General features: G+C 37.2%; 9 gene segments (V, D, J or C); all 9 read left to right on the forward strand.

The window, feature by feature from the left end:
* The first annotated feature begins 680 nt into the window (after positions 1-680).
* Positions 681-2595, forward strand: LOC124863089. The segment is given in 4 exon segments: positions 681-755; positions 851-1238; positions 2422-2500; positions 2590-2595. Coding segments are annotated over 4 exon segments (513 nt in total).
* Positions 2596-7510: 4915 nt separating this feature from the next.
* LOC124863090 lies at positions 7511-7997 on the forward strand. The segment is given in 2 exon segments: positions 7511-7563; positions 7648-7997. Coding segments are annotated over 2 exon segments (393 nt in total).
* A 663-nt stretch (positions 7998-8660) lies between these two features.
* LOC124863311 lies at positions 8661-9138 on the forward strand. The segment is given in 2 exon segments: positions 8661-8737; positions 8834-9138. Coding segments are annotated over 2 exon segments (348 nt in total).
* An 8337-nt stretch (positions 9139-17475) lies between these two features.
* LOC124863203 lies at positions 17476-17990 on the forward strand. The segment is given in 2 exon segments: positions 17476-17533; positions 17629-17990. Coding segments are annotated over 2 exon segments (345 nt in total).
* Positions 17991-20881: 2891 nt separating this feature from the next.
* LOC124863204 lies at positions 20882-21380 on the forward strand. The segment is given in 2 exon segments: positions 20882-20982; positions 21079-21380. Coding segments are annotated over 2 exon segments (345 nt in total).
* Positions 21381-22297: 917 nt separating this feature from the next.
* LOC124863091 lies at positions 22298-22772 on the forward strand. The segment is given in 2 exon segments: positions 22298-22373; positions 22462-22772. Coding segments are annotated over 2 exon segments (381 nt in total).
* An 8254-nt stretch (positions 22773-31026) lies between these two features.
* LOC124863327 lies at positions 31027-31489 on the forward strand. The segment is given in 2 exon segments: positions 31027-31097; positions 31182-31489. Coding segments are annotated over 2 exon segments (348 nt in total).
* A 17618-nt stretch (positions 31490-49107) lies between these two features.
* On the forward strand, positions 49108-51688 carry LOC124863565. The segment is given in 4 exon segments: positions 49108-49188; positions 49289-49412; positions 51057-51182; positions 51271-51688. Coding segments are annotated over 3 exon segments (558 nt in total).
* A 799-nt stretch (positions 51689-52487) lies between these two features.
* LOC124863566 lies at positions 52488-52965 on the forward strand. The segment is given in 2 exon segments: positions 52488-52564; positions 52661-52965. Coding segments are annotated over 2 exon segments (348 nt in total).
* Positions 52966-72089: the final 19124 nt, after the last annotated feature.

Below are 72089 nucleotides of genomic sequence, written 5' to 3' on the forward strand. Positions count from 1 at the left end.
CTGGTGCTGGGTACACTCTGGGCAGGTCAGCAGTCCATCATAGGGGAATATCGAGACACACAGACAACTATACACACACTCATAGCTAATGTCACTTTTTAAAGTGACCAATTAAGCCAGAGTACCTGGGGAGAACCCGTGCATGCATGGGGAGAACATGCAAACTTCATGCAGAAAGACCCCTGGCCAGATTTAGACCCCAAGACCTTCTTGCTGCAAGGCAACAGTGATACCAACTGTGCCCTCATGAAGTCCCTTGTTCTGTTCATGTGACTGTAAATGTGGATATACTTGTTGTTTTCCTACAAGATTCCTGCAAATTCCACTTCTAACAGCCTCATAAACTTAAATGATTCAAAGGAAGTGGAAAAAACTGAAATCCTCTCTGTGTACGATGTCCTGTGTGTCTCTGTGTTGCCCTGTGATGGACCAGTGACCCACTGGTGACAGCTGGAGATAGGCACCAGCACTACAGGAAATTTGACATCTTTAAAACAAAACACAACAAAACAAAACAAAAATGACCATTCGTTAGAATTGTTACACTTTCATTATTCATGATAATTGATGTTAACAGCAAATCCTGATGCTGTACTTCTTATGATTTATCTTTGGCCCTCCCTTTATTCAAAGTGAACCTCAAGGCAGTCAACTATAAATGATGTAATGGCAGCAGAAGAAGAGAAACTCCCATCAGATCAACTTCAACACCAACATGTTCTCTGTAGCTCTGCTGCTGCTGGCTGCTGGATCCTGTGAGTCTTACTGAGACAGAAACTTTTACAGCATGATCAAACTAAACTGAATATTAATTGTTGGTAAAACAAATTTTTAATGTATTTCTCCACAGGTGTGAAGTGTGAACAGCTGACACAGCCAGCCTCTGAGACTGTGCAGCCAGGTCAACGTCTGACCATCAGATGTCAGGTCTCTTATGATCTAGGCAGCTACTACACAGCTTGGATCAGACAGGCTGCTGGGAAAGGACTGGAGTGGATTGGGATGAAATATACTGGAAACTCATACTACAAAGACTCCCTGAAGAACAAGTTCAGTATTGACTTAGACACTTCCAGCAAAACAGTGACTCTGAATGGACAGAATATGCAGCCTGAAGACTCTGCTGTTTATTATTGTGCCAGACTAGACCACAGTGACACAAACAAGCAGCAGAGCTGTACAAAAACCCCTCAGAACAGATGTAATATAAAATCACCAGAGGAGGCGCTCTTGAACCAGTTTTATGTTTGGCTAAATTGAAAAATAAAAGGTATACAAAGTTTATCCCTGATATGTTGATATATACCTGAAATAACAAAAACAAACAAAACCTTTCAAATAAAAAAAAATCATATTCTGAAATATACCTGACAAATTTTAAAATCTTTTCACAGTTTTATTAAACAAACATGTAATTAACCAGAATAAAAACCCAGAGGGCTCCAAAACAATGCAACAGCTCATATCAATCAGGTTTTTATTCATGATGTGGTTTTCTCACTTCTACAATGAGCTTTCAAAAGTTTATTATTTAGATCACAAGTTTCATTAACACCGTTAAAAATTGGAAGTTGTTTTATGCGTGAAAAAATAGCATTAAAATAAATGAAATTCAGACATCTTTCAAAACAAAGAAACTGCTGAAATTAATATTTGTCATCTCCTGTTTTTCAGGCTTCTGTTCATTTTGTGGTTTAACAGAAAGAAATGTTGTTTAGCCACTTCCACAAAGACTTTGGCAACTGGATTATTTTGATCAAAGCAAGTTTCGGAGTTGCTTTAAGTAACAAAATAAACCTGAATTTAAAAACAATCTGCATTTTTTAGCCACCTCTGCTTCGTGTTCACAGTATTTCTAATATGGTCTCCTGTGACATAATAATTGCAGACACTCATAAGATTTGTCATTATCTATCACAACTCTCTATAGTCCTGAACCTCTCTTTGGCAAAGACCCATCACAAAAAATATGTCAATATATTCTCCCAGGATCGGACAGCAGTATAAACGGTACGTTTTTTATGACATGATTAACACAAGACAAGGATTCATTTTCTTATTAACAGGTAACTTCTAATTCTCAGTCGCTATGATAACGAATGCGCTTTTATTATTTTTCATTTCTGTAGAAAGAGTGAAAGTGAGGCAGAAAGACAGACGTTGAAGTCATTTAATGACCTTAAAATTTATATGTGGTTACAAAATATGATCAAAATCAGTGGTGTACACAGAAAAGAGGTCAATAGAATGTATTTTTTCTGTCCTTCAAAAGCACAGAATCGTTTTAATGTTAGCACTATACATTCAGAAATACTGGCTATTATGGCTGTTTGTTTCAACACAGAAAAATATATTATCAGGCTGCTTTGTCATTATGCAATTGGAACATTCAGGTTTAAAGACTTGATTTCATGCATTCAGCAGCAGAAGAAGAGAAACTCCCACCATCACCTTCAACACCAACATGATATCTGTAGCTCTGCTGCTGCTGCTGGATCCTGTGAGTCTCACTGAGAGAGAAATATGTACAGTATTATCACATTAGTCTGTTTACTGTTTTTACTCTTTTTACATTCTCTGTCTCTACAGATATAAAGTGTGAACAGCTGAAACAACCAACCTCTGTAACTCTGCAGCCAGGTCAACATCTGACCATCAGCTGTCAAGTCTCTTATTCTCTCTACCCAAGAGCTTGGATCAGACAGCCTGCTGGAAAAGGACTGGGGTGGATTGGTTGGGTGGGCGAAGGATGGAACATATACAGGATAAATGGCAAACTAAAAAGGTATGCAAAGTTTATCCCTGACATAAATGTATTAAACGGAAATGTCAAAAAGAGACAAAAAAATTGCGATAGACACTTCATATTGTGTCATATCATTAAATATACCTGGAAAATTTTAAAATCTTTTCACAATTTCATTGAATAAACATATAATAAATAAGAATAAAACCTCAGAGATCTTCAAAACAAATCACCAGCTCATATCAATTAGATTTTCAGACTGAAACCAAGATGGGGTTCCCACTTCTAAGAGCTTGATAAATGTTTTCAAATAATGTTGTTAAAAGTTTAAAGTGATTTTGAATAGAAAGATAGAACATTAAAATAAACCAACATTTCTAAATATGATTACAAACATTAATTCAGAGGGCTCCTAACACAAAGAAACAGCTCATATTAATATTTGTCATTTCCTGTTCTTCAGGCTTCTGTTCAACTTGTGGTTTGGCAAAAAAAAAAAAATGTTTACCCACTTCTACAAAGAGCGTGTCAACTGTTTTATTTATTAGATCTAAACAAGTTTCTGACTTTTTTATGTAACAAAATAATAATGAATAATAAAAAGATTACAATAAAGTTTGTAGCCACATCTGCTTCAATTCAATTCAGTTTTATTTATATAGCGCCAATTCACAACACATGTTGTCTCAAGGCACTTCACAAAAGTCAGGTCCATACATTCCAATTAATCCTAATCATTGAACAGTGCAGTCAGATTCAGTCATTTATTCAAATTGGATAAAACGTTTTTCTGTCTAAGGAAACCCAGTAGATTGCATCCAGTCAGTGTCTTGCAGCATTCCCTCCTCCCGGATGAGCATGTAGAGACACATTGACATTATTTCTAAAATGGTCTCCTCTAACATGATTAGTGCAGACACTCATAAGATTTGTCATTATTTGGTTTTAAATGTTTAGAACTTTAAACAAAAGTAATGATAAATTAACTGAAACAGAACATTTTCTTAAACCATCAATATGTCCAAAAATAGACAATTATGATAGACAAATCTCTAAATTAAATCAAGCTGAGTTCAGTTTCTTTTCCAGGGGGAGGAGTTGATGCAAAACTTGTTCTGCTTCCACCTTTACATGTCTGTGACAGAGTTAAAGACCTGCAGTAAATCAGAGACAAACACACTGCAGACTGAGCAGAGACAAATGGCTGCTACAATGATCAGACCTCATCAGGTTATGATTGCTTTTCTCATCCTGACAGTTAACTGGACAGGTAAGAACAAAGGGTCCTTAAAGGAACCTCTTTAGTCATAAATACACAATGATTATAGTTCAGGTACCTGATGATCTGTATGTCTGCAGGTACTGATGGTCAAACATTGACTGAGTCTGAACCAGTGGTCAAAAGGCCTGGAGAATCCCACAGACTGACCTGCACATATTCTGGACTTGGTACTCCTGACATAGCTTGGATCAGACAGGCAGCTGGAAAAGGACTGGAGTGGATTGCTTGGATCTGGTCAGACAGTAGTGGCAGTGGCAGCATCTACTACTCTGACTCAGTGAGAAACCGGTTCACCATCTCCAGAGACAACAGCAGAAGTCAGGTGTATCTGCAGATGAACAGTCTGACAGCTCAGGATTCTGCTGTTTATTATTGTGCTCGAGAGCCACAGTGACACAGAAAGCAGAAACACTGAACAAAAACTCTGCAGTGCATGAAAAGTTTAAAAATGAACCCTCCACAGGGGGCGCACTAACACCATTTATGTTTGTCACAGCAAATATTGAGATACACACATTTCTGATGATATGAGGAGTCGAGAAGGTTCACACTGGAGAAATGACTTTGAGAAGTTTTAGACCTAAACATTTTCTGTGCCTTATAAACCATTCTGAAGTTTGGGCAGAAAAACAGGGAGTAAAACAGAAAAATCACAGGCATGGCAACAACTGAATACAGAGCAGAAACTATGGAAGGATCCAGCGGGGAACAATGATAACATAAGGGAAACATGAGAAAATTAACTAATATAAAAACACCTTACAAACAATAATGAACACAGAGAAATGAACTGAATAAAGCAGGACCCAAAGCATATATCAACAAGGAAATTATCAAAAGGCAAACACAAGTCCAAACATCTGTTGATTTTGACATGTTCAGTGTTAATGTTACAGGTTTAGGCTTACAAGAACACCTTAAAATCCTTCTTCACTAAACACAACAAAAATCAACATGGTGGTCTACTCAGAACACAACTCTTATTGAAAGGCTACTGACCCTCTTCATAAGGATGACCTTTCACCTCCTATACTTCAGATTATAGTTTTTTAATGACAGAGGTCATATGGATTAATAGAGAAAAAATTATTAATCAGCAGGTAGTACAAAACTGTGTAAGAGAATAATCTTAAAAATAACTCAGTAATCACAGTAATCTTATGATAATTATGTGATAATAATCCTATAAGATGTGGCTTTCTTTCTTTTTTTAAATATAGAGTTTGTTAATTTCGTTTAAATAAGAAAACATAATACAAATAAATTCAGTGTTAACTTTTTAAATTAAGACATATCACTGGATGTTCTCAAAAAATACCAGGAGGCTTGTCTGTCTTTATGCAAATCAAACAGAGGGTTTAAAGGCTTGCATTCATGCTGTCAGTTGAAGAAGAAGAGATCAGATCATCTTCAACACCAACATGTTCGCTGTAGCTCTGCTGCTGTTGGTTGCTGGTTTCTGTAAGTCTCACCGAGGCAGATCCACTGACAGTATGATCACTTCACACTGACTGTTTTCTTTTCTGATAATAAGACCCATCATGTTTATTCCTCTTCCACAGGTGTGAAGTGTGAACAGCTGACACAGCCAGCCTCTGTGACTGTTCAGCCAGGTCAACATCTGACCATCAGCTGTCAGGTCTCTTATTCTATCAGCACCTACTGGACAGTTTGGATCAGACAGACTGTTGGGAAAGGACTGGAGTTGATTGGTGGATCTGGAATTGGACATATCACACTGTACAAAGATTCACTAAATAACAAGTTCAGCATCACTTTAGATGGCTCCAGTAAAACGGTGACCTTAAATGGACAGAATATGCAGCCTGAAGACTCTGCTGTGTATTACTGCGCCAGAAAGGACCACAGCTGCACAAACAGGCAGCAGAGCTGTACAAAGACCCCTCAGAGCCTGAGCATATGTACTAATAATTGAGAGCCAAAGGAGGTGCTCCTATCCCACTTAGACCAGGTTCAAAAAGAAAATCTTAAATTGTTTAGGATCTCTGTCAATAACATTGGAATAAAAAAAGGAAAGTTATGTAAAACGTTGATGAATATTGCCCTGCAATGGACTGGCGACCTCTCCAGGGTGAACCCTGCCTCTTGTCCATAGACTGCTGGAGATAGGCACCAGCTTTCCCATGACCCACTATGGAAGAAGTGGAATAGAAAATGACTGACTGACTGACTGACTGTATGACTGACTTTGATGAATATCAACAAAATCAGAACCTGGTAGTTTTTTAAAATATTTTCTACTGTAATTAATGAACTGGTATACAGTCCATACATATTTAAACTGATTGTTTCTGACATTTCATATTTTAGTGCCATTAGGTTTTTACCTTACATTCAAAGTGTACGATTACTACATACAGCAGATTATGTATTCAGAAGTTAATTTACAGTTTAGGCTTCTTAATACACCACATTCAACTGATTATTGCATGTAGATCTGTCAGTTTTCTTGTTTTTCTTTCATTTATTCAAATAACATCTGGCCGTACAGCATAAATACTGTCATTAAGAAGTTGAGTCTAGATGTTAAAAAAATAAACAAACAACAACAAAAAACTAAATGTTGCTGCTGGCCTTCTGCTGCCTTCTTGACCAGTTTCCATCTAATGTTTTCAGCAATGGAGGAACATCATTTCTCAGTAATGCCTCAACAACTTCATAATTGTTTTCACTGCGTCATAGAACCCGAGTTGCTACAGATATTTACATTTTTCCCCTAACAGATACCTTTGGCCTGTAACTGTGCATCATTATAAAAACTTTCCAACCAGCAGATTTTCTTAAAACTCATTTAGTAAGTTAGCAGTGATCAGCAAAATATTTTTTCTTCATTTTGAAGAATAAATAATGAAAGTAACTTTTAAAGAGTTTAGTTTTACTATTTCATGCTTTATAAACTCCTCAATGTTCATTAAATTGTAAACTTGCACCAGTTCCACTTGCAAAATTTAAATGTAATAACAGAGAGGTAGCTCAGCTGCACAGAGAATATTGTAGCTACAGGTCAAGACATTGCGAAAAGGTACAATATTCCCTGTAAGGATTTATACAAAATTGATGTTGCATTAAAAGTAAAAAATTTATAAATCATAATTTTTCATTGTCTTATTTTTACATTATAAAAATCTGTTTGTAATTGTGTAAATTGTTATATCCACCATATGGTAATATTTAATATACCAAGATGAATGTCATTCATGACTATATGAATATTGAACACAATAAAATAAACAATAAATCAGTTCAAAGAATGGAAAATAATGATCTAACATTAACATTGTAAATTCAGTATAAGTGTTGTTGCATGCTGGTTAAAAAAAAAAAAAAAACTTCCTACAATATCTGGTCAAAAATACTGACAGGTGGGGGGCTGTCATTATGCAAACAAGGCATTTCCAGATTAAATACTTGATCTGATGCTGTCAGCTGCAGAAGAAGAGAAACTCCCATCAGATCATCTTCAACTCCAACATGTTCTCTGTAGCTCTGTTGCTGCTGCTGGCGGCTGGATCCTGTGAGTCTCACTGGAAAACTGAGGTTAAACCATTCAAACTGTTAACAGTGTTTTAAATTAATACACTCTATTTTATCTTTTAAGATGTGAAGTGTGAACAGCTGACACAGCCAGCCTCTATGACTGTGCAACCAGGTCAACGTCTAACTATCAGATGTCAGGTTTCTTATGATCTGAGCTACTGGACAGCTTGGATTAGACAGGCTGCTGGGAAAGGACTGGAATGGATTGGGGTGAATGATAGTGATGGAAACTCACTGTACAAAGATTCACTGAAGAACAAGTTCAGTATCGACGTAGACTCTTCCAGTAACACAGTGACTCTGAACGGACAGAACGTGCAGCCTGAAGACTCTGCTGTGTATTACTGTGCCAGAGCGCCCACAGTGACAAAAACAAACAGCAGAGCTGTACAAAAACCCCTCAGAACCTGAACACTTGCATTAGCAGTAAAACACCAGAGGAGGCACTTTGAGACCACTAATGAATTTAGACCATTTTATAAATGAACCACTTTTTAGTCTTTCGTTTTACAAAGATAACATAGACATTACAGTCAGTTAGATGTTGCTTTTACTATTAAAAATCAAACTGTCCAAATATAGGCTTTGGTTTTCCTGATGTTGGAAGCGGCTTGCTACGTAAAGATGCTTTAATATAATATAACACTATACAATTTTTTAAAATCACCAGGTCAACGTCTGACCATCAGATGTCAGGTCTCTTATGATTTGAGCAGCTACTGGACAGCTTGGATCAGACAGGCTGCTGGGAAAGGACTGGAATGGATTGGGATTAATGATAGTGGTGGAAACTCACTGTACAAAATTCACTGAAGAACAAGTTCAGTATTCCTCTAGTAAATAAAATAAGTGTTATGATTTTATACCCAGAAAAACACCACGTAGTTTGATTGTATATATTCTCCATTTCTACAATCACATCATTTACTTATAATCAGCATTATAAAAACAAGTATACTGTTCCTTCATTCATGAAACACCTTAATCAAATGTTTCTGAAGGGGATGGTTTGTCATTATGCAAATCAGAAGAGTCAGTCTTTAAAGTCTTGATCTGATGCTGTCAGATGCAGAAGAGAAACTCCCATCAGATCACCTTCAACATCAACATGTTCTCTGTAGCTCTGCTGCTGCTGCTGGCAGCTGGATCCTGTGAGTCTCACTGAGGCAGAAACATTTACAGCATGATCAAACTAAACTGAATGTTTGTTTTTGTTAACAATTCAGTTTTAATGTGTTTCTCCACAGGTGTAAAGTGTGAACAGCTGACACAACCAGGGTCTGAGACTGTGCAGCCAGGTCAACGTCTGTCCATCAGATGTCAGGTCTCTTATGATCTAGGCAGCTACTACACAGCTTGGATCAGACAGCCTGCTGGGAAAGGACTGGAGTGGATTGGGATTAAATATACTGGAAACTCATACTACAAAGACTCCCTGAAGAACAAGTTCAGTATTGACTTAGACACTTCCAGCAAAACAGTGACTCTGAATGGACAGAATATGCAGCCTGAAGACTCTGCTGTTTATTACTGCGCGAGAGACCCACAGTGACACAAACAAGCAGCAGAGTTGTACAAAAACCCCTCACAACACATTTAATACAAAATCACCAGAGGAGGCGCTCTTGAACCAGTTTAATGTTTGACTTGATAAACTGAAAGAGTAAAAGTTACAGTATGCAAAGTTTATCCTTTACCTGTTGATATATACCTGAAATGACAAAAACAAACAAAACGTACAAATTAAAAACATCATATTATGTTATATCTTTAAAAATAGCTGACAAATTTTAAAATATCTTTTATTGAACAAACATAAACTAGAATAAAATATCAGAGGGCTTCAAAACAAAGCAATAGCTCGTATCAATTGGTTTTTATTCAATATGTAGTTTCCCAATTTCTATAAAGAGCGTGGTAACTGGTTTATTATTTAGATTAAAAAATGTTTCTGATTTTATAGCTTTAAACAAAAGTAATGATAAACGAACTGAAAACCTTAACTTTAACCATCAATGTGTCTAAAAATAAATGAAAACAATTATTAAAATCAAATGTCTGCAGAAAATCAAGATGAGTTCAGTTCATTTCCAGGGGGAGGAGTTGATGTAAAACTTGTTCTGCTTCCACCTTTACATGTCTGTGACAGAGTTAAAGACCTGCAGTAAATCAGAGACAAACACACTGCAGACTGAGCAGAGACAAATGGCTGCTACAATGATCAGACCTCATCAGGTTATGATTGCTTTTCTCATCCTGACAGTTAACTGGACAGGTAAGAACAAAGGGTCCTTAAAGGAACCTCTTTAGTCATAAATACACAATGATTATAGTTCAGGTACCTGATGATCTGTATGTCTGCAGGTACTGATGGTCAAACACTGACTGAGTCTGAACCAGTGGTTAAAAGGCCTGGAGAATCCCACAGACTGACCTGCACATATTCTGGGTTTAGTAGCACTCCTTACATAGCTTGGATCAGACAAGCAACTGGAAAAGGACTGGAGTGGATTGCTTGGATCTTGTCAAACAGTGTCAGCATCTACTACTCTGACTCAGTGAGAAACCGGTTCACCATCTCCAGAGACAACAGCAGAAGTCAGGTGTATCTGCAGATGAACAGTCTGAAAGCTGAGGATTCTGCTGTTTATTATTGTGCTCGAGATCCACAGTGACACAGAAAGTAGAAACACTGAACAAAAACTCTGCAGTGCATGAATAGTTTTAACATGAAACCACCACAGGGGGAGCACTAACACTCCTTATCTGTCACAACAAGCACATTTAGATAGAGACATCTCTGATGATCTGAGGAGTCAAGAAGATTTTAAAATCTATTCTTTTAAAAACAGGTTTTGGATCAGTATTCTAATGACCAGATTAAATCAGGATTTAAGAGAAAATACATGCATTAGATGAAAGTATTCTTATATATTAAGGTCCGATCGACACAACAGAGACTAAAGTACACCCTTCAATCAAACTTTTTGACAGGTGACCTTTGACCTTAAGGGGGGTCATGGCGCCATGTGGGCGGAAGGTCATGGGGTCAACAGGGGGTGTGTCCGAGGGGCGTAACCGTGGATGCTGATTGGTTGTCGTCATTAGGGGCGAAACCTTAAATGAGCCAATGAAAATACAGGGGGTGTGTTTAAGGGTGTTTTGGGGAAGGCCTTAAATGAACTAATGAAAACACAGGGGGTGTGTTTAAGGGTGTTATTAATAATCTGTATGTTTTTCAGGCGTTAATACATCTAAAAACAAAAAGACATGCATCCTTTTATATTTTAAAGGTATAATCAACTTAATGTTGACCTGTCACATGAAATCCTAATAAATGAACTGTGTAACCTGACAGAATTGTAAGTTCATTTTGCTTTACAGCAGGACTTATTTGCTGAATATATGAGTCAGTCTAAATCAGTTCAAAGTAGCAAAGACATTAAAAAAAAAGTAAATAAAGATTTTGCTTACCTACATCGATGGAACGAGAAAACCTTCAGCTTCTGAGTCAACAGACTGGAAAGCAGGAGAAAAGAGGTAAGACGAATATGAGATTAACAGAAAAAAAACTTTACGATCCCTCAATATACTGTTTCCAAGTTATAAATTGACTCTAGCAATGATGTCTTTGTTTTGAATCATGAGAGACTCCATTTTAGGAAAATATATGATAATTTTAGTTACCTGTAGCTTTTCTAAAACATTTTCTTTTTCATCTTAGAGCAAAGGTTATTCAGGGACTTACTGTTATTCTGTAAGTGAAGTCACAGTCAACATCACCCCTCGGCCTTCCGATTCAATTTCCTGACCAAGTGTGTGACACAGGGCAATAAAGTAATTAGAACTCTCTCAACCCCTCCAAAAAAGAGGACATACATAGGTGTGACCCCTCAGGGGCTGATGAATATCAGAGTTTTTGCCAGTTTCTCATTGCTAATACGTGCTTCTAGTTTTTGTTTTTTGGTAAAAGTCTACAGACACAGCGTCTCCATGTCAGACATCAATGGCTTATGTTTACAAGAAAACAGTGTAATGAATAGCCAATATGATAATTGGGCCTCTTTTTTTGCATTTCAGTGTGCTGGCAATAAAAAAAAAACAGGTTTAGTTTCACAGTATTCACAGAGACCTCAGTGTTGCCTACATCATTGTCAAGTCTGGTAGAGCTAAGAAAGGTTTAAACTTGTTACACTGAAAAAATACTAGTAGAACTCTAGTTTAAACTTGTTACATTGAAAATATCACTACTGACAAGAAAAATGTCGGTAAATATTTCAATCATATAAGTAAACATTTCTTTACCTGATAAACTTCAGGCTAAACTGTGAACTGTAGCATGAACTGTGCTATGTCCTCTCTCGTGAGGATTCGGTTGTTCTTTCACTTAAATTCAACATTCAGATTGTTTTATAATCCTGGAGGGAAAGGAGTTTACAATGGAGGGACTGTGTACACCCAATGTTTTTCTCCAATTTTTTTTTTCATCATTATAGTTTAATCCATCCTTTTTCTGTTTTGCCACTAAGCAGACATATCCACTTTATATATTCCTGCTAAAGAAGGTACTTTTTTTTCTCAACAAAATTGTCCCTTATGTGATTAGAGGAAGTGATTTCAAGAATGTGAACTGACAGATACTATCTATGTATGGTAGCGCCTTCTTGTTTTAGTAAGGGTCTTTTTGTTTAAAAGAAAACACTTAGTGACTATAAACCTAGGTAAAGTCGACAACGTATTGATAACTTCTAGCTGTTGAAATCCCCTGATTTCTTTGTTGTTTTTTGGTTCAGCGCCCTGATGCAGGTTGTAGCTCTAGCAAGAGCATGAATCTTGGACTGAGGTGTAATTCACTTCACATAATTTGGTATTAATATGAAAAAGGGATACAAATATCTTAGTTTAATTCATGGCATTCCTGAAAAGAGAAATAATTTGAGTACACTGCAAAAATACAGACTGCCCCCTGCCTCTCAGACGACATTGTACAGCCATCAGTCTGCTCATGACCTTTCCAATCCTCCTATCATACTGTTCCAAATAAGCATAGAGTCAAATGGGATTATGGGGCTGATGCACATATTTTTGAGCTGCTGATGGTCAACAATTTTTGCAAGCATTACGCATTTTTACTCTGACAGTTTTAATGGCAAAAAAAAACATGAGCTAAATCCAACCAGTCAGTTGTTATGGCAAGATGGAAAACCAATGGTCTGGAGCAGCATGTTGATTCTTAAAGGACACGTTTCAACAGGAAAACACGGGACTATAATTGGAAAATAGATTAAATGAATAAATATGTGAAAGATAAATCATATTCATTGAAAAAAGTCCCTTTCTTGTAAAATAATATGCCCTTTTCCAGCACTTCCACAATCTTCACCATCTCTGCTGCTTTTTACAAAGCAGGAATATAATGACCCAAGGTATTTGAACAACTTATATATTTTGTCTCAAATACAAAAATCCTAATGGCATGGTAAATGTGGTTAACTACTTGTTAGTGAAAGAGTTGAGGTGGGTGAAAGCAGAGGCACAGTCAATAGTTTCCTCATCACCCTCTGTTTTCTACTATGTTGTAGTTGTGGTTGGGAATGCCAGCCTGGTATGTGGCGGCGTGCCGTGCCAACGTGAAGAGTGGTGCCATCATGTCCGCCCTTTCGGACACCGAGATCCCGAGGGAGATTGGAATCAGCAACTCCCTGCACAGGCTCAAACTTCGTCTGGCCATCCAGGAGATGGTCCCCCTCACCAGCCCCTCGGCCCCACCCATCAACAGAACTGTGAGTTGTGCCTTCAAATGGACTAGTGGACCTAGATTTTTATAAACATTTTTGTAAAGCTGCAACTGAACTAAAGGAAGACATAATTCACAAGTTATTTAGGCAGAATTAGGAAATAATTTAAGATATTTTTTAGAAACCTCAGGCAAACAGCAGCCTTCGTGTTATATTTATACTTTTTACTATATACATTTTTACCACTTTAGATTTCACCTTTTTAAATTCTAAGTATGTTTTTATACCTTTTTAAAGTTACAGGATCAAGCTGTTTTGAAGAGTCACAAATTGTACCTCTAAAGCAGGTCTGACTGTAATTAACATAATACAAAACATAATACACTTTAGGGAAAATCAGACATGTTGCTTTTATAGCTCCCTGATGCAGCCAGCATATGTCATGACAGACTGAGGTTTAAAGCTCAGAAAGATATAACAGAGCACTTTGACTGGAATATGTTCAGCGTTTCAGTTATCTGCTGAAAGTCTTGCTCTCTTTCACTGTCTGCAGCCTGAATGAGCTGCAGAAATGTCCTAGGAAAACAGTTTCCTTCTTATATCTCAGGGGTTCCTCTGTCATTGTTAACATGACTGAAAAGTGACCACCTTTGAATTTTGCTGCCTCAGAAACAGCATCCACACTAAAGAGTTTTGCCCGCAGAGCCCAATAGAGCTAGGATAATGCATTTAATAATAAAAACAAAAAAGGACATGCATTTAAGTTGGATGTTTTTGCACGCAAACCCTCATAACTAAAATGCTTGATAACCTTTTTTTTTTTTCCAGTTCTTTATTAACTGTGATGGTACTCGTCCCTCATGTTCCTTTTTCCATTCTCATCTCTTTGACCAATTAGCTCCAGATCCCTTGAAACTTCACTAAAGCACACTACCAGTTTGCAATTCATCATAAGTGACATGCTTTCTCAGGCTTTGATTTTATTTTATGAGTCATTTTCAAACAAATACCAAAAGTGAATGACCAGGGTCAGGTTAAAAGAGTCACCTTAGACTAAACATATTCCGTCACACCAGTTAGACATTAGGGTTATTGATATGCTTCACAGGATATAGCTGGGAACTATACATTCACTTAACTGGTTTTTAGTGCAATTATTGTGCAATTTTCAGAAGCACAGTTGCATTGCTGGATTTAGCAAAATAGCCTATTTTATACTCAGCAACTTTTATTTTCAGTTAAGTATATCTTTTTGTGGGGCTCTGACTGAAAGCAGATATAAATTTAAGAGAATAGCAAAAAACAATATCGTGATTAACATTTTTGGTTATTATCACTCCTCTTTGCACATCAGTGTTTGTCTGATATTAGTTAAGCCTTTTGATGAATTTTACGGATATATTCCTAATAATTCTGAGATCACTTACCTATGGTTTAATTTCATTGCATTATATTATTCTGAAGATAATATAATGCTCCATAATTCCAGAAAAAACCCTGAGCGACCTACTGTTGCTATTTTTTATTTATTGGGGTCATAACACAATTATCAAGGCAAAGAGAAAAATTGCAGTTCTTTAACTAACTTGCTATAAATCATTGTCTATTAAAACACCTTTTGGTGGAGTATTAAAAACTTATTGTCAGAATGGACGTCCCATGGCAGACGAAAGGTTGGGTACAAATTGGCCAAAACAACAGAAGTATAAACTGGTGAATAGGTGAAATCACCAGCACCCAATATATTTTCTCCAAACACCTGTTGGCCCATTCATTAGGAAAGATTTGTGCTTTTAGATCCTTCAGTCTACTTTGTGATCTATACATCAAGTGAAATAAAACAGATGGATTTCTTCTCATAACTTTGATTACAGCCAGTTATGTGGCACTGGAGTAGCGTGGATAGTGAGGGATGAGTAACATGTCATATTTGTGTCTCTTGGTGTAATGATCTTTGTTTTGCATGGCATTGCATTTGTTAATTGTATGCCAACATTGAGATGTTCTGTGCTGTACTGTGTTTTTTGTCCTTTGCACATTTTCTTTGACCCCTGGTGGGTTTCATCATCTGACTGTGATGCTATAACACTATTGGCTTACAGTGGTGCTGCTCTTCTTCTTTAATACTGCTTGCCCCTCCTAATGGACCTCTACTACCAATCCTGCTGCTACTGCTGTGTCTCTTGGGCTCCGCCTGTTGTAGCCATCAGGCAACGTATGGGTGACCCATGAGGAGATGGAGAGCCTGGCAGCTCCTTCCAAAACGGTCAATCCCAATGGGTCCTTGTCAACCATTTCTTCCTGCATCAGTGTGTTAGTCAAGATCTCGGTGTAGAGCAAGGTGACAAACAGAGAAGGCATGCAATAGTTGAAACCTCTTTTAGACTCTTTGTACTAATATCTGGCTTGAAGATTTGAGCAATATTTTGCCGTAAATTAGTGCATTTTCAAAACTGAAGGGCAAACATCAAATCTTTTTGCTTATCTAAGGTCAGAATTGAGAGTGGTTAAGAATATTTTGCAGTTTGTGAATAATAGTAATGATAGTGGAGTAGAAATAAAGTATCAGGCATAAAACAACTACATCTACAGCAGATGAACAGTATGCAGATGCATCACCCTTCATCTTCAGTATATAAACTTTTAAGATGATAACTCTGTGAATCACCTTGTTGGTGCTAAAAATGCAATTTGATTCCCTCAAACCATTTTATCTTTGGGTTGTTTTTTTTTTTTAAGATTCAATCTAAATTAGAACTAATTGTCTTTTTGAATTGTCTACTTATGCCTGAATGAGTCATATGTCCGAGTTAAGTGGCCTAACTAACACTTTGTTTTTAGAAATGATTGTAAACCAATCAAAACACAAAGGAAGACTATGAAATAATTTTTGAAAACCAAGACAAATATTAAATTTGAAAGACAGATTGGCTCACTGAAAGAAAACAGGGTCATATGCTGTTTATTCCCAATTATTTCATTCAGAATGCGTAATCATGTTCACCTACCCTCAGCACTTTGACTCCAGGGGAAATCAAAATCAAATATGGTCATATGATCAAATCTTTTTAATTTTACTTTAACCCAGCAAAAATAAATTATGTTTATTTCAGCAAAAAAAAAAAAAACTTAATAACTTGCAGAAATGTCTCTTGCTGTTTTTCCAGGTGTTGTTCCAGAAGTTGGATTCGGAAGAGGGCAGCTGGGCACAAGTAAAGTCAAAAGCTTTTCATATCTCAATCAACAGAAGGCAACATCTTTTTATTTAATGATCACGTTTTGTCTCAGACCCTTGCTTACGGGGACATGAATCATGAGTGGATAGTAAACGAGTGGCTGCATAAAGGTCAAATAGCCACGTTTTGTCTTCTTTTCCCTTAGATTCACTTTCAGGTTAGGTAGAGCAGGCAGCTATTATATGGAACACAATAGAAATAATTCGGATTGTTTTTTAAATAAAAATGTGAATTCTGTCATTTTGGGGCTTAATACATCTTTTGAACAGACATAAACATCTAAATGTCTTCTTTCATGAGATTTGGGGTTGTTCTGAAAACATCTGGAGCTTCAGCCCCAGAGGTCCAGGTGACAGGTCAAACAAAGCACCCGGGTACCACTGTATTTCGAAACTAGTCTACATGCACCGCCATTCAGTGTGTCTGCATGTACAAACAAATCATCAGCTTAAGAATACATATATATTTATCTCATTTTGATATTTTTCTCTTTTCACAAGTGGTTGTTTTCGACCAACAGTGAAAAATCGTTGTCTGTGCGCTTTCTTGAGAGTACTACCACTCGGCAAATGAATCGAAAGTACAGCAAACAGTGAATAGTTGGTGAAGAAAGCAGGTTGGGTGATACCAAGTTTTTGGGAGGAGGAGGGTTACATTACCAGATGATGATGCTATTTTGCTGGCAAATGAATATAAAAGAAAATTAACAAGTTATTCATGCAGGATATATTTGTAAATCGAAATGATATGAAATGTTATTTTATTGGGGGGGGTTATATTGACTGGATCAGTCAATAACCACTCTAACCCCCGCTGCAAATTGCGCCCTTGTGTTTGTCATTATGCAAATCAGAAGAGCCAGGTTTTAAAGTCTTGATCTGATGCTGTCAGCAGCAGAATAGAAACTCCTATCAGATCACCTTCAACACCAACATGTTCTCTGTAGCTTTGCTGCTGCTGGCAGCTGGATCCTGTGAGTCTCACTGAGGCAGAAACAGTTACAGCATGATCAAACTAAACTGAATATTCATTGTTGGTAACAATTCAATTTTATGTGTTTCTCCACAGGTGTGAAGTGTGAACAGCTGACACAACCAGCCTCTATGATTGTTCAGCCAGGTCAACATCTGACCATCAGATGTCAGGTCTCTTATTCTATGAGCGGCTATGCAACACACTGGATCAGACAACCTGCAGGGAAAGGACTGGAGTGGATTGGGATGAAATATACTGGAAGCTCAAACTACAAAGACTCCCTGAAGAACAAGTTCAGTATTGACTTAGACACTTCCAGTAAAACAGTGACTCTGAATGGACAGAATATGCAGCCTGAAGACTCTGCTGTTTATTACTGTGCCAGAGAACCACAGTGACACAAACAAGCAGCAGAGCTATACAAAAACCCGTCACAACACATTTAATACAAAATCACCAGAGGACGCGCTCTTGAACCAGTTTTACGTTTGACTTGATTAACTGAAAAATAAAAGGTACATTATGCAACGTTTATCTCTGACATTTTGATGTATACCTAAAAATGAAAAAAGAAAACAACAACAAAACTTTCAAATTAAAAAAATCATATTGTGTTACATCCTTAAATATATCTGAAAATTTTAAAATCTCTTCACCATTTTATTGAACAAACATAGTAAACCAGAATAAAACCTCAGAGGTCTGTAAAACCATTTAACAGCTCATATCAATCATCTTTTTATTCAAGATGAGGTTTCCCCACTTCTACAAAGAGCTTGAGAAATGTTTTCCAAAAAGTTTATTACCAGTACTTCTATCAAAAGCAGTTCCTCTAAAGTTGTTAAAGGTTTAAAGTTGCTTTGTGTGCAAAAATAGAACATAAACATAAACCTAAATGTTCATATACGAAACCTAACTTCAGAGGGCTGCCAACACAAAGAAACAGCTCATATTAATATTTGTCATTTCCTGTTGTTCAGGCATCTGTTCAACTTATGGCTTAAGAAAAAAAAAAAAAATGTTTACCCACTTCTACAAAGAGCATGGCATCTGGTTAATTATTGAGATCTTAGCAAGTTTCTGAGTTTTTATGTAACAAAATAACCCTGAATAAAATATATATATATATATATATATTGCAAGCCTATCTTTTGTAGCTATCTCTGATTCATATTGACTTTATTTCTACAATGGTCTCCTTTGACACGGTTAGTGCAGACACTCATAAGATTTGTCATTATTTGGCTTTAAATGTTTAGAGATTTAAACAAAAGCAATGATAAATTACCAGACAGTTAATGTTTAACATAAACCATCAACATGTCCAAAAATAAATAAATTTTAAGCTCAAATGTCGGTGGATAGTCAAGATGTTTCTTTTCCAGGGGGAGGAGTTGATGCAAAACTTGTTTTGCTTCCACCTTTACATGTCTGTGACAGAGTTAAAGACCTGCAGGGGTTAAACTATTTTCAGAATATATATATATATATATATATATATATATAATGTTTTTTTCTTCTTTAGGTGTGAAGTGTGAACAGTTAACACAACCAGGCACTCAGATTATTCAGCCAGGTCAACGTCTGACCATCAGCTGTCAAGTCTCTTATGACCTAAGCAGCTACTGGACACACTGGATCAGACAGGCTGCAGGGAAACAGCTGAAGTGGATCAGTGCTGGTTGTACCACAAGCTAAAGTAATTTGCTGAAAAATAAGTTTAGCATTACTTTACAAGATTCCAGTAAAACAGTGACTCTGAATGGACAAAACCTTCAGCCTGAAGGCTCTGCTGTGTATTACTGTGCCAGAGAGCCACAGTGACACAAACAAGCAGCAGAGCTGTAGAAAGACCCCTTACAGGCTAACAAATGTGTTATTCATGAAACCACCACAGGATGCGCTGTAGGACCACCAATGATTTCAGATTAATCTGTAAAGAAAAGTTTTGAAATGCTTTGAATCTGTGAGGGTATTTTACAAAATCTTACTATGGACTTTCTGAAATTTTTATTTATTTCAAATATAATAGTACTTGAATTTATTAATTAACATCTTTGTGCTAAGTCGAGACAAACATATCTGTTATAAATACAAAAATAAATGTATTTTCTTTATGTTAATCTGAACCAAAACTGGTTTTATCGGGCTCTTCAGAAGTAGCAAATCACTGCTAAAATGCTGCCATGAAAAACTGAATTGTGTGTTTAGTTCTTGGAAAAACAAAATAAAACAAGTCAGAAAATGTTAGATAAACTTTCTCAATGTAAAGAAAATACAGCTGATGTATATGAGCATAAAATAAATAACTGCCAGTGGTCATTGATTTAGTACCACAGATATAGGCATACAGTACAGTCTGTTCTTGTGTCTGACCTGCTGACAGCTCTTATAGATGACTGTCTCTCTCACCTCTCTGGTTCCTTTGTCTTTGTTGTTGTTAAATGGTCCAGATCAGAGTATGGAGTCATTTCTTCCAGTCCTGTGCTGGAAGAGACTGATCCAACTCTTAATTTGTCCTGTTTAAAATCTGGTTTCTCATTTGCTTACTCTTTTATGAACTGGGTTAGAGAACATAAAGGAAAAGCACTAAATGGATCTAACACATTTGGATTTAATAATCTGTTTTCAGCAACAATTATACATTTAAATAATATCCAGAATTATGCTAGAAGTGTTTGGTCGATGTGCAATTTTTAAGGAATCTTTATCCAACTATTAGTAGGTGTTGTATCTAAATGTTTGAGCCTGTCTGCATAATTTCTACCCTGTGTAGATAATAAAAAAAACTAAAGCATAAATTAAAATGAGTGCATATAATTGCTTATTTTAAGAATGATTAAAATTGTTTTTGGATCAGAATTGCAGTCTGGAAAAATAATCTTTTAAATACATTATAAAAATATACTGTCAAAAATTAAACTCCACATACCAAGGATGTATTTGTAGGAAAATATTACATTGCGGGCTGCACGGTTGCTCAGTTGGTAGCACTGTTGCCTTGCAGCAAGAAGGTCTAAAAACATGACTTTTAGTTTAATTGGTCTCTCAATCGCCCTTTGGTGTGCATGGTTGTTTGTCATGTGTCACTCTGTGTTGCACTGCGATGGACCGGCGACCTGTCCAGGGTGTAAGTCGCCTCTGGCCCGTAGACTGCTGGAGATAGGCACCAGCTTCCCCGCGACCCACTATGGAATAAGCGGTAGAAAATGACTGACTGACTGACTGACTGACTGACTTATTCTTCATTCTGGTCAGTGTACATAAAAAACCATTTTGTATTATGTGTTTCTGGAGGGGATGGTTTGGTATTATGTAAATCAGGAGAGTTGGGTTTTAAAGACTTGATCTGATGCTGTCAGCAGCAGAAGAGAAACTCCCATCAGATCACCTTCAACTCCAACATGTTCTCTGTAGCTCTGCTGCTGCTGCTGGCAGCTGGATCCTGTGAGTCTCACTGAGGCAGAAACATATACAGCATGATTACACTAAACTGAATATTCATGGTTGGTAACAATTCAGTTTTAATGTGTTTCTCCACAGGTGTAAAGTGTGAACAGCTGACACAGCCAGCCTCTGAGACTGTGCAGCCAGGTCAACGTCTGACCATCAGATGTCAGGTCTCTTATGATCTAGGCTACTACACAGCTTGGATCAGACAGCCTGCTGGGAAAGGACTGGAGTGGATTGGGATGAAATATATTGGAGACTCATACTACAAAGATTCCCTGAAGAACAAGTTCAGTATTGACTTAGACACTTCCAGTAAAACAGTGACTCTGAATGGACAGAATATGCAGCCTGAAGACTCTGCTGTGTATTACTGTGCCAGATACCCACAGTGACACAAACAAGCAGCAGAGTTGTACAAAAACCCCTCACAACACATTTAATACAAAATCACCAGAGGAGGCGCTCTTGAACCAGTTTAATGTTTGACTTGATTAACTGAAAGAGTAAAAGTTACAGTATGCAAAGTTTATCCTTTACCTGTTGATATATACCTGAAATGACAAAAACAAACAAAACGTACAAATTAAAAACATCATATTATGTTATATCTTTAAAAATAGCTGACAATTATTAAAATATTTTCATAATTTTGCTGAACAAGCATAATACAACAGAATAAAATCTCAAATGGCTCCAAAACAATGCAACAGGTCATATCAATCAATTTTTATTCAAAATGTGGTATCTTCACTTCTACAAAGAGCTTTAAAAACATTTGTATTTTCCTATTTTTATGGCTTCTTTTCAGCTTGTGGTTTAACAGAAATAAATATTGTTTACCCACTTCCACATAGAGTTTGAACACTGATTTGGTATTTAGATTTAAAAATGTTTCTGAGTTGCTTTCTGTGACAAAATTACCCTGACTGGGAAGAAAATGATTAAAACCCTAACTTTTGTAGCCACCTCTGCTTCATATTGAGATTATTTCTAATATGGTCGCCTGTGACATCATTAGTGTAGACACTCATAAGATTTGTCACTATTTGACTTTAAATGTTTAAAGCCTTGAATAAAAATAATAATAAAGTAACTGGAAAGAAATGTTTTGCTTAAACTATCAACAACTCCAAAAATAAATTCAACACAATTATTAAAATCAAATATCTGCATAAAATCAAGATGAGTTGTATTTGTTTTTCAGGGGGAGGAGTTGATGTAAAACTTGTTCTGCTTCCACCTTTACATGTCTGTGACAGAATTAAAGACCTGCAGTAAATCAGAGACAAACACACTGCAGACTGAGCAGAGACAAATGGCTGCTACAATGATCAGACCTCATCAGGTTATGATTGCTTTTCTTATCCTGACAGTTAACTGGACAGGTAAGAACAAAGGGTCCTTAAAGGAACCTCTTTAGTCATAAATACACAATTATTATAGTTCAGAACCTGATGATCTGTATGTCTGCAGGTACTGATGGTCAAACACTGACTGAGTCTGAACCAGTGGTTAAAAGACCTGGAGAATCCCACAGACTGACCTGCACATATTCTGGGTTTAGTAGCACTCCTAACGTGAACTGGATCAGACAGGCAGCTGGAAAAGGACTGGAGTGGATTGCTTATATCAGGCATGACAGCGGCTACATCTACTACTCTGACTCGGTGAGAAACCGGTTCACCATCTCCAGAGAAAACACCAGAAGTCAGGTGTATCTGCAGATGAACAGTCTGACAGCTCAGGATTCTGCTGTTTATTATTGTGCTCGAGAGCCACAGTGACACAGAAAGCAGAAACACTGAACAAAAATTCTGCAGTGCATGAATAGTTTTAACATGAAGCCACCACAGGGGGCGCACTAACACCATTTATCTATGTCACAGCAAATATTGAGATACACACTAGAGGCTGACATTTTTTCGGGAGTCCCACGGGTCATGGGATTCCCACGGGAGTCCCGCAGGACGGGAGACAGCATCAGTAAAGATCACGTGATTGGGACGGTACAGGATAAAAAATGAACGGGAGCAGACGGGAGCGGGAGCTAACTAATAGGAGGGAAAATAAACTAGGATCAATTGTCTTTGGAAATGTAAAACTGAGACTTTGTTATAAACTTTAAGAAAAAAAAACTTGGATCGACGCCGCCATTATGTAGTTTTTTTCCAAGAAGCCTATACTATAATGTGGGTCAAACGAACTACAAGACCCACAAGCCAACAGTGCTTCTGCTCGGTGTTTTCCACCTGCGTTCAGGATGGAGGGAGCAAACGCAGGTGGAGAACTGGACGTGGTAAAATTGGATTTGTAACGTAAAGTCAGAAGTAAGGACTTATCTATTAAACTCATAGAGCTGACAGGAAAGTCGCAAATATTACCGAACTTCAGGAGAGTTGAATGTAGCGGTTTTAACACGCAGTCTGCTGCTTGTAAAACGTGTTTAGTTGTAATCAAGTTCACCAGTGATTAAGGGACACTTGTTTGGCAAATTCTGGATTAAATCAGTCCTGCATCTCTTCATTCATCAAACCAAAAGTACCATCATGTGTCAAGTCTCATCTGACCAACAAAATTGCTGCATGTGCACTAAAGATTTAAGAGGTAAGGTACGGAAGCCCGTGAGGGGACATGGGGAAATGTATTTATTTTGCGTCCGCATTTTGGAACAGCAGCACAGATGACAAACTGCTCATAAAACAAACACTGATATGTCATTGATATGGTTTATTTGTCATATGCAGGTTAACACGCAGTCAACTATGCGATAAAATGCTTAGGATAAGAAGAACCGTTCAAATCACGATAAAAACAAAAACACGGCGTACAAAAAAAAAAAAGTACACATCATGCAGCAGTAATAAGCAAACAAAGTGTCAGATGTGGTTTCATGCAGTATTATTGTTCAGTAGTTTGTTTGACAGCTTGTGGATAAAAACTGCCTTTTAGTCTGATTTGAAGATAATTTTATTTAAGGCCGATTTCAAAATAAAACTCAATAAATCTCAAAACGGGTGTAGTGTTTGTTTCATTTTTGCAGTTATCTGGTTTGGAAACTATCCCACAAAGTATTGCGAGATAACGCAAAGACTATTGCGTGGGGACACAAAAGAGAAAACAAATTCCCCATGTCCCCTCGCGGGCTCCGTAGAAAGGCTTCATCAAGGGAAGATATTAAATAAATATGTTGTGAAATAGAAAAAAATTTAATGTACCATTAAATGTACAATTTATTTAATACATCATTAAATATTAAGTGTACCACTAATTATGTCATGTCGTCTTTAAAATTATACTTAATTATTCAGTGGCATATTTAATTGCATTATAGTCCATTTCATGATATAATGGTACATTTATTGTTTCTAACGATGTATTAAATAAATAAATGGTACCTTTAATTTAATGGCACATTTAATGTTACATTTACTTCTCTTATGGGACATTCACAACATTTATTTATTTAATGATGATTTTATTGTATTAATTTTGTCCAGTTTGACCCTCCATTCTTGATGCCTGTATAGGAGGTCATGTCAGAATTTAAATCAGGTGTTCTGGAGCAGATACACATCTAAAACTTGCAGGGAAGGGGTCCTTGAGGACCAGGGCTGTGAACCATTGAGGTACAGTTTCTAAATTGTGAAGGTAATGCCTTTTTGCCCTTTTGTTCAACAATTACAGTTCTCTTACTAGGTGCATTTTTCTTTCGTTTCAGCAACTTGAAACATAAAAGTAATGTCATTGTTCAAAGGAAACAGTCACTTAATAAATACGTAAAATACAACTAGGGACATTTTGTTTATTCAACTAAGATAGGCATGGTCTGTTTCCTTGTTTAATATTTTATTATTTCTTCATTATTATTCTTTTTACTTTAACTGGCCTTTACTACAGCTAAAAACAGGCACCTAACTGGTCCTTCAAAGAAAGAAATTACCAAAAGACTAAATGAAGAAAACAAAAATGGGAGTGGCACAGGAGTGGGAGTCGTTCTGAATGGGAGCGGGATGGGAGTGGGAGTCAATTTACCAGGAGTGGGATGGGACAGGAATTTTTTCGTTATGCTGGCCTGGGATTGGGATGGGACAAGACATTTTTCTGTGGGAGCGGGATGGGACAGGAGAGAAAATCCACTCCCGTGTCACCCTCTAATACACACATCTCTGATCATCTGAGGGGTCAAGAAGGTTCACACTGGAGAAATTATTTTGAGATGTTTTAGACCCAAAATCTGCCTTGTAAACCATTCAGAAAATTTTAAAATCTATTCTTTTACAAATAGGGGTTTGCATCGGTATTTTAGTGACTAGATTAAATCAGGATTCAAAAGAAAATGCATGAATCAGTTGAAAGTATTCTCATTTGTTAAACTTTTAATTTATCTCAATGCTTTCTTTTTAAAAATACACAGATCCTCCTTTCAACGTTTTGTTTTTTAGCAGAATGATGTATGTAAGAACACAATTTCAGTACTACAATGTAGTAAAGCAGACAGTTTATGTAAACCCTATTTATTGTTCCAGAAAGTTTACCTTCACAAGGGTCAAACATTTACCTAAGACCATGATTTTGTTATAAAAACTCAAACTCATATTCCTTTGTGGACTGGGAATGCACAATTGTTTGAAATAGTAACATTATAATATTATTTTATATTTAGAAGAAGAAAACTCTTCATTATTTGATAAAACTGAAATGCAATGTCTCTGAATGTTTGGAATATGTAACCTAATTACAGACAGAGATTCATTTAATTGAGTTACACAACATTTTAGAAAAGCCAATTTAAGACCAGGTGGGGAGACCTGAAACACCTCAATTGTCTCAGGTTTTACTGACATTTGAAAAAGACTGTTTAAAAAAATAACTGCAGTTGATTTTAAAAGTCATTGTTGATATTAAAATTAAAAATGAATTAAAATTGACTTAGTACAGATTCTTGCATGTATTTCATGTCTGATAGATATATATATTCATTTTCTTTTATTAAATTGTTTCCTTACTGTTACAATTTGTATAGAATTAATATTACACAGAACAGACTTACATCTTTATAATATTACCATTATAAAGATCACTAGACCAGTAGAGCGATGGAAAATTGCACAATAAGTTTAGGCCATTATACAGTTCACAAATAAACAAGCAGAGCCAGTAAATATCCTCAGGTCTTTTACACTTTCCTTAATAATGATATGAGAATACAGCTTTTCTAATTAATTCTAATTAATGTGCTTATTGCTATGTTAAAAATGCTCATTAGCTTCTTTATATGGCTGACCTTCAAACTCATCACATAATTCAGTCCCCTCAAACTAAACTGAGACATACATAACATTTTTTTCTCTGTTTCTATTACAATCACTGAGCTAATTTTACTTCAGCATTAGAAATTCAGGTACAGTATCCCTTCATGCTGCTGAAAGAACAGACACATATCTATGCAACATGTGGTCAAAAATGCTAACTTGCTGTTTTCCATTATGTAAATTGAGTGTTTTGTTTAAAAGACTTAATTTGATGTTGTCAACTGCAGAAGAAGAGAAACTCCCATCAGATCATCTTCAACACAAACATGTTCTCTGGAGCTCTGCTGCTGCTGCTGGATCCTCTAAGTCTCACTGAGGCAGAAATATTTACAGTATTATCACATTATTGTCTTTTTACTCACTCTTCTATACATTTTGTCTTTCTACAGATATAAAGTGTGAACGGCTGATACAGCCAGCCTCTGTAACTCTGCAGCTAGGTCAACGTCTGACTATCAACTGTCAGGTCTGTTATTCTTTCAGCAGCCGTCCAACAGCTTGAATCAGACAGCCTGCAGAGAAAGGACTGGAGTGGATTGGTTGTGCGGACAAAGGATGGAGCACACTCAAGAACAAATTCAGCATCAGCATTATTTATTTCAGTAAAACAGTGACTAAATGGACAGAATCTACAGCCTGAAGAATCTGATGAGTATTACTGGGCAAGAGAGCAAGACAGTGGCAGAAACAACCTACAAAGTTGTACAAAAACCTTTCATAGCCTGAAAACATGCATTATTACTCATCAACCAGAGGAGGCGCTTTTAGACCACAAATTAATTCAGTTTAAGTTAAAAGGGACAGTACTGCAATGTTCATATTCTCAAAAGAAACACTGCAAACATGACATGAAACACAGAATCAGAATCAGCTTTATTGCCAAGTTTGTATACGGTTAAACAAGGAATTTGACTTAGGTACACTTCACTCTCAGTAATAAAGAATATTTTTTTAAAATGTAAATATATATATACACAATAGGCTTTACAATACAATATAATTTGAGATCAGTCCAAGTATGGTACTGGAACTCTGACTGTCAAGTGTTCATCAGAGAAAAAGCTTGGGGGGAAAAAACTGTTTCTGTGGCGGCTGGTTTTACCAGCAAGCGCTCTGTAGCCCGGCCTAAATGTAAAAGCCTAAATAGTTTGTGTGCAGGGTGTGTGGGGTCTGCACAGATTTTAGCTGCCCTTTTCCTGACCTTAGACCTGAATAACTCCTGGATAGAGGGAAGTTCAGCCCTGCTGATTCTCTCTGCAGACCTGATTGTTCGTTGCAGTTTGGACCTGTCCTGTTTAGTGGATGATACAAACCATACTGAGATGGACGAAGACAGGACAGACTGAATTATGGTAGTGTAGAAGATGACCAGCAGCTCCTGTGGAAGGTAATACTTCTTGAGTTACCTCAGGAAGTACAATCAAGTAAACTTGTAATTATTTTATCCATAATGAATGGATTGTTCAATATAGCCCTTTTCTTTGGTTCTTTGGTTATTGTCACCTAAAGACACTACAATATATTGACACTAATTCTGAAACAATATATAATTCAACAAATCAGAACTCCTTATTTATTACCAGAATCTCAGTATTTTAGAGCAAATTTTCCACATCACCTCAAAGATAAAATTTGAAGCACTGTCTTTGTTAGAAAGCATATATTACGTGTTCAGAACATTTTGATGCTAATTGTATAATAAATAAGCAGCAGTAAATCACTCAACAACAGGGTGAGAAATCATGCATTTGGTTAAGCTCTTTGAAAAATGGAGTTTTGACAAAAATTCACACTGAAAGACTCACCCTCACCACCTGCTCCATCCAATGACTCCTCCACACGTCTCCCCTCCATCCAATTAGCATCAAGTCCGCATGCCTCTTCAGCCAATCAACCTCTGACGCTTTGCTTTTAAGGACCGCCAGTCATGGATCCCTCCTGCTCTTCAGCCGAGCTCGGCCCTCCTCCACCCCACCTCCACCATCTTCCTTCCAATCAACTCCTGGTCTCCTCACCACCTCTGGCCTTCACCCCACCACCAGTCAGATCCCTGGGGAAGACATCTCTAATCCTAAGCCTAAAATGTCCATTCAAGCTCATGATATTCTCAGAACTCATGTCTTCCTCCGGGGTCAGAGCGTCAAAGAAATAATCATTTGCCAATAAACTTCTCTAATTGCCATCTTCGTGTTTCTTATTGGGAGTCTTTCAGGTTGAAATGACTATTCAACACAAAAAACAAGAACAACAACACAGAGATAGTCAAAATCTTTTATATCTATTCCACCGTCTCAAACAATGACATCAGAACAGCCTATTACTTGATGAGGAAATACGACAATAACTACTATTGGAGGTTATTTTTAATGGTGATAAAAATATTGTTAAATTTCATTGTATAAAACAATGTTTATTTGATTTTTAGGAAGGTGGTGTGCTTTTCTTTTAAATAAGAAGGTGCTGTAAATTTATGTCCTCCCAATTTTTATATTAAAGACGAATGGGAACTATATCTTTCAGAAAGATAAACAGAGACTTAAAAGGAAATCTAGTACATCATTTCTGACATTCATATGCATTTTCAATTTCAGGTATAGTGGCTCTACATGCTTCTTAAAGTAACAGTTTATGTTTCCTTCCAGAATACAAACAGGAAAGTTTGTCATTATGCAAATTGAACGTTCTGCTTTCAAGACCTCGTCTGATGCTGTCAGAAGAAGAGAAACTCCCATGAGATTATCTTCAACATCAACATGGTCTCTGTAGCTCTGCTGCTGCTGGCTGTTGGATCCTGTGAGTCTCTCTGACTGACTCAGGGTATGACTATGGTTCGCATTTTTATCGATCTTTAAATGATATACAATATTTGTTGCTTTTTTAGGTGTGAGGTGTGACACAGCCACATTCTGAGACTTTACACCCAGGTCAACGTTTGACCATCAGATGTCAGGTCTCTTTTTCTGCGGACTGGACTGGTTATGCAACAGATCAGACTGCCTGCAGGTAAAGGACTGGAGTGGATTGGTAGAAAAGGTGGTTTTTGGACCACAGAATACAAAGAGTCCATGAAAAACTAGTTCAGCATCGATGTAGACACCCCCAGTAAAACAGTGACTCTGAATGGACAGAATATGCAGCCTGAAGACTCTGCTGTATGTTACTGTGTGACAAAGCCACAGTGACACAAACAAGCAGCAGAGCTGTACGAAACCCTCTCAGGACACATATAATACAAACGTTTGACGGGATTAATAAAAGGGTATGCACAATGTATCCCTGAGATAAATAAAACTGAAATGACAAAAAAGAGACAAAACAAATTTACTTTATATTGTATCATAAAATTAAATATACCTTTAATTTTTTTAAAATCTCTTCACAATTTTATTGAACAAACATATAATAAATTCTCAGCGGGCCTCAAAACAAAGCAACAGCTCAGACAGGTGTTTTTTCAGACTTCAATCCGAGATGTGGTTTTCCTACTTCTAAAAGAGCTTGAGAAATGTTTTCGAGAAAAGTTCATTATTAATTAGATCTAAAGAAGTTCCTATAACAGTGTTAAAAGTTTTCAAATATGATCACAAACATAAATTCAGAGGGAAAACTGCCTTGTCAGGAATCTGGACTGGTGACAACATTTTTTTAACCAACTACTTGAGTGAAGAATACAGAATTGTTAAAATGCAGCAGCTAATAATCTGTGTGTACAAAAAATGCATCATACATCTTAAAATGTGAACAAGTGTGAAAAACAGCAGCTGAACTGATGAAGAGAAATGAGCAATAGTTGCTGTTGGGATTATGTTGTTTAACAGTATGGACACAGTCAAACTCCTTGCTATTTTCCGCTTTCTCAATACCATAAAACATTTCTTTAAATACAGAACCGATGGTTAGCATTGGTAAGATTCGGGCCAGCATGAACCCTTCAAAAGAGTTCATAACATAACTTATAAAACGACTCTGTATGAAACCTTCATGGTCCTCTTCAGCAGTCTGATGCCTTACATTATTCAACACTCAATCCTGAGAGAATACTGGCAAAATGTTACATGAAAAACAAGCTAAAAAATACTCTTCTGGATGATCATTAATAGGTCAGCACATTTAACTCTGGAATTAAAAATAATGACGTTTTCTCTCCACTTTGTGTACGTCATTTATCTACATGAAACAATGTGTTTAGTTTTTGTAACGTCATCATTAACAAATCTATTTTTTCACTCATCTGGTTAAAAAGGCACATCTTTAGAGAGGCTGCATAAAATGCCCCGAGAATTCATTTTTACAAGACTCTACAAGAAGAAGTAGTAGATACTCTATATCTATATAACATTTTAGCATAATGACCCAAACGACACTGATTCATTTTAGTAGATTCTTATTCTTAACACCTATGATAAAAATGTTTTTTTTATTTTATTTATGTTATGTAATAAAACAATGATTATTGGCTGTCAAACTGTGTACCAGATCCTGAAGTCTAAAGTAAGTACAAATACAGACAATCAGAAAACTGATAAAACACTTTTTTAAATAAAGATATTTTTGACATTTCTCCAGAAATGAAGAAGTTAATTAAATGCTGACTTAATCCCTGCTTGCTGGTTGAAATAAAAGATCAAACTTCCTGCAATCAAATCCTAATAGGCAGGTCTGTCAATATGCAAATCAAACACAGAGGGTTTATAGATATAATGTTATGCATTCATCTGCAGAAGAAGAGAAACTCCCATCAGATCAGTTTCAACAACATGTTCTCTGTAGCTCTGCTGCTGCTGGCTGCTGGATCCTGTGAGTCTCTCTGACTAACTCAGTAACTATGCTTCACTTTCTTACTGTTCTCTAACTGATATATAATATTTGTTGTTTTTTTAGGTGTGAGGTGTGAACAGCTAACACAGCCAGCTTCTGTTACTCTACAGCCAAGTCAAAGTCTGACCATCAGATGTCAGGTCTCGTATTCTCTCAGCAGCTATGCAACAGCTTGGATCAGACAGCCTGCTGGGAAAGGACTGGAGTGGATTGGTAGAAAAGGTGGTGGATATTCCACATACTATAAAGATTCACTGAAGAACAAGTTCAGTATTGATGTTGACACTTCCAGTAAAACAGTGACTCTGAATGGACAGAATCTGCAGCCTGAAGACTCTGCTGTGTATTACTGTGCCAGAGAGCCACAGTGACACAAACAAGCAGCAGAGCTGTAGAAAAACCCCTCACAACACATTTAATACAAAATCACCAGAGGAGGCGCTCTTGAACCAGGTTTATGTTTGACTTGATAAACTGAAAAAATAAAAGCTATAAAAGTTATATCCCTGATATAATTATGGAAACCTGAAATGGCAAGAGACAAAAAATGTATAATAACAACACATATTGTGTAATGGTTAGATATACCTGATACATTTTAAAATCTATTCACAATTTTTATAATAATCTTAAAATGAGAATACCAACCTAAATTCAGAGTGCTCCCAAAACAGAGAAACAGCTGATGTTTTTTGTCATTTTCTATGTTTCAGGCTTTTTTTCAACTTGTGTTTAACAGAAATTTTGTTTAGCCACTTCTACCGTGGGCTTCACAATTGGTTTATTATTTAGATCTAAAATGGACTCTGATATGTTTATGTTACAAAATAATCCTGAATTATAAAAGATAAAAAAAAGTATTAGATACCTATTGTTTGAAGCAAATCAAATCCTGAATAAAATAAAAACACAATTACAACTCAAGCTTTTTAAGCCACCTCTGCTTCATATTGACATTATTTCCTTTTTTCTTCTTTTTTTAAATATTGTTCTGTCTGTTATGTTTTCTCTATCCTCTATTTAGTTTTTTAACTGTTACATCACAGTATTTGCTGCGGAACAGCTAAATAGGGTCATGGATTTCCGGCTCAGCAATTTTGAGTATCTCTCATTTTTTCTCACTGTGACTTTGTAGTCCAAGCTCAAGCATGCCTATGCTGCATGAGGATAAGTTTGGTTCGGTTACTGGGTGTATTAACCCAAACAATGTATTACACCATCCCCCAGCATCTTTCCAAGACATTCCCATCATGTGGGTCAAGAGGTTTCCAGGATACTCATATAAAAACTCAAGCTCTCATTTGTTCGCATGTTGGGAATGAACACCTATTTGAGATAGTAATTTAATCATATTATTTTCAGAATAAAGAGAATTCAAGCTGCAAGCAGCATTGGGCTGCCCTCGCAGCTTAGTGCTGCTCGGCACTGTGTCCCGACCGCGGGAATCTTGCATCATTGCGCCACTCCACCGATGAGCCTGCCGCCAGGCGGTACTGTAAGCAAGCTTTCATATGAGTTTCTGCTCCCGCAAGAATTGCTCAAAATTTGGCCGAAATCTAAATCTGAAATTATTATGTGTTATTAGACAAAGTTTAAAACTTTTGAAGACTGTCAAGGAAGATGAATCAGCTAAGAAAACAGTTATTTGGTTGTCAGTGGGCGGAGCTAAAATGATATAATTAATCGACCAGGCCATTGTGTTCAGCATTCGTCCAAGACGATCCATACAAAACTTGGTGTGGATCCGATGATATGAGGCAGGAAAAGTGTTTGAAATTTCCTAAGGTGCACCTTCGACCCAAATTCAATTGTAATCCAATATAGCTGTTGTGAAGCTTGTATGAGTGATGAAGGAAATCCATCAGTGTAACCTGTGACTGGTCTAAAGTGATGTCAGCAGATGCACCAGTGAATGTGCTGAGACCTGGTCTGTGATGAGACACAGAAACTTTGGTGCAGCTGTGACCTTGTTTGTGGAAGCTATTACACATTCATCTGTTATGTCAAGAAGTCAGATGTTAAGGGCTTGGCCACGGCCACATGTTTTGTAGCAGTGAAAGCCTAATCCTATTGTATGTTTGTAGGCTGACAAAGATCATGCATGATCATATCCAGTTTGGAGCAAATTGGATCAGGCATGTATGATTTACACCCCACCATATGCAAATGGTGAGACATTCAACTTGGCCATGCTGCCGCACTCACACGCTTTGGTACAGCAAAAAAAATTCATAACCTTTGATCCCCGGTGCCTTGAGAATATGCTGAGTCATTTTGATGTCTGTTAGTTAAAAGCTGCTCAGATACAACGTGTGTAAATAAGAGAAAATGGCGACACAAACAAACAAGCAGTAGCGCAGTAGAAAAACCCCTGAACAGATTATATAAAACCACCACAGGAGGAGCTCTAAGATCGTTTTTAATTAAATGCATTTCGAAAATAAAAGTGAAAATTTCTATTTAAAATGTAATTCTGTCAAGGTAGTATTGAACAAAAAAATATTTTTTATATTCACCACATTTTAAGGGGCTTGTTATAAACATTAAGTTTTCTAGAAGGAAATAAACTTTTGCCTTTATTATAATATGATAACAATAAATAGGTTTAGTAAACAGTTAAGCAGGACTAAAACATAAAACATACAACAGTTACAAGCAGCATAATCTAAATGCTATAAAGCCTCACTGTGTTTACAATTGCTCTTGCTAAAGTACACAAACCTGGCTTCCAAAAATATGCACATCTTGACTGCAAAATACATTCAAGACGTTTCTGGATGAATGATTACATTTCAAAATAACCTAACTAATTACGTATTTTATTCTTACTAGCTGATTGAGTGGTTAAAAACACTGCATTGACCACCTGGACAGACTGGTCAGTTTAAAGGTATTATGATCATTACTAAGACACTTGGATCAGACTGTCGTGATCACTACTTTCAGTGTAGTCAGTGGTACCATTCTCTACTTCCTGCTGGCTGTGAGAATAAATGGACTGGAAGTTAAAATCAATGTAAATTAACAGAGTGAAAATAAAGTAGACTGCATGTTAGAGTAGTAGATCTACCTCGACCAGATCTTTTTAATGTAGCCATTTTTGATTTGTTTTCTAACTCTAACTCGCCTCATTAATGTGTAAAACAAAGCAAAAAGAGAAACATGTTCCCCAAGGAATCAGTGTGTTTAATATAAACACAGAGACTTTACAATAGGCTCATTACACTCTTGAATTGGTGGGAATAAGAGCGATATGCACGCTGTTAAAGAAACAGTTCATATTGTGGTTCATGATTTCCTGTTTCAGGATTTCAATCAAGTGGTTCAACTGATAAAAGTCCACATTGCAGAACAGCTCAGATATAATACATTTTTAACAGTTTTTGTTTAAGTTTCATTTGTTGATTTTTGACAACTGGTAAAGAAATAATTAAAACATGTTGATAGGCAGCATTATGTCTTATAAGTTTAGATAAAACTGAAATTAAGCTGACATTAAACCATTTACAAATGACTTTTTGAATCCAAATTAAATCTCTGGAAATAATCTAAAATGATGATTAGGATTAAATGTTTGCATAGATTTATATCAGATGAGTCTTGTTTCCTCTCCAGGAAAAGGAGTCAATGCAAATAATAATTACTGCACTTTTACCTGTCTGTTAGTTTAAGATCTGCAGTGAATCAGAGGTAAACACTGTATGAACAGAGACAAATGGCTTTTACAATGATTAGATATGAGGATATATTTGCCTTTATTATCTTGTCAATCAACTGGAGTGTTAAGAATTTTTTTTTTTTTTTCTAACAACATAATTGATGAATGCATTTCCTTGTCTAATAAAATAGTAAACTAGCCATTTACCTAGAAAATAACATGAATCCTAACAAAAAAGAAAACCAGTTATTTTTTGGTAATTAAAAAGATGGATGTTTTAAGAACAACCACTTATGAAAAAATCTGTTCTAAACCCAAATATAGTTTTTCTTAGAAACTTACATTACATGCATCACTTGGCTTCAGCTGCTATAAGTGTTCAGAGAGAGCATTAAACAACAATTTACCATCTGACTTTATCATTTTAAAGCTTTATTTATAATAGTTGATGTTAACAGCATAACCTGATCCTGCAATTCTGATTGGGCAGTTTTTTTTGTCTCTCCTTGTGTGGAAACTAAACCTCTTGGCAGTCAACTATAAATCGTTTATTGGCTGCAGAAGGAAAGAAAAGTCTCAATAGATCAGCTTCGACTCTTAACATGTTTTCTGTAGCTCTGCTGCTGCTGGTGACTGCTGGATCCTGTGAGTTTAACTGAGGCAGAGGCAGTGAGATCCAACCTACTTAATGTTATATTTTTTTCATAATTATATACAATTATATATTTGTCTTCCACAGGTGTAAAATGTGAAGAGTTTACACAACCAGCCACTCAGATTCTGCAGCCAGGTCTATATCTGACCATCAGGTGTCAAGTCTCTTATTCTCTGGGCAGCTTTACAACACACTGGTTTAGAGAGGATGCAGGGAAAGGACTGGAGTGGATTGGTGCTGCACAAAGTGGATATACCTCAGTCTACAATGATGTGCTGATAAACATGTTTAGCATTACTTTACAGGATTCCAGCAGGACCGTGATTCTATATGGACAGAATCTACAGCCTGAAGACTCTGCTGTATATTACTGTGTCAGAGAGACACAGTAATACAGTCAAGAAGAAGAGCTGTACAAAAACCCCTCACCTAATATATACATGTATTATTTACAATTACCAGAGGAGGCACCCTGGGACCACCACGAATTTCAGATCAATCTTTAAAGAAAACTCTGTAACAATATCTAATAACTCATTTAATGGATTTTCTGAAATCTTTATTTTGTTCTAATATCAAAGTACCTGGATGCACATACTAAGAATCTAGTGCTTAGTTGACAAGATATTTTCACTTATATTCAGTGAACAGCTTTTTATCAATATTAAATGAGGATTCAATACATAAACGTCATATATAACCATTTTAATCCAAACTCATTGTTAAAGAAATACATTTTTCCATTCCTTATGAAAAACCCTGGACATTCGATAGGACTGCTGTTTTAAGGCTTCTTATTGATAAGACACTTGGAATGATTAAATATAACTGAACATGAAGGAAAAGTACCTGAATGGTTTAGTTTGAACCTGTTTCATTTCAAAAAGCTGTTGTTGATTTAATTTCTAACTCACCTAATAAATTTGAAAATCATAGCAAAAAGAGACAAATATGTTTTGTGAGGTAATAACGTTTAATGAAAACACAGACTTCACAAAAAAGTATCCAACTGAGAGAGAGGCTGTGGTCTTGCGAGAACTGTGCGTAAGTAATATGCCGGTATACTGGTAAACAAACAAAACACTGCACACTCAGGAAAAACAAGCTAATAAATTCAAGCCAAACATAGAATCGTTAAAAATACTAACCGCTGTCTCATATTTTACCAATAAAACAAACTGAACGAGGAAACCTTGGACAGCCCGGAGAGCTGCATGGACAAATGTTTTCACAACATTGTGGCAAGCCACACAAATTTGCACCCATGACCACACAAACATCATAATGCATCCGTTCAGAGTGCTCAACAATCACCTCCACTATATCTCCAGAGAAAAGCTACGCTGATGTCATGGACTCTATCGACAAGAAGCTAACCAGCCTGGATGCTCGTCTGGCACAAGCTCTGAGGGAGTCTACTTCAGCCAGGAACAACTAGCTTCACTCACAGCTGAGAACCAAACGCTGAGTGATAATGTGAAAACACTTAATGATGGGATGATGCAGCTGTCTGGAAAAAATGAAAAAATGAAGGAGAAAATCCTGGATATACAAGTTCAGGGCATGCATGAAAACCTTGTCTTCTCCGGCATCCCAGAACAGGCAGAGCAGGACGCCGAATCCACAGTCTGTGAATTTCTCCGTCAGCTGAAATTCTCAAGTGATGATGTAAAAAACCGGGAGATAAAAGATCGGGAGATCACTCTGTGGCTTTATAAGGAGCAACAGCAGGTTAGTCTAAAATATGTAACACTGGTTAGATAAGAGATTAAATAACTGGCAACTGTAATCTAATGTAAAGCGCAGTTTAGCATGATGTTTACATTGTTAGATATGGGCAGGCCAAGGGTGAGCTTCTGGGTATCCTTTCCTCTTTGTCTCCTCACATTTTGTCTGTTACCACATCTCTCTGTCATTCTATTTTTCTTCTGTCACACACACACACATGCACACTCACACACCTCCACACACACACACACACACACACACACACACACACACACACACACACACACACACACACACACACACACACACACACAAATATTTATTCTGGACTTTACATCAGGCAACCCAATTCAGTAACTATGATTTCACTTGGGTCTATCTGTTTCTATGGTGACATGTGCTGCCCAACTACACACGCAGAACTATAGGCACTCTACGGTTTGTCACATGGAACATGCATGGAGCCGGCACCAGAGAGAAATGTGAAAGATTTTTAACCAATTTAAAAGACTACAGGCAGACATTGTCTTATAACAAGAGATTCATAAATCTGCCAAAGCTGCAAATAATCTTGGATCACTGAAGTTTCCGAATGTTTTCTGTCTGCTAAAATTCTAGACAAAGGGGAGTAGCAATTTTGATTCACAAAATATTAACTTTACAGAATTAGACACAGTTACAGATCCAAAGGGTAAATTTATAATAATAAAAATATATATACATAGCCAAAAATTGTCTTGTCGGTATATGCCCCGAATGTTGATTACCCCTCATTCTTCTATACATTTTTTTCTGCACTGTCTGCAGTCTGCACTTGGATTGCTTACTCTACCTTGGGGGCGATTTCAACTATGGTCAAAATGAACAAATTGACAGGTTGAGTACAACAAGGACTCAGCGCAGTTGACAATCAATAAATATACTTAAACAGTACATGAGTGATTACAGACTATGCGATGCATGGTTCACCCTAACCGCAGAGAACATACTTTCTTCTCACATGTCCATTTCCATCAAGCTTACTTTCGTCTGCATTATTTCCTAGTCAGCAGCTCGTTTTTGACTGACATCTCAGATACTGAAATACACCCCATAGCTGTCAACGATCATGCTCCTGTCTCTTTAACTCTAGTAAATAGTAAAGAAAACCAGCAAATTAAAAGCTGGAGGTTTAAGACATCATTGCTTAAGGGTGAAGATTTTATCAAATAGTTTAAAGAAGAGTGGACTTCATATTTGGAGTTTAACGACCTCCGTTGGACATCAACATCTGTTCTCTTGGAGGCAGGGAAAGCAGTGATGAGAGGTAAAATAATGTCATTCTATTCACATAAAAAGAAAAAAAAGAAAACAAACGTATTCAGAAATTAGAGGAAACCATTAAATTGTTAGAAGCTTCCCAGTAAGAAGAAATGCTGGGCAAGCCACTTAAGCACAACAAGAATTAAATGAAATTATAGACAAAAAACACCCAATTTTATCTTCCAGCCTGGGCCCCAATTTTAATGGACAGGCGGGGTGGGACTGCTGGTGTCAGCCGGGTGGTTTGGCAGGCTTGGCGGTGTGCTGCTTCGCTGGCTGAGAAGGTGGGTGGTCCAGAGAGGGGGGTGGTTGGGGTGGCAGGCTCGAGGGTGGTATGGAGGGGTTGCAGCATATGGGTTGGGGGGGTTGTGCCCTCATTTTGGATGTGTGGTCATCTGCATTTGGATTGGCTGAGCGGTGACAGTGTAGCTGAGCTGGTTGGTGATTCTCCTGTTGTTGCAGTGGCGGTGAAGTACTGTGTTTGCGGAGGGCGGGTGGGGGCCGTTGGCTGGGGACTGCTTGCCCGGTGAATTTAGTGTGGAGTCGGGGGGTCTGTTTTGAGTATGGTGCAGAGTGATGTCTGCTCTGTTGCCCTAGTAGGCGGAGGCGCCCCTCACCCGTATTGTAAAACGAGGTGAGGGGTGCGCACCAAGGTATCTGGTAGTAAACTAAGCCTCCATAGCTTTTCGTTTCATTTCAACAAGTTCTCTCGAATGCTTTGGTTTATTTCGCCTTTTTGTCTTTTTTGCTCCCAGGCCTTTCCGTTTGTCTAGATGGGCCATTTGCTTTGGCATGTTGTACTGTTGACAAAAGAAATAAAAAGAAAATTACAAAAAAAAAAGAAAGAGAATAATGGACCTACACAAGTCCGGTTTATCCTTGAATACAATTAGTATTAGTAAAGTATAAACACAACAGGAATTTCCTGCCATGATAGAAGCATTACATTGAGGTGAAATAAATCATGTTGTGGGAGAGCTGGACTACACCATCGGTCAGACTGATTAGGGATGGGTACCTTTCACATTTGAACCGATACAGTACCTGGTACATTTGTGCATGTTTATGTATAAAAAAATGGTAATTTGTTTACTAATAAAATCTCAAATGTATTCAATTTAACATATTAATTTCTCAATATATAAACGAACATATCAAAATAACTTCCAACTGTCCAATATTGTAACATCGCAGTTGTTTCACAGATCTCTTCAACATGAAAATCCTAACTAACTATCCAGTGTTTTCTCTTAATAATGCACGAATTAATACCCAGCTCCACCTATTCCTATTTTTGTCATTTCTGCTCTGAAAAATTGTGTGATGGGGGTCCATAGAGGGGAAAACGTTTAAAACAAATGAGCAAAAGAGGATGGAGTAAACATAAATAAATAAATAACTATTTTACAAATTGAACTATCATAAACTACAAATGAAAGTGAAGCAGACCTCCTTGCTGTGAATTACATTTACTGTTAATCTTCGTTCCTTGTGCAGTTGTTTTTACAGAACACCGTGTCAACTTTCTCAGGCAAGAGCTGATAATAAATACCCGAACATAAATAGTAAATTTGTCATATATGAACACAAACATTTCTAAACCTTTTCACTAAGCTGTCTAACACATGCGTATGCAAACATTTTAGCACAATAATGTTGTGGCCCTTAAGTCGCATTACTAAAAAATGACAACAAAATTGGAAGACACAAGTTGTGGCTTTATAATACTGCTGAGAAAAAGTTTAGGACCTTATTGTTGTCACACAATTACTGCCTCTCTCACTCTTTTACTAATGCTATCACCTACCATCATCTGCTCTCTCTGCCCTCGGTCTGCCTTCACTCTGTCTCTATTCTTCCTTTACTTTATGCTTCTGTTAAACGTCTGTTGCTGCAGGAGTCGAAGCTATAGGAAATATATGTGTAGTTTTTACACTTTGGCAGCATCTGCCTGCACATTTTCCCTTTTTTGTGCATCACCCTTTCTCTTTTAGCTTTCCATTTTATGTCATTCGTTTCCAGGCATTTTTATGCCTTCACTAATGCCACTATTCCACACAGACCACGAATACCATAAATTGCCAAGAATTGTGAAACTGTAGGATTCGTGAGGATTCTTGGGATTTTGCAAATTTTCTGGTCCAATCTGTGACGGCGTGAGATTTAGTCACGACACAGATACGACAGATGACGATAAAAGGTGACATTTGTCTCAATTCGCATGAATATTGTCAATAATTCAGTACGATTTACAAAAAAACTATTAAGAATACTGGACAAACGTTTGGAATCAATAAACAATATGTCGAATGCATCTAAGAGTCAGGTACAATTAAATATGAATTTGTTGCTATTCTACACAATTTGTGGGATTTTTTATCATGATATAATAAACAGTGATGAGGGACTAGCAGGAGTGAATGTTATTTGAAAGATGTCTGTTATTTAAATATTTTTAGTGAATTCATTGGTTTTGCTGATAAACTGAAAAAACTAAAGTGTCATGAAGCAGGTTTCGGAGGTAGAACCAATGTGCATTGAAGGATACCAGGAGAAGACGAACGAAGGTAAGTGCAGATTTTTATAGGTCCTTACTACCTGAACCATGCAGGGAAACCAGGACCATACAAAAACCAAACCAGACCAGAATAGAGAGTCACCTGACATTAACAGGAACGACAATAATGACGAGGACATCTTGGATGAGGATCCAGCGGGGAACAATTAAAACAAAAAAGGCATATATACAAAACAGAACAGCAGGGGGAACCAATAAGAGGAGACCAGACAATCAGGGAAGACTAGGAACAGGCATGATAAATGGAGGGAAAACAGAGACCAGACCAGGAAATAAACAAAAACACAAACACAGACACATGACGGCATGACATACCCCCTCCGCTTAAAGGCAGATTCCAGACGGCCTCACAAGGTCCAGAAAAACAAAATGTTTAGGAGTTCAGACGGATGGCGTCGGAACCAGAAGGACCCTCGAAGCAGACAGTCTGGAGGACAGCCACGAGGAAGCCGGCGGTGGAGCTCCGAACGCTTGACACCACGGTGGAGCTTAGAAGCCTTGAAACCACGGTGGAGCTCAGACGAGCAGTGCAGAAAACTGTTGGAGCCCTTGGCGAAGCCGTGCAGATCTGTAGCGGGGCCCTGCAAATCAGCCGATTGAAGGCAGCTCGGCCTCGAGCTCCTCCAGGACAGGAACAGAACTTGGCAGCGGTTCCTCCACGAGCCGCAGCAAACATCTTCTTGGCAGTTATTTCTTTTTTTGAGGCGCAGTTGAAGCACTGTAGTTCTTATTATAATCAGTAGACACCACTGCAGATAAAATCTGCCTGCATTCAACACCTGGCAGCAAAAGAAAAGTGTAAAGAGGTGTTGCCTCCCCAGTATAACTCTAACTATAATGTTTTGCCTCATTTGAAGAAATTTTACAAGTCTATCAAACGTCTAGCAATAAATACTCCCTCTGTGTTTAAATAAATATAACGATCTGAGGTGCTGAAAATGACGTGTTTTGAAATTGTGAACTTTGAAATACTTCTAAAATTCTAATTGCTCAAAGAAAGACACAAATGTATATTTTATTTTGGTTGATTGATCACACAATCAGGAAAAGGCTTCATTAAAAATTAAAAATGCTAATATAGAAATATCCTAATAAAACAGTCCTTCTAAAACAACCAAGCAACAAATAGATAAACAAACAGAAAATCCCAAACTTGCTATTTTAAGCCAAAAAATAATACCTGCCACCAAAACAAACAAACAAGCTCATGACAACCACCACAATATCAAAACCTTTCCTAATAACAGTGATATTATCAATGAAGATCATGATCAACAGAGAAAGTTATTGAATTAATAAAGCTTTTAAGGTAGCTCTAATTAAATCTTTACTTAACAAACCTTCACTTGATCAAGATGACTTGAACAATTACAGACCTATATCCAATCTTCCTTTTTTATCTAAAATTCTTGAGAAAATAGTTGCTAATCAAATGTGTGAGCATTTACACAGCAATGACCTGTTTGAAGAGATTCAGTCAGGTTTCAGAGCTCATCATACTCTGCTGAAAGTCATTAATGATATTTTTATGGCCTCAGATAATGGACTTGTGTCTGTACTGGTTCTGTTAGATCTCAGTGCTGCATTTGATACAGTCGATCACAATATTTTCTTAGAAAGGCTGGAATATGCTGTAGGGATCAGGGGAACAGCGCTAGGCTGGTTTAAATCTTATTTGTCTGACAGATTCCAGTTTGTTCATGTACATGATAAATCATCTTTAAACTCCAGGGTTAATTGTGGAGTACCACAGGGTTCAGTACTTGGGCCAATTCTCTTTACTATATATATATGCTTCCAATAGGTAAAATTATCAGGCAGCATAGGATACATTTTCACTGTTACGCCGATGATACTCAGCTTTACTTATCCATAAATCCTAACGAGCCCAACCAGTTAGATAGACTACAAGCATGTCTTGAAGACATAAAAACTTGGATGACTTTAAATTTTCTGCTTCTAAATTCAGACAAGACAGAAGTTGTCGTCTTTGGACTGGAGTCTCTGAAAAAGAAACTGCTTAGTCAATCACTTAACTTGGATGGCATTAAATTGACCTCTGGTAATAAAGTAAAAAACCTTGGTGTTATTTGTGACCAGGACATGTCATTTAAATCCCATATTAAACAGGTTTCTAGGATTTCCTTCTTTCACCTCCGGAACATTGCCAACATTAGAAATATCCTATCCAGGAGTGACGCTGAAAAACTAGTCCATGCATTTGTTACTTCAAGGTTGGACTATTATAATTCTTTACTATCAAGATGTCCACAAAATGCAGTTAAAAGCCTTCAGCTGATTGAACCCACTCAAGACTGTGGAAATGGTGGTGGACTTTCGGAGAACACCACCCCCATAAACCCCCCTCACCATCCTCAACAACACTGTATCGGCCATGGACCACTTCAGGTTCTTAGGAACCACCATCTCTGAGGACCTGAGATGGTCTTCACACATAGACACTGTTCGAAAGAAGGCCCAGCAGAGACTGTACTTCCTGAGACAACTCAAGAAGTTCAACCTTCCACAGGAGCTGCTAGTCATCTTCTACACTGCCATCATTCAGTCTGTCCTGTCTTCATCCATCTCAGTGTGGTTTGGCTCATCCACAAAACAGGACAGGTCCAGACTGTAACAAATAATCAGGACTGCAGAGAGAATAATCAGGGCTGACCTTCCCTCCATCCAGGACTTAAACAGGTCTAGGGTCAGGAAAAGAGCTGCTAAAATCTCTGCAGACCCCACACACCCTGCACATAAACTGTTCAGAGCTGCCGCCGCTACAAAGCACTGTTCGCTAAAACCACCCGCTACAGAGACAATTTCTTCCCCCAGGCTATTTCTCTGTTGAACATTCAATAGAGTACAAAACAACAGCATACAGATGTTGCAAATGCACCTTTTTATTATATATGTGTATATTGTACATTGTAAATATGTATATTCTGTAATGCAAAAACAGAACAAAAGAGCAAAGTGTACCGGAGTCAAATTCCTTGTTTGTATGTATGAACTTGGCAATAAAGCTGATTCTGATTCTGATTCTGATTTTAGCTTCCCTTAATTGGTTCCCATTTAAATCAGAATAGAATTAAAAATTCTCCTCCTCACATATACAGGTCCTTCTCAAAATATTAGCATATTGTGATAAAGTTCATTATTTTCCATAATGTCATGATGAAAATTTAACATTCATATATTTTAGATTCATTGCACACTAACTGAAATATTTCAGGTCTTTTATTGTCTTAATACGGATGATTTTGGCATACAGCTCATGAAAACCCAAAATTCCTGTCTCACAAAAGTAGCATATTTCATCCGACCAATAAAAGAAAAGTGTTTTTAATACAAAAAACGTCAACCTTCAAATAATCATGTACAGTTATCCACTCAATACTTGGTCGGGAATCCTGTTGCAGAAATGACTGCTTCAATGCGGCGTGGCATGGAGGCAATCAGCCTGTGGCACTGCTGAGGTCTTATGGAGGCCCAGGATGCTTCGATAGCGGCCTTTAGCTCATCCAGAGTGTTGGGTCTTGAGTCTCTCAACGTTCTCTTCACAATATCCCACAGATTCTCTATGGGGTTCAGGTCAGGAGAGTTGGCAGGCCAATTGAGCACAGTGATACCATGGTCAGTAAACCATTTACCAGTGGTTTTGGCACTGTGAGCAGGTGCCAGGTCGTGCTGAAAAATGAAATCTTCATCTCCATAAAGCTTTTCAGCAGATGGAAGCATGAAGTGCTCCAAAATCTCCTGATAGATAGCTGCATTGACCCTGCCCTTGATAAAACACAGTGGACCAACACCAGCAGCTGACACGGCACCCCAGACCATCACTGACTGTGGGTACTTGACACTGGACTTCTGGCATTTTGGCATTTCCTTCTCCCCAGTCTTCCTCCAGACTCTGGCACCTTGATTTCCGAATGACATGCAGAATTTGCTTTCATCCGAAAAAAGTACTTTGGACCACAACAGTCCAGTGCTGCTTCTCTGTAGCCCAGGTCAGGCGCTTCTGCCGCTGTTTCTGGTTCAAAAGTGGCTTGACCTGGGGAATGCGGCACCTGTAGCCCATTTCCTGCACACGCCTGTGCACGGTGGCTCTGGATGTTTCTACTTCAGACTCAGTCCACTGCTTCCGCAGGTCCCCCAAGGTCTGGAATCGGCCCTTCTCCACAATCTTCCTCAGGGTCCGGTCACCTCTTCTCATTGTGCAGCGTTTTCTGCCACACCTTTTCCTTCCCACAGACTTCCCACTGAGGTGCCTTGGTACAGCACTCTGGGAACAACCTATTTGTTCAGAAATTTCTTTCTGTGTCTTACCCTCTTGCTTGAGGGTGTCAATAGTGGGCTTCTGGACAGCAGTCAGGTCGGCAGTCTTACCCATGATTGGGGTTTTGAGTGATGAACCAGGCTGGGAGTTTTAAAGGCCTCAGGAATCTTTTGCAGGTGTTTAGAGTTAACTCGTTGATTCAGATGATTAGGTTCATAGCTCGTTTAGAGACCCTTTTAATGATATGCTAATTTTGTGAGATAGGAATTTTGGGTTTTCATGAGCTGTATGCCAAAATCATCCGTATTAAGACAATAAAATACCTGAAATATTTCAGTTAGTGTGCAATGAATTTAAAATATATGAATGTTAAATTTTCATCATGACATTATGGAAAATAATGAACCTCATCACAATATGCTAATATTTTGAGAAGGACCTGTATAGCCCTTAATGATCTAGCTCCATCATACGTTAGAGATCTGATTGTTCCATATATTTCTAACAGAGCACTTCGTTCTCAGACTGCAGGTTTACTGGTGGTTCCTAGAGTCTCTAGAAGGAGAACGGGAGGCAGATCATTTAGTTATCAGGCTCCTCCTGTGGAACCAGCTCCCGGTTTTGGTCCGTGAGGCAGACACCCTGTCTACTTTTAAGGCTAGGCTTAAAACTTTCCTTTTTGATAAAGCTTATAGTTAGAGTGGCTTAGTTTATCTTGAGCTATCTCTGTAGTTATGCTGCTATAGGCTTAGGCTGCTGGAGGACACACGGATCACTTTCACTCTCTTCGCTACATTCTCATACTACTCTCCAATTTTGCATTTTTTGCTGTTATTTCAGCTTTTGACTTTGTTCTCTCTTTTCTCTTCCTAGAAGCTACGCCTGGCCTGACTCTGTCTACCTGTGACACCTTCATGGAGGGGGGCATCGTCCAAGTTTCTGCTGGCAACAACTTAATGTTCACCTTCTACTGATGATACACTTGGCCCTGTCTTTCAGTATTTAACCCTGTCTCTCTCCTGCTGCCTGAGCTTTTACTGTAACTAATTATTTGTTCTCTCTTTCATACTCTAACCTTGAAAACTGGCTCACAATTTATCTGTTCTTTCTTACTAGATGAAACGACTAATGGAGCTACATTCATTAACATTTACTTTTCCTTCCCATAGAAAGGACTCCTGGATCAGTGCTTCTGTGTTCTTTTTGTGTCTTTGCTCTGTTCTCTCAAACCCCCAGTCGGTCGTGGCAGATGGCCGCTCATACTGAGCCTGGTTCTGCTGGAGGTTTCTTCCTGTTAAAAGGGAGTTTCTCCCTGCATGCTCAGTATGAGGGATTGCTGCAAAGTCAACGCCAGTGACTGTTCACTGTCTCTACATGCCCATCCAGGAGGAGGGAATGCTACAAGTCTCTGACTGGATGCAATCTGCTGGGTTTCCTTAGAAAAGCTTTTTATCCAATTTGAATAAATAACTGATTCTAACTGTACTGTTCAATGGTTAGTTATTAATTGGAATCAGTGGCGTTTTTGCATTAGGGGCCCGTGGGGCACGGCCCCACCAGTGGGGCTGTTTTGTACAAGAAGATATATGTTTTTTTAATAAATCAGATATAAGATATACATTTTTATCATTTCTTTTATAAATCAGACACAATAATGTGATTGAGCTTAAGGTAATAGTGTAGTAGTGTGTGAATTTGTCTCTGTGCTTATGCTGCTCGCCAGTTTTCGCTCGGTGGGGCATAGCAGAATTGGCCCTGTACGGGCACTGTTATGAGCTGGACAAACTGTTGCGCGTGCGTGTGCTCAACGTGCACTTTAATTTCGTAAGTAAGGAAATTCATCTTCTGTCATTGTGTTTTGGAAACTACAGGGAGAAAAGGAATGGGGTCATTGGGGTTGACTATGAGTCAACAAAAGTAAGAAGATATTTTCTGTTCCCCATATAATACCTGAAATAACTTAATGACAGGCTAGCACTGAAAATTTCAGAAATGCTGTTCCCCCATACAGGCCGAAAGAACAAAAACATTTTAAACAACAAGCAGGCAAATTATTCACTGGCTGTTTGACATTATGCAAATTAAGTTTTCTGGTTTAAAGACTTGATCTGCCAGCTGCAGAGGAAGAGCAACTCCCATCTGATCACCTTCAACAACACCATGTTCTATGTAGCTCTGCTGCTGCTGGCTGCTGGATGTTGTGAGTCTCACTGAAAAACTGAGATCAAACCATTCAGACTGTTTACAGTGTGTTAAATTAATACACTCTATTTTATTTGTTTAGGTGTGAAGTGTGAACAGCTGACACAGCCAGCCTCTGCAACTCTGCAGCCAGCTCAAAGGCTGACCATCAACTGTCAGGTCTCTTATTCTCTCAGCAGCTGTCCAACAGCTTGGATCAGACAACCTGCAGGAAAAGGACTTGAGTGGCTTGGTCAAGCAGACAAAGGATGGACCACATATTATAAAGATTCACACAAGAACAAGTTCAGCATCTGCTTTGTTTCTGCCAGTAAAACAGTGACTTTGAATGGACAGAATCTGCTGTGTATTACTGTGCGAGAGAACCACAGTGACAAAAACAAGCAGCAGAGCTGTACAAAAAAAACCCTCAGAGCCTGAACAGGTTATATGAACCCACCAGATGGGGAGCTCTAAGACCATTTATTGTTAGATTGGTTAAATTAAACATTATTTGCAATGTAACCATACGGACAGAAGGATATTTAGCTGAAATGAAAATAGTTCAGTATATAAATCATATTAAAAATATGGTCTAAAATTTACTTGGAGATTGTGCAAAATGTTTTGTTTGCCTTAAAGTGATACAAATTAAATATGTTTGTCTGAATGATCTGAAAACATATTAAAGCAGGAATCAAAACAAAGAAAATTTAAAAATGTCCAAACTAATTTCAAAGAAGTTTGGAGAACAAAGACTGATATTGATATAGCAATTGTTTTTCTGCTGTCCTCTGTCTGATTCCTGGTTAAAAACAAACCAACACATTTTGATGGTTTAATTTGATGGTCACTGGAACATTTGGATCAGACAGGCAGCAATAGGACTGCAGGGACTAAAATCAGATGCAGCAGCATTTGTATGACTCTCTCATCACCTGTATGTACATTCACATAGTTTGCAGGCTTTGTATATCAAATGTTATCATTTTAACCACAATCCATTTATAAAATCAAATATTTTCTTGGTTTCTAACACTAAGTACCAATTTTTAATGTATAAAATTAGACAAGAAGTAAAAGAGGAGTTTTTTATAAGGCAACAGATCGGAAGATCAGGCCTCATAAAACACTGTATAACAGAAGGTGACACATAAACTGAACACAAATGGTTTGGGATTTCTTGTTTTTCAGAGCTTCTGTCATCATCTTTGTTTGTCAGAAAGTTTTCCTTGTTTTGCTGTTTTACAAATAGCTTTATACTGTATATCGTTGATAAAATGCAGCATTTTTTCTTTAACGGCACAGTTGTTTGCACATTCTCTAGTTAATTTATGTTTTAAAATCACATATTCACATTTAGTTTTTGCTAAAATGGCTTGTTTTTATGTAGTTAATATAGAAATACTTGTTCATCACCCCTTGTATTTTATGTCTTTTTATATTGAATCAGGAAAGCACTAAGGTATATGTTGTTGGATTTTTTAAATGGTAGGATGAGATATATAGTAAAATGGAACACACTGTCAGTACATTATGTCCCTCCTTCTCCATTATCATGTAAATCAATAATCTCTGCTGTGTATTTCTGTCCTGCTGACTGGTTTGTAATGTGTGTCTCCAGCTTCAGGATGATGAACCCACTCACTGCTCCTCTTCTTGGCCTCTTTCTGCTATTGCTCCCCTAAGGTATGTTAAAATATTGAGGTAATGTCAGTACATTTGTCTTTTCCTTGCCATTTTCACCTGTGGTTTCTGACTTTTTATCTCATCGGGTTGTACGGGAAAGACTATGGAGTCTATCCAATCTTGTCCAGTGATAAAAAACCCTGGAGAGACTCTCAGTCTATCCTGCAGATGGTCTGGCTTCACATTTAGTGGCTATGATATGCACTGGATCAGACAACCTGCAGGTAAGGGACTGGAATGGATAGGAATTGGATACACTAATCCCTTTTCTAACATATCTGCCAGCAGTGTGAGAGGATGTATTGAAATCAGAAAGGACAACAGTAACAGCATGGTTCATCTGACGCTGTCCAGCCTTAAACCAGAGGACTCTGCAGTGTATTACTGTGCCAGAGACAAACAGTGGGTAATGTGAGCAGAGAGGTTGTACAAAAAACAATGAATTAAATTACAATCTTTAATTAACAGAATGTAATTTTACAATAGTGCCTGAAAAAAATATGTATGTTATTTACTACATAGTCACAAAGCATCCACGACTGTGAGCGACTCACTGAAAGTTTGTGAGCGCTGACTCAGTTCAGTTCAGTTCAGTTTTATTGATATAGTGCCAATTTACAACACATGGCATCTCAAGACACTTTACTAACTCAATTCAATTGATTCATACAGATTTGAAGTCATGTACATCCATTCCAGTGCAGTAAGATTCAGTTTATTATTAAAACTGGTTAAAAAGTTTTTCTATCTAAGAAAACTCAGCAGATTGAATTGAGGCAAATACATTTCCAAATGACAATACTTCATGCTTGTTGAGTTTCAAGATATTGACAAACGTATACTGTAAATCCGATTTCTAACAAAAACACTAGCTTATGATGAACATCATAAGTCATTTTCAAAAACATACCTAATATATGCATATCAGGAACAGAGATCATTTACATATTTTAGTGCATAAATACATTTTTTAACTCTCTAACATATTAATGATTACTAAAATGTATGAAATATATGTTTGATTTAAAATAGAGCTTTAAAGATATTTTTAAATTTGTTAAATTCATGTGATGCTTATAAAAAATAGCTTTAAAACAATGATGAACAAAATTGATCAAAATAAATCAAGACAATTTGGTTCCACTTTCCCATACAGTAACATAATTACCTTAACAACAGCATTATAATAGAAAAAATCATCATGCACTTTGAGGTTGGAGATGCTGACTGGTCGATTTGCTGCAATGCAAATGATCTTTTTTATCTCTTATATGTCATGCAACCCAAAAGGAAGACAAGAATAAGATCAATGCAACACAAATATTGTAAATTAGGGCAAATAGTTCATTTATGCTTGCTGAAAGAACAGAAATATCATCTTACACTGGGTGGTCAAGATACTCACTGGCTGTTTATTATTATGCAAATGTGATAAACTACTTTTAAAATCCCTTCATGATTTTATTAAACAAACATAATTAAACAGAATAAAGCCTCAGAAGCCTCTAAAACCAAGCAAAAGCTCATATTATTAATACGTTTTTATTCATGTGTTTTTTCCACTAGTAAGATCTCGAGGAATGTTTTTATCAAAAGTAGTTGATAAAATCTTTTTAAAGTTGTTTTTTGAATGAAAATATATCAATAAATTATTATTATTATTTCTAATTTCTAAGTTTTGTCAGTTATTTGGCTTTATATTGTTATAGCTTTGAACAAAAGTAAAGATAAATTAACTGAACAGGAATGTTTAACATAAACATTACAATGCAATGTCTGCAGAAAATCAAGATGAGTTGTGTTTCATTTCCAGTGGGAGGAGTTGATGCAAAACTTGTTCTCCTTCCACCTTTACATGTCTGTGACAGAATTAAAGACCTGCAGTAAATCAGAAACAAACACACTGCAGACTGAGCAGAGACAAATGGCTGCTACAATGATCAGACCTCATCAGGTTGTGATTGCTTTTCTCATCCTGACAGTTAACTGGACAGGTAAGAACAAAGGGTCCTTAAAGGAACCTCTTTAGTCATAAATACACAATGATTATAGTTCAGAACCTGATGATCTGTATGTCTGCAGGTACTGATGGTCAAACATTGACTGAGTCTGAACCAGTGGTTAAAAGACCTGGAGAATCCCACAGACTGACCTGCACATATTCTGGGTTTAGTAGCACTCCTTACATAGCTTGGATCAGACAGGCAGCTGGAAAAGGACTGGAGTGGATTGGTAGGATCAGCGATGACAGCAGGTACATCAGGTACTCTGATTCTGTGAGAAACCGGTTCACCATCTCCAGAGACAACAGCAGAAGTCAGGTGTATCTGCAGATGAACAGTCTGACAGCTCAGGATTCTGCTGTTTATTATTGTGCTCGAGAGCCACAGTGACACAGAAAGCAGAAACACTGAACAACAACTCTGCAGTGCATGAAAAGTTTTAACACTAAGCCAACCCCTGGGGGAGCACTAACACCATCTATGTGTCACAGCAAACACATTTAGATAGACACATCTCTGATGATCTGAGGGGTCAGGAAGGTTCACACTGGAGAAATAACTTTGACATGTTTATAAGCTCAAAAATCTTTTAGTTCTTTGTAGAACATTCAAAAGATTTGAAAATAGATTTTTTTAATTTAATCTAGTCATGTTTTTAATGGCTAGATTAGATCTAGATCTTTATGGCTAATCTTTCTCAAAATACACAGATTTTGCTTTCAAAATGTTTTGAGCTAAAAATGTGCATACAAGAACACAAGTGTAGTACTACAGTTGTAGTAAAGCAGACAATTCATTTAAACCTTCTTCAGTATTTCTCAGAGTTTACCTCAAAGATCTGCATTAGATCCTGACATTGGTATGAAGACTGAAACTCCTATTCCTTTCAAGATTGAGAATGCACAGCTATTTGAAACCTGCATATTATTTTAGCAATAAGAAAAAAAATCTTCATTATTTAATGAGACAGAAATGAAATCACTGCATTGTGTGATTTTTCAGAATATACAGACAGACAGTCATAATAACAGAAACATTTAGTGGACAGATGGAAAAAAAGAGTTTCAGCATTTAAGATGAGGAGGATTTTTAAAGTCCTTCTTGGTATTAAAATAAAAATAAAACATTAGCTCAGATATGATTCTTGCATGTGGTTCATGGAGGTAAAAAACAGATTGATAATACATAAGAAAGGCATTTTTAATCATGAGTTTCTGGTGTGGAGTGTTTGGTATTATGCAAATCAGAAGAGTCAGGTTTAAAAGGCTTGATCTGATGCTCTCAGCTGTAGAAGAAGAGAAACTCCCATCAGATCATCTTCACCACCAACATGTTTTCTGTAGCTCTGTTGCTGCTGTTGGCTGCTGGATCCTGTGAGTCTCACTGAGGCAGAAACATTTACAGCATGATTACACTAAACCGAATGTTTGTTTTTGCTAACAATTCAGTGTTAATGTGTTTCTCCACAGGTGTGAAGTGTGAACAGCTGACACAGCCAGCCTCTGAGACTGTTCAGCCAGGTCAACGTCTGACCATCAGATGTCAGGTCTCTTATGATCTGAGCAGCTACTGGACAGCTTGGATCAGACAGCCTGCTGGGAAAGGACTGGAGTGGATTGGGATGAAATATACTGGAGACTCACGCTACAAAGATTCCCTGAAGAACAAGTTCAGTATTGACTTAGACACTTCCAGTAAAACAGTGACTCTGAATGGACAGAATATGCAGCCTGAAGACTCTGCTGTTTATTACTGTGCAAGATACCCACAGTGACACAAACAAGCAGCAGAGCTGTACAAAAACCCCTCAGAACAGATGACCAGAGGAGGCGCTCTTAAACCAGTTTTATGGTTGACTTAATAAACTGAAAAATAAAAGGTACATTACACAAAGTTTATCCCTGACATAGTTATCCTTAACTGAAATGACAAAAAGAGACCAAATATTTACTATAACCTATAATTACTCCCTCTCTGTTTATACTGAACTGTGCATATGCTTGCAAAAACGGATGTGGTTTTAGAAGGTACCTCGCTGCTGTTCCAGCTTGAAGAACCAAAATAGGGATCTGCATGACTGGCCGAAGCAACTGACCATCACAAAGCCTTGATCTTGGTTCCATAGAAAGTTTGAGGATCGATGGAACAATATACCAACAAACAACTGTGAGAAGTGTGTGAAAGAAAACCCAGAAACAGTTGACCCAAGTCAAAACAAATTGTTGAATCCCTGGTGTTTGGGCTTTAGTTTTGATTTGTGTTTGTGTTCTGATCATTCTTGGGTTTTCATTTTTCTTATTAATGTCTTGCCATACAGAGTTCATTCCTTTGTGTTGAATTTCTTAGTTATTTCTTGTGTTCTGCTTTCTGTTCATTTTGGTTTGTTCTCTTATTTTAACATTCGGTTTTACCCCTTTTGGTTTGTAGATCCTTTGGGTTTTATTCAAGCTCCCCTGTTTTCTCTGTTGATAAATCTCCTTCCCTCAGTTTCCCTACTCTGTATTCTCTGTCATCTGCTCTGTACTGATTGGACTCACCTGGTTACAATGTCACTCTCCACCCTTCCTCAGTATTTAAGCTCCTTGGTTTCCATGTCTATGCTGGTTACTTCGTGCCCTGGTTTTGTCCTGTTCTCCTTGTGCCCTACTGTAAGTTTTTGTTCTTTATAATTATTAGTACTCACCATGTTGCTCCCGAACTCCCATCTGTGGTCTCCTGCTATACTCCAACCTCGCAATACATGACAAAGCCATACAGTTTAAAAGGTTTTATCAGTTACTAAGAAAGTGTATGTAAACTTTTAAAAAGTTCTCTAAAAATATTTTTCACATTGTTCTGGAAATTAGCAAATCTAAAATTATTTTGGAAATACAAACAGACCTAAAACAGTAGAGGTTTAATGTCAGACAATGAGAAAATGTTTATGTGAGTATTAATACAGTTTGTTAATATCTGGTTTCAACTATGTTATTAATGAATGATTTCCTCATTAAATACTTAGATTGCCTTTCTTAGAAAGTGGTCAAGCTGATTAATTTGGATATATAAGGTTTTACGATACAAAACAATGATTCATGGCTCTGAACTGTTTAATAAAGTATGAAGGTGAATAAACAGGAGAATAAATTTAGTGAATGAAGCATCTTAGAAAAAACTATTGTAAATACAGGCATGCTACTTTTTGTGTTATTAGTACTAATACCATCCTATATCATCTAATGATATTAGAAGATGTGCCTTTCATTTTCTCAAGAAAAGTGTTTATTTTAATATTTTTACAAATCAGAACAAAATAGGCCAATGAGTTGGAAGGTAATATTGTAGGATTACAGAGTTGGTATAGATCTAATGGTTAATTGCAACAAATCTCTCAATAGAAGTTCTTGGTGTCTGAGATTCTACATCAGAAAACAAACTACAAAGACAGCTTCCATTACGGTCTCACTGGTTAAAAAAGGAATCATTTTGTATTTTTTAAAGCATGAATAACATAAAGTGCTTCAAATATATCGCAGCCAGGGCTTAGCCTGGGAATGTCTGTGCCCAATTTAACCACAAATTTAATTCATTAACTTTCTAAATAAACTCTTCTGCCGCTGTAGTCTGTAAGTTTTACTGAGACAATGTCATGATCAAATCACACTGACAGTTATTCCTCTTCTAGCTTTTGATGATCCTAATTTGTGTGAATATAATACAAAATTTTCTAAAGATGCATTAGAATATTGACAGAAGATTCACCAATATTTTCATGGATGTTTTACGTTTTTAAATCATAAATGGTTTGTCTACTTGCTGTCAACGTCCCTGTATTTCAGGGTTATTTTCGGGAATCAATCTCAGCGAAACTGGAAACATTATGTTCAGTAGACTTTAGAAACTATGCTGCACAGCGGGTTTGATGATTAGAACTGTCACCTGAGGACTAGAAGTTTTCTGGTTTTGGTTTCTGTGAAGTTTTATTTATTTATTTATTTATTTTTTACTATCCATGTGCGTATTTTCTCCTGTTAGTCCAACTTCCTCCACAGTTCAGATCCATTTGGGATATGCTTTAGTCACCTCTGTGACCCGAAACAAGTTGAGGGAGTATACAGCAAGTAATAAAAATTACCACTCATCAGCTGGTATAGTATAGTATAGTATATTATAGTATAGTATAGTATAAATAGCCTATTAGTAATGCTTCCTAATACGTGACAGTATAAATTGTCATTTATGTTAACTCTGCTCTTTTGGAAAGTCTTCACATGATTTACCTTTGACCTCTTACAAAAAAAACTCCCTTTGTTTAACATTCACATTAAGCTAAAGGGAAACCTTACCGTGATTTGAAAAACTTGAACTTAAAACTAACTTTGCTTTCTCGGTGATATGACTGTTACTGTGTATAGGACACGTTTCCTCCTAAAAAAAAATCATTCTGTTTTTCAGGGACAGAATTCTCACAGAAAGTCTTTGATCATTTTTTTTTATTTCATAATTTAAAAATATTCTTTAGTTTTATAAAAGTGACATTGGTTACATCAGCATTGTTTTTATTGAACAACAAAGTAAAAACCAATAGGAAGTCTATCTGTTACCATTTCAGAGCTCAGAAAAAACAGGATTGACATGTTTGACATGTTTTTTGTTGATGCAATTCTCATAAGAAATCTCTTTCCATATGATAAGTGAAAGGAAAGAGATGAGTAGAACAAAAATAAATGAGATTAAAGGCCAAAACAAGGTAATGTAAAATACTTTTTTCTTTTATGGTTGTATGAAATCCAGGTAAGTTTTGCTAACTCCGACTGCACTGTTCAATGGTTAGGATTAATTGGAATGTATGAACCTGACTGTTGTGAAGTACCTTGAGACAACATGTGTTGTGAATTGGCGCTATATAAATAAAACTGAATTGAATTGAATTGAATTAACTGCTGCCTAAATGAAGACATAAAGTTCCAAGCAATGTTCTGTCAAAACTGACATACCAGTATCAAATATTTACTCAGGTTGTCGAAATATAACCAAATCAGAAGATGACACAGATTCGATGCACAGAATTAGATTGAAATTAGGTTCTATTGTTCCAACTTAGGTAGACCTTGATTAGAGTTGTTAGAAGCCAGAGGATGAGGAAGCCCCAAGGATCCGAGCAGAGAGAGAGTGTTCTGGCGGTGGAAATATTTACAGTGCAGATTTCCTGAAGAAGAGTTCCATATGGCGACAGGCAGGCAGACAGATGGGCAGATCGACAGGAAGGCAGGACAACAAGCGATCAGGCAGGCTGACAGAAGTCCACATAACAGAGACTATGTTCCAGCAACAGACTGTGTCAGCAGCTGTCTTAAAAAGCCATGAGCTCATTAGCTGAGAACAATGAAGTGCCAGAACCAGCCAGCAGAGATCTCACAACCAGTTGTTTATTGCCCTATGCAAATTGACCCTTGAGTTTTAAAGACATTAGCTGGTACTGTCAGCTGCTGTAGAAGAGTAACTCCCATAAGATTACCTTCAACACCAACGTTTTTTCTGTAACTCTGCTGCTGCTGGATCCTGTGAGTCTCGCTGAGGTAGAAACACTTACAGCATGATCACACTAAACTGACTCATAACTATTTATCTAGTAATCCTAAATATAATTTTTCCTCCACAGGTGTGAAATGTGACCAGCTGATACAGCCAGCCTCTATAACGGCGCAGCCAGGTTAACGTCAGACCATCAGATGAAGAAAACCTCAATTTCTAGTCCATTTTATAAAGGAAAGTCATACCCTTTTCAGTCTCTGTCAAAATGTTGCAAATAAAAAGAATCCCAACATGAAAACCAAGCTAGATAATGCATTTATTTTATTTTTTATCAATAAACATTCCAAGTACATTCCTTTTTGCCTCTCACAGTAGAGACTCATCTTGAAACATAAAATAAATTAACACATGGCTAAAGAGACTAAATCTGTTTTATACTCCTGTTCTGCAAAAAGCTGCTTGTACCTGGACCAGATCTGCTTTCTTACTTGTACTGCAGTGCATTAGTGTGCAAGATGAGACCACAATAACAAACAAACAGCAGAGCCATACAACCCCCTCACAGCCTGAACATGTCCTGGAAATAAAGTAGAAATGCTTTTATGAAAACTATTCACAATTTAAACTGATATTTTTTACAATCTTTTTGAGCAATTTAATTAATGGAGTGCTTATCACATTGTCTACAGTACGTTTTAGATGTATTGTTGGATGGGTGCAAAAACATGTTATCACTCATGTAAAAACTTTGTGTTGCAAGGCACCTGCACTATGCCTTCCCCCCTGTGTGTGTGAGATCATTGTTATCTTTGTGAGAACCAGCCTCCTTTCCGTCTCACACACACACACACCCTGTCTGAACTGTCTGTTGAACTGTGCATATAAATAAAGAGATAGGGTGTCAAAAACTTTGTAGTTTCACTGCAAAGTGGGCTACCCTTGCTGCAAGTAACTCTGACTGTATCGTTCTTACCTCTGAGTTGACTAAATAATACCTAACATTTATTGGTCCTTCGAAGCCGGATTAATTCAATAACCTTATTTCTCTTTGCTTTAACAGTGACTCTGGGATCCGTGGGGAAAGCCTGACGTCGAGCGAAGCACCGCTGCACAGCCTCCATTAGCCGGAGTGGCTGAAAGTCCCGGTGTGTGTGAATTCACACCTGGCCAGTGGGTTATCGCCTTCCTCGGCGCGGGGTGACTCTCACAGGGTCCAAAGAGTCACCAAGAAGTCAACTCCGAGGTGAGACAGTTTTAAAATACAGTTCATAGGAAAAGTACTTAACAGTCGTTGGTAGTGCGTCGCCGGTAAGGACGCTGCATTCGGATGGTTTTATTCCACCGTGAAAGGAATAGTGACAAATTTGGTACAATCCCGCCGTGAAGGGGATTAAAGAAAACGACTGAGGATTATTCCCCTGCGAGGGAATAGAATAAGCGCTATATAAATAAAAGAAGAAAAGTACTTAAAAGTCGTTGGTAGTGCGTCGCCGGTAAGGACGCTGCATTGGTATGGTTTTATTCCACCGTGAAAGGAATAGTGACAAATTAAGGTAGGGCCCCGCCAAGAAGGGGGCCAAATAAAACGACTAAGGGTTATTCCCCTGCGAGGGAATAGAATAAGCGCTATAAAAGTAAAAAGAACGGAGTAAATTGAGCTCATAAAATAACACCAAGTTAACTTAGAAAAATTACAAGGTACCTGAAACTAACTGTGTGACTGTGTTGTGTGTGTATGGAGGACTAAGCATTTTAATAGAATCATAGCAGGATTCTGCTAGTCCTGTGTTTTCTTTTGCCCAGATTAAAACTACGTACTGGTGACTTTGGAGATTAAGGTCGGATTTCATTCCAGAAAATGAACACCGCTGCGAATTAGTCGCAGTAGAAGGCCGTGTTAATGTCCTCTCCTTAAAGTCTCATGCCAGTGACCTTTTATCTGGGACATTTATACTACAATTAAACTAACATAAAACATAATGGGGAAGAAACAAAGTAAACTAATTGACTTAGAAGGGGAGGTAAAGTTTATGGAGAACTATGTAAAAGGAGCAGGTATGATCTGTCATAGATGGAATAAAAAATAAAAAACATGGGTTTTTGGGCAAATTAGATACAAAGGATGTCTTAAAATTACAAGGGGATCTAAAATTAGAAATAATGAAAACTAAAAAGAGAAAAATAACAAAGAACAATGGGGAAAGAACAGAGAAAAATCTCTGATTTAACAGAAATATGTACACGATGGCATAAAAATACGGATTTTCAGGTAACTTAATTATCACTGAAATCGTAAAACTACACGGGGATCTTAAACTGGAGATTATGCATTCAAAAGATTCAAGAGACAATAAAAAACCTTGCCAGATTATAATTTCAAAAGGGACTTTTCAGTCCCTGAGTGCTCACAGTTGATAAACAGATTAAAACAAAAAGTTTAATTAAAAGAACAACAATAAGAGCAGCTTTTAACTGACATAGCCATAATACTGAGGCCTTAAGAAAAGCACAGGAAAAAACTTTCAGCTTAACTGAAAACAAATAAAGGGGGGCGGACTGCCACCCATCCCAGGTTAGAATACCAAGGTAGCCCCAAATTATAAAGACTAAGAGATGGTTTTAGAGGACGTGGTAAAAGAAGTTAAAATAGGAGGTGACAATGTGGACAACATGGAAACTGTCCAACTGGACAACCCAGTGAACAATGACTAGAGAAGAGAGAACATAATGTTGTTAAAGAAGTAATCTGAGAGTAAAAGATTTTGTAGGCAAGCATTAGTGAGAAACAGGTGCTTTAAAAATCATTCTATGGTGTTATACTACCAACAATATCATGATAAAATGCAAAAGATTCATTTTACAGGGAAATAATTCCATATTTGGCTCAGATTGTGTGCATTCTTGATTTTTCCTCTTTGAGATAAGTTAAATTTCAGCTCTGTGAAACGACCTTGACAAAGAGATGCAGCTGCCTGAAAACAAAGATAAAACTTCAGCAAACAGCAGAAGCCTGTCTCTGCTGAAAGGTCTGAAAAAAATTGTAACTCTACCCTGCATGTGTCAAACTCAAGGTCCGCGGGCCAAAACCGGACCTCAGACGTTTAGTGATTCTCTAGAAGTAGAGCCTTTTAATATGGTGATTGTGTGCTTGAATGTTATTTTGTCAATCAATAAGCAGTTTTGTCTACATTCTGCCACAATCTGCCTTTTGAAAATGTTTTGAATCTTGCTCTTTATGTATAAAAAAAAAAAAAGAAAAGAAAAATTGGCTAAAGTCTGCAGGCACAAAATGAACCTGGATTGAAGCTCTAACTATGTTTATTTAATCTGAGATCCTCTCCAAATGAAACAGTATATGCCAGTCTACATGAGATACTAACAACTTCACCTACTGATATAATATAAAGATCTGATTTAATATGTGAAACAAACAATGATGAAAGTTTTTCAACAGGTGATGCTCATCCAGGAGGAAGACAGTGTTCCTAGGAAATGCAGCTCATTCATTAACAATCAATTTTTCTCCTATAGGTGGAAGTTTTGCTGACTAATCATAGGCTGGATCTATGAAACATTATGTGCACAGACCAAATGACCAAGGTTCTGACTGACTTATGAACCTCACTGACCTGACAATGATAACATGACACCCAACAGATAACACCTTTAAGGTGGACCCACTAAGACCACCTTATTGATTCTTGGTGAATAAAAAAAAAGAATTGAAGCGTTCAAAACAGACCTTGTGGAAACAAAAGGGGTTATGAGGAAACAATGTGCATTTTAAGAATAATAGAAGTCAAATTATGCTCAAATTTTTGCAAATAAAATGACTCTGACAGAGAAATAAGTAAGTAGTGTGTGAATGTGTGTGAATGGGAATGACTGATTTCATTGTAATGCATCTTTGAGGGACCTTAAAAGCGCTAATAAAGGTCTGATGTTCTGATGATCTTTGCCAAATTTATATCTTAATAAGGTTTCCAGAATCTTTTTCGAAAAATCATATAAAGATGGCAAAGGTTCTACCTGTATTGAAAATACTGATAACCATAAGAAAGTTCATAGACCCGTCTTCAATTTTTCATAATTCTTTTAAACTTTCATGTGGCCAAATGTCTGTATTTGACTTTCTGTTTTTGTGAAATAAATGTCTTTCATGTTATGTAAAAATTAGAGTCCTCAACAGTACCATAATAATATTAGGTCAGTTCTCTATGGTAAAACAAAAAGATTTTAACAGATGTTTAGACTTTTTCCAGTCAGGTTCAAAATGATCGAATTAGACTCAAACTTAACATAAGATGAAATGAACCTTAACAGAATTACTGGACTGGACTGAAATAGAGAAAAATTGAGTTAATTGAAACAAACTTTAGTTACTTGAACTAAATACAAAGCTGACTGAAACTGTATGTTGTATCTATAAAACTGGGTAAGATAAACTAAGATTATAAGATATAATATGCCCTTCATTTTTTGTGTTCATCAGTGAGTGAGTTTTTATTTTTTATTTTTAATAAGAACTAAACCAAGCATTATTTATAATAATAGCAACTACCAAAAATATTGATCTCATTTTTAAATGTAATAAGGACTTACTTTATAAAATATGATAAAAAAGAATAATAAGAATTTGGAAAAACAGAGGCTTTAATCTTCTGCAGGAACAGCACTGACACTGTCAAAGGTAGATCCTAATACAGGAATCTGGAAGCTCATTCTGGCGTGGACAGTCATAGTCCATCCAAAGACACATTTAGATGAGGCAGAGGGACAAATACAGGGCTTAGCTGAGAGCAAAGAGAGCAACATGCATCCTGCCCTAGCTGCTGTCCCACCTGAACTGTGGTCCCAATCATCAACTGATGTAGGACTTATAAAGGGGTTCCCACCATACAAGGTTAAACTAATATCTGAAAAAAGGCCATTAGTCCACCAATACCCCTTCAAGCCAGAAGCTGAAGAAGGTATTAAGTCAGTAATACAAGATATGTTGAAGTCAGGAATATTAAGAGAAGCACCTGATGCTACATGCAAGGCATATCACACTGACATCGCTATTATTATCACAGCCAAACATAACTCTAAAAAGATGTGCCCTTTAAATCCAAGTACTCTAATACCTACTGCAGAAGATGGAAAACCACATTCTTATAAAGCAAAAGTTGAAGAAGACACCAAAACCCAGACAAGACATTTCTCAAACCCTTATACCAGATGTGTTGTGTTTGTAGATGGCTCAGCATCTAAAGATGAATATGGAAAGAATAGAGTTGGTTATGCAGTAACAACCATCGATAGGATAATAGAAGCTAAATCTCTACCCAATACATGCTCAGCCCAAACAGCAGAATTATATGCTGTAGTAAGAGCATGTGAATTACATGAGGGACAAATACTTAATATATACACAGACAGCCAATACGTTTTCGGATCAGTACATCACCATGCTAAGATTTGGCAAAATAGAGGTTTTAAAACATCATCAGGGACAGAACTAACTTATTTCAACCAATTAAAGAGAAAATGTCAGATCTGCTATTTATAGACACAGACGTGCTGAAAGACGCCCAACAGTCAGCACCCAAGACAGAAATAAAGGCCTGGCTAAAGAGAGGAGCACAGAGAAAAGATGACATCTATCAGATAGAAGATAAACCAATCCTCCCAAAAACATTTATACAACACAGCGGCTACAGTGACACATTGGGAAGACCCACGTGTCAAGGGGGGAATATGTCACATCTGGTAAAGCATTAATGCTACACTATAAATTTTTCTGCTATTCAAAGAATTTTTGCAGATCATGCATAATTTGTTGCAAACACGGGGGAAGAAATATTGCCTAGTTGCAATAGATGAACCTAGTGACACATTTTTTCCCCACATATGGTATCCCACAGATTATAAGGTCAGATAATGGAACTCATTTTGTAAATAAATTAATAGAACTAAGTTCTAATGCATTAGGGTTTCAGTTAAAGATTAAGGAAAACAATGGAAGAAACAGGGAGGCCATGGCCCGAATGCCTATCCCTGGTTAAATTATGGATGAGAATAACTCCAAATCAAACTGGTCTTACTCCATTTGCCACCTACTGTACATCATTGTATAACTCCACCCACTATATTCTGAGCCTGAGATCACATGACACCAAGTTGCTGATATAAATTTGTATTCTCAAAGAAATAGTACATGGCAGACCGTTTTCTCTGCCCTCTGACATGAATGAAATAGAGAAAGCACAACAGGAAACTTCATTAGCTGAGTGGATGAATAAAATGTTGCAGACAGAAGAAGAACAAATGTCCAGTGGTCTGCCGATAATCTCTGCTCCTATCCCACAGAATGACCTGAGGCCTGGAGACCTGGTCCTGATTAAGACACTCCACAGGAAGGATTGGAGCACTCCTCGGTGGGAAAGGGCCGTTTGAAGTACTCCTGACAACGCCCACAGCTCTGAAAATAGCAGAGAGGCCTTCCTGGATCCATAAAAGCCACTGTAAGCCAGTTTTGCCGTTACAGGAGCCAAACCAACCGACGGGGTAGCAGAAGGAAGTCCGGGTTCAAAGGAGTTGGAGGACCCATATGGCCCAGCGTCTCAAACCGGTGAAGAAAACAGCTGATCTGCGCCCAATTATAAAATGGCTCTCTGTAACATGTGGACAGGACTGATAAGCCTGAGCTTAATTCTGGTAGCAGGACTCTTTCTCTATCTAAAGCAGGATCCACAGGAGGTGATACCGAACCAGAAGAGATGGACATCAGACGGGACCCATCTCAGACCACTGACGGAAGGACATGACACACACCCATTTCTGCAAAATTACTGGTATCGTTATGTGTATGACACAGCTAAAACTCAAAATAAAACTGATTATGTGTGTTCTATAATGCACGTGCATTCCCAAGACCCCACCATATATGTCAAAGCTATGAACCTCACCGAGACAAGTTGCGCCATATCAATGGGCCTGATAGGATATACAAATAAAAAGTTATGTCTTATGCCAGACCAATCTTTCAGTAACCAGAGATTAAATTATAGTTGTGACCCAGAAAACTGCACTTGCGACAGAAAACAATGGCAACCTCTCAACATTACAGAGAAATCAGACCCATTCAAAGCATATGTAACAGACCCCGGAAACCATCGACACTGCATAAGACAAAATATTACAGGGAATCATACTCATTTTGTAGGGAATACTACGAAATGTAACTACTTCTACACTTACAGGAATAATCCCGGAAACGGCACATACTGGATAGAAGGGGTGGCATGGTTATGTGGTAATAATGCTTATAATGTACTTCCACCCAGTTGGTATGGTGTATGTGCCCCAGTTTTCACATCAGACCACACTGTGGTACTTAGTAAGCAGACTATAGTTATACCACATAGGAGATCAAAAAGGGAAATAGATGTTAAACCACATGACCCCATTTGGGGAACAAATGTCCCAGATGAATTTAAACTTTGGTCTAAAGATGATAAAACATTATTATCTCTCTTACCCTGGTTAGGTGTGGACAAATTAATGCTGCGCGTGGAAACTTTAAGTTATCGATTTGGATTGTTACTAAATAACTCCATAATAGTAGAAGAGGGTCAAAACACAGAAATGAGCGCTATGCGAGCCATGATAATTCAGAACCGCATGGCTTTGGATATTCTAACAGCATCAACGGGGGGCGTTTGTGTTCTATTGAATAACACCTGTTGCACATATATCCCAGATAATATACACTCTGCAAACATAATGGGAGCATTAAACAACCTACGGAATCTGCAAAATGTCATGACACATGACCACCCAGATCCTAACTCTTCTTGGTTAGATTGGATGCTCACAGGGGGATGGATAAATCTTTTTAAGGTTCTCTTAGTTGCAGTAATAGCATGCATGGGCCTTCTGTGTCTCCTGTCAATATGTATTATCCCATGTTGCAAATGCATGGTACAAAGAATAGTAACTCAGTCAGTCACGGTGGCATATGCAACACTGAACCAGGTGGAAATGCACGAAAATGAAGGGGACGATTATGATGACATGTAAATAAATCACATCGAAAGCCTGAGTGTACTCATACATTGTATTTAATAAAATGACCTTACAGCAGAAAATCGAAAGAAGTTGTTGCTTAAGTGAAATGAGAAAAAGTGCAATGATGACATAAACAGGGCAGATTTTTAAATTCTTTTATTTTTATGTTTTCAAATATTATTCTTTTATTTTATGTTTTCAAATATTATTCTTTTATTTTATGATTTCAAGTATTATTCTTTTATTTTTATGATTTCAAGTATTATTCTTTTATTTTTATGTTTTCAAATATTATTCTTTTATTTTTATGATTTCAAGTATTATTCTTTTATTTTTATGATTTCAAGTATTATTCTTTTATTTTTATGATTTCAAGTATTAATCAACATTTAACTTTTAATGGTCGCTGAGGGCGGCGGGACCGTATGAGTATTTCCCACAAAATATAATCTGTTTACCGTCCGTGGGTTTTCGCTCATACAAAGTATTTTTCTTACTCGTTTTTATATTAAATGTTTTTACTTGTGATAAAAGGAGGGACTGTTGGATGGGTGCAAAAACTTGTTATCACTCATGTAAAAACTTTGTGTTGCAAGGCACCTGCACTATGCCTTCCTCCCTGTGTGTGTGAATTATATCACAAATATATATATATTTGTGATTGTTGAAACACGTTAATCTTATGTAGAAGGTCATTTTAGTTGCAAAAGTGCTGAAACATTTTTTGCTGATTTAAAGATCTAAACCCAATCTGCATTTTTCTAAGGCAGGATTTTTACTGACTCTGCAGACATTAGTGGCAAAAGCAGACATCAGTGGCATAAATTACACAAATTGTTCTAAACAAAATTCAGAATGATAGACTCACCTTCACCGCCTCCACCTTCCAATGCCTCTCCTGTGCGTCTCCCGGCCTTCCAATCAGCATCCTGTCTGCCTGATTCACCATCCAATCACCTTCCGACGCCTTGCTTTTAAAGAACCTTCAGCGGTGTTCACCCTCGCTTGTCAGCTTAGCTCATCCCTCCTGCGCCCCACCTCAACCATCTTCCTTCCCATCTCCTCCCAGCTTCCTCGCTCCCTGGCTGCCAATCCACCACCAGAGTTGGATCGGGGGAAGACATCCCTAAATCTAAACTTTACAAAAGTTCATATTAACTCATGTCATTCTCAGCATTCAGGTCTTCCTCCCAGGTCCGAATGCCAAAAAAATAACCATGTAATTTCACATCATTAAAACTTTGCCAAAGTCTAAAATGCAAAGCCAGATTTTAAAATATGAAACAAAGATGTAAAAATTTCATGAATTTCTTATATAAACATTGACCACGAATCCAAGTTAGCTTTTCCACTATGAGGCATTTGATAAAATATTTCTGACTGTATTTTTTTAAGATGAAGAAGGAAATTCATCTTCTGTCATTGTGTTTTAGAAACTACAGCGAGGTTGACTATGATTCAACAAAAGTAAGAAGATGTTTTCTATGTTCCCCATATAATACCTGAAATAATTTAATAACAGCATTGAAAATTCAGGAATGCTGTTCCCCCATGCAGGCTGAAAGAACAAAAATATTTTAAACAACAAGCAGACAAAGTATTCAGTGGCTGTTTAACGTTACGCAAATTGAGTTTTCTGGTTTAAAGACTTGATCTGTCAGCTGCAGAAGAAGACATCATCTGATTACCGTCAACACCAACATGTTCACTGTAGCTCTGCTGCTGCTGGCTGATGGATCTTAAGACAGAAACATTTGCCGTATGAACATTTTCTTTATTCAATATATTATAGACAAGAACTCTTAACATTTCTACAGATTATTTGGTTATTGTGATGTCATTCTTCTATTTGTGTGAAGTGGATGATAAAAAGGGAAGAATGTAAAAGAAAGTCTTTCCATTTTGAGATCATAAATAAAGAAAATATAATCACTAAAAATAACTGGATAGTACAATACAATTATTATACTTTTTTTAAAATCTTGTTTATATTCAGGCCAAAGATTTTATAATCCATAACAAATTGCAGTTACCCTTTTTATGTGAAACCCAAATGTAAGAACACAAAAGAACAAGTTAAAATTAAAGTTTTAATTAAGGATACAATTCTTTGTTAAATGGATCAAACTCTCTCTACATTAAGCCCCTCCCTCATATTAATGCAAATCTCCGCTGTGTATTTCAGTCCTGCTGACTGCTTACTAGTTTGTGTCTCCAGCCTCAGGATGATGAACATGCTCACTGATCTCCTTCTTGTCCTCTGTCTGAACTGTAAGTTCCCCAGCTTATGTTTTATATCATATTACTGGCTAAATGTGAGTACCTTTGTATTTCTGATTGTTGGTTTCTCGTTTTTAACCCATCAGGTTGCACAAGTCAGAATATGGAGTCCATTCCTTCCAGTTCAGTGGTGAAAAGTCCTGGAGAGACTCTCAGTCTGTCCTGCAGAGTATCTGCCATCATAATTAGCAGCTATCAGACAGCCTCCAGGAAAAGGACTGGAATGGATAGGAAGAGGGTTGAATGACTGCAACCGTAACACATATGCCAGCAGTGTGGGGGGAAGAATTGAAGTCAGTCCAACCTGAAACCAGAAGACTCTGCTGTGTATTACTGTGCCAGGGAAGCGCAATGTTTTATGTGAGCACAAAGGCTGTACAAAAACTACATGAACTATATTGTTTGTGAGACCTGAAGAGGGCAGCAAAAAGACTGATGACACCAACAGACAGAGACATGCTATACCTAAGAAGTGTGAACTTTTTTAGTAATTTATAGAAAATAATTAACAAAAACTTTATAAGAGTACGTATAATAGTACTTTCAAATATGTTTGAATTTCATATCAAATGGTATTTCCAAACGGTTGCTGTTTGTAAGAAGCCGTCTTCCTCTTTTATTCTTTTTATAATTACGTCTATGCAAAATAAAGATGTTTAGAGTTTATCATTAAAACGTGTTTGCTAGTAGATAGGTTAGATCTGCAATGAAAATTTAGTGGATTTGAATCACAATCTTGTTTAAATCCCATGTCACAAATATTCACTAAAGAACAAGTTTAGCATCAAAGATACTTCCAGTAAACCAGCAACTCTGACCGGACAGACTGAAGTTGCTGTCAGAGTCACGGTAATACAAACCATCAGTGGACCACTGACAGTCGAATGACGTAAAGCATTAAGAGACTAGAAGATCAGGAGAACTGAAGCCATTAATGATTTCAATGCTGATTTCATAAAAAAATATATATATAATTTTTAACAAAAGAAATGTTGCGATGGCAGTAATATTAACAGGCTATCCTGAATGTACTCACATGCTTCAGTCTTTCCATATTTTCTTAAATTACAGACTTATTCTCAAACTAACCTTATTATAGTGCTATTTGAAAAACAATCTACACAAAATAGCTTATAATGACAATGTTAAAATACGTTTTCAGCCACTTTTGTATATTCATATAAATGTTACATTTAGAGATCAAAGTCTTATAAGCCTTCACAGCCTTGGCTTAATGTTTTGTTAAAGCACTTTGGCAGCAATCACAGTCCTAAAGTCTTTTTGGATATGTCCTTGGCACACCTGTCTTGTGCTATTTTCTACCATTCTTCACTGCAGCCTCTCAAGCTCAGTCTGATTGAATGTGCAGTGTCAGCAGACAGCCATTGTAAGACTTTCCAAAGATGTTTAATTGGATTTAAGTCTGGCTCTAGCTTGGCTACTCAGGGACATTTACAGGCTCCTCCTCAACCCACTACTTTGTTATTTTGGGTGCTGCCATCATACCCTTTATGCGGACTAGTCAATTAATCTGTGCTACATTAAGACATCCTCACAGCATGATACTACCACCACCATGCTCACAGTAGGGTTGGTATTAGCCATGTGATGTCATGCTTGGAGTTCTGAACATAAGGTTCTCTTTTGATGTCATCCTACCAGAAATGTTTCTCTGAGCTGTGTTTTAACAAAAAATAAAATTAAACCATGTTTGTCTGGTCACTGTACCATAAAAACCTGATTGGTAGATAGCATTAGCATTGAATGATGTTCTGGATTGTTTCCCAATCTCCACAAGTTAACACTGGAGCCTGTGACAGTTGGGTTCTTGGTCACCTCTCTGATAAAGACAATTCCTCCCTGATTACTCAGTTTAGTCGGGCAAATAATGAACACAGAGAATTGAACTGAATAAGGCAGGACCTAAAGACCATAACAACGAGGAAATGATCAAAATGCAAACACAAAAGAAAACCAAAATTCAAACATCTGTGGATTAGGACATGGTTTAGGTCTACGGGAACTCTTTAAAATGCTTCCTCACTAAACAAAACAAAAATCAACATGGTGGTCTCTTCAGAACACAGCTCTGATTGAAAGACTAATGACCTTCTTCATTAGCCTGACCTTAAACCTTTTGAACCTCAGATTTTATTTTTTAGTGACACAGGTCGGATTAAAATAGTTTTAAATTGTTCTAAAAAATATTGGGAAGCTTTAGGGCATAAAACAGTGGTTGATGGCTGTGAACTGGCTTTTAGAAAAAGACTAATTATAAATCAGCAGGGAGTCCAAATTGTGTAAGGCAATGATGTTAAAAATTACTAAAACATTCAGGCATTTTATAACTACTCGTTATGAGAAGATCTTATGATAATATGATAATATTCCTATAAGATGAGCTTTTCTTTTCTAAAGTTTTAAAGAGTTGGTGCAATTTTTTTTAATGATAAAGAGAGAATAATAAAAATAAATCCAGTTTAAACTTTTTTTTTTTTTTATATCTGTCTTATAATAGACAAAACAATGAGACTTACAGTAGTGTGTCGTCAGAGCTGGCTCAAGACACCAGCAAACTTGGCCCTATTTCATCATAATCAATCCTCTCACGTAATTTATGAGCCTAAATTAACTGAAAGTGGACCCCCAGATGAAACTCTGCTTACAGCCTCATTCAGCCACTGTGCATCATTAAAGAAACCTGCCAACCAGCAGATTTTCTCATCAGTAAGTCATCAGTGAGCAGCAAAATGCCTTTGCTTCCTTATGAGACATAAAACATAAAATTTACTTTTATAGAGTTCTATTTTAGAATGTTTTGCTTTATAAACTCTTAAATGTTCAGTGCTGCTCTAAACATACATCAGTGCCTCTTGTAAAATTGAAATGTAATAACAGTAAGGTAACTCAGCTGCAGTATAATATTGTACTTAGATGTCAATACATTTTTAACTGGTACAATATTACCTGTGAAGTATTTTACAGAATTTATGTTGCATTAATGTAATAAAAATCAAAATAATTTATCATTACCTCATTTTTACATTATAAAAATATGTACAGGACTGTGTAAACTGTTATGTATGGTGGCCGTGGGGTGCAAAACACTTTTACAAGTACCGAAACAAATCTACATTTCAGAAAACACTTTTACATTTCAGAAAACAAATTTACATTTCAGAAAACACTTTTACATTTCAGAAAACAAATTTACATTTCAGAAAATCAACCGGAAAGGGAATGTACCAATGCCGAGGCTGACCCGGAAGTCAGCCTCAGGGCTGCATCCTTCGTTACAGCGCGGCAACGAAGGCTGTCCCAATTCATGAATCATTCTGAGCAAATGCTGCCGACAAATGTGTCCTTATTTTGCCCGATTTGAAGGATGCATTGTGAGTATCCTTCGCGGCCCATCATTTCCCATCATTCATTGCGGGTCGAAGCGGATTGGTCAAGCAGGGGACGCCATGGCGGACCATAGCAACAAAAGCTGTGAGTAAATTGTGGAAAATTACACTTTCTGTGACACAAATTACATTCTACAATGTTTTTAGTGCGGGAATATAACTATGTAGACGTGAAATATCTGCTTGATTTATCTAGACATCGCTTAATTTCAAACGTGCTCCGACGTGTTCGGAGTTTTCCGTTCCCGGCGTAGTAACCGGCTCGCCTCGCCAGCCCTACCGGCGGTGAGGTGAGCTAGCCCGGTAGAGATCTGACCGGACTATCGGCACTAAGCTCCCGCTGGCAGTCATCACAGTGAACGTTTAACACAAGTGATTTCTAACAGTTTATGTTATTATTTTAATTGTTACTGAAAATCGATTTAACATTTCAGGTGATATTAAGGTTAACCAGAATAAATGGTCAGTTTTATGTAATCCAACTGTATCACTGGAGAGTGTGATTGAGAATAAATAAGCTTTACAATATGATTTTTTAATGAAGAAATGTGCTATATGTTTTAAAAGTTTATTTATAATTCAGTTAGCATTATAATTTCTGATTCCAGGTAAACCTGACAAGGAATACACCACCAAATGTAAGTAAATCTCAGTAAAGAAGTTAAAAGTTTGAAAGAGCTTGTTTTAGACATTTGCATAGAAATATTTTCTTCAAATTAAGACAAATGTGAAATTAAAAAAGGCTTTATTTTTGCTCTGATATTAAGCAAGATATATTTTTTTTTAGGTACAAAGGAGCAGACGGGCCAGTTTATTAAGCTCAGGGGTGAGAACCACCACCTTTTTACTGGAGCTAAATAACAACATTCTTTGCAGTCAGTTTCTGTCCAGTTTCAATAACTCCTATCTTTCTAACTTTCATAAATATCCATCCAGTGATTAACATACTTCTTTCGGTTTAGGACAATTCTGGAGAAGATGGACCAACAGGGGAAGGTCACCCCACTTGCAGGACAAAACAATGTGGGACAATTTGAAAAAAAAAAAAAAGAATTTAGATTATGTTCAGAAGTTCTGATGTTACACACAAATAAAAAAATATTTCTAAAAGTCTTGTTGATTTCTCTGTTTAGTCAACTCTTTTTTTTTATTCCATCTAACTTTAGGATTGTAAGTATCCAGGGTCCGGAAAGGGAGTCAGTGAAAAGCCCACTGCTGCTACTTGGCCCTGGTTTGTCTTTATGGATGAGGTGTTGGGACAGAGGTCTTCCACAACCACAACACCTCCTGTCCTAATTGCCTCCATCCCTGAGGACACTCCAGGCCAAGCGGAGCGGTGGGCTACCAGATGGAGAAGGAAGACAGTGAGCCAGCAGGAAGGGGTCAGAAAAGAAAGAGGGACAGAGATGATGGATTTGATCAAGGAGGACATGAGGCTACAGAGAATGGACAGACTGTTTTCCAAAGAATGGCACCGAAATATTAAGTTTTGTTCAGATTGTTTCTTAAAATTTTAAGGTGTTCTAATAAATTTCAAAATTGTTTTTGTCACTAGTTATTTACATTTGATCTAACAATACATCAACTTCATTTAAAGTTATAAACAGAATTTATTATGAAAAATACAAACAGCACTTTAAACAGA

The sequence above is a fragment of the Girardinichthys multiradiatus genome, chromosome X, assembly GCF_021462225.1.
Source record: "Girardinichthys multiradiatus isolate DD_20200921_A chromosome X, DD_fGirMul_XY1, whole genome shotgun sequence".
NCBI classification, from domain to species: Eukaryota; Metazoa; Chordata; class Actinopteri; order Cyprinodontiformes; family Goodeidae; genus Girardinichthys; species Girardinichthys multiradiatus.